Source organism: Malaclemys terrapin, chromosome 3 (assembly GCF_027887155.1).
Source record: "Malaclemys terrapin pileata isolate rMalTer1 chromosome 3, rMalTer1.hap1, whole genome shotgun sequence".
Lineage (NCBI taxonomy): Eukaryota > Metazoa > Chordata > Testudines > Emydidae > Malaclemys > Malaclemys terrapin.
In genome coordinates this window covers 134,440,824-134,512,912 of record NC_071507.1, presented here as the reverse complement: position 1 = coordinate 134,512,912, position 72,089 = coordinate 134,440,824, and positions in this window count along the sequence as shown.

Sequence of the window (72,089 nt, the reverse complement as noted above, 5' to 3'; positions counted from 1 at the left end):
TATACTGTATCCCCAACCCTCTGAGCAGCCTGGAAATTATAGCCGGCTACAGGCTCCACAGTGGAGCAGAATCCAGCAGGGATATAGCGATTCAGTGAGGGGAAAGGCATAGCCAACCCCCTCCCTATCCTAATAGGTATTTTGGGAATGGGAACTATATTTAGGGGCCTGGCCAGGTCTGCCTCTCTCACACAAGGCCGCAGTAATGTCCATAGCCCAATGCCAGGGGAAAGGAGGCTGCTGAGGAAAGAGAGACGAGCTTATTTGCACACTCAAATCCCACCACAGGCCAGTTGGATCTCTTCCATCAGGACTAGTCGTGCAGGGGGAGAGACAGCATATGAGGAGTGAGGGGCTGGCAAACCCCCTATCGCCCTGGTTACTGACTCTGAGGCTTTAGCTCAAAGTGTATATATCTTTTTTTTTTTTACTTTTACAAAGCTATTTGCCTCAAAAATCACCTGCAGCAACAAGTTCCACAGCTCGGTTCTGTTTCATGCACTAGTTTTTCCTTCTCTTTGAGAGCTGTTGCATCATAATTTAATTTAAGTGGTACAAAAGGACAGCTCTCTTCATGGTGGAAGGATAGAGAAGGTAAGTAATTTAAGGAAAAGATGAAAAAGAAGTAGGCTTCATCCCATAAACACTGTTTATTCTGCTTTTTAAATATTTAGGACTTCTGCAAAGGGGTAGCTAATGACATCAAAGCGTTCTGCAGTGAGCTAGAGAATTGTGTGGCAAGTTCAGCTCTGAAGCAGAATGGTCCATTCATCAGAAAAGGCAACCAGCTTTTTTTTTTTTTTTGGCGTGTATGTTGGTTCAAGTGACCTTGATGCAACCAAGAAACAACAAGACATGAACACCATAGTATAATTAAATGTGGAGGCCTCAACTTCATTAAAACTATTTATCAAGGGGGAAACACACACAAACCCCTCAAACTATCCATCAGGGCTGCTCTGGTGTCAATTTCCACTGAGCTCCAATACCCCACCCCCGGAGATTCTACAAACCTAAGTGTGGTCTGAGGGCAATACCCCCTCTACACCTCCAGGCCTGCCTGGGACCCTGGCTGGAAGCCAGAGTTCCAACCTGTTCCCCTTCTCCACATAGGAGGTAAGCAATATAAAATGTGGGGAGCCACACGCTGTGTGAGACATAGAGGCAAATTCCCTCATCATGCAATGCCGTGCTTGGGAGCTATGCCCAAGAGTCCAAAATGGCTGCTTGCCAGCAGCAAACAGAAACAGCCCCCAACCCAACAGATCAAAGCTAATCAGTTGGCCCATCCCAACCCCCATTGTCCAATGGCAGTGTAGGGCAGAGTTCCCTGTATATGTTTATTCATGCTTACTTATGCTTGTTTCACTGTTCACATTTGAATGTATTGTATTTGTATGAAAATAATTAGTTATAAGGCATTTTGGACAATGATCCCAATGGAGAAACTGTCACTTAACACCCTCAGCTGATCCCACTTGAGATCCATCCTTTGAGATACAGTACGGTTCTGGGGTACCTTGGTTAGTTTGTTTTGTTAGAAGTGTAAATTGCTAAGGGTTGTATTGGGGACCGGGCTTCAGGCCCATCTTTGGGCAACCACATTGCCGTTTTATCGTTTTAATCTGTTTTATTCTCCCTCCCCTGCTTCCCGACATTGTTAGTAGCCCTTTTAATAAATTTACTGTTTGTTTTCGAAGACTTCCCCTCTCTAGTCTTCTGTTACTTTCCTAGTGGGGGGTGGGAAGATTTTAGTTAACTTACTTCCCAGGTGATTAGATGGGGGTATTTCAGGAGTGGGCAGGACAGCTTCAGTATCTTGGTGCCACATGAAATTCCCCTCCCTCCCCCGCACCGTGTTGCAGCACAGAGTGCTTGGGGAGGGAACAAAAAAGAAGCAGCACTCAACGCCCTCTCTGAAACACACATGCTGCAGGCTGTTGGGAGAGGGAAGGGGAACGAGGGAGAGTGTGTGTAGCACGGTCCCAGCCACTCCTGTCTGTCCAAACCCATCACAGATGCTCCCCCAGCTAATGAGCTGATCCTTGCTTAGCAGGGCACAGAACTCGCACAGGAATATGTTCTCCTTCAACCTCTCCTCTCAAATTCATGTTGGAGTTAACGTGGGATCTGCTGCTTGGTGGTATAATTTCAGTCAGGAGAGTTATTCCTCCCAACTGTTGGAGAGCCATCTTCTCCACCTCCACCCCACCCCCTGCTATTTTGGGGGGGTTGCGCAGGGGAGCGTAATTTCTGTGTTGGTTCCAGTACAGAGATCCCATCCCATGCAGAGAAAGGTCAGGGTGATCCTCTGGGCCTGTTTAAAAGGATGACTAATGTAACTGATAAGTGCTTAACTTCCTTCAGGTGTTACTTGGGGTGGAAGGAACCACACCAGCTCTACAAACTGAAGGGGAGAGAATGCAGAGGCAAAGTGCTGCCTTCCTTCTCCATCACCGTCAGTTCACCAGCTGGGCAGAGGGAGAGGGCAAGGACAACCACAGACATTAAAAAATGGAGCTTATGTTTTGAGTGAGAAGAGTCTGTGCACAGTTAAGAACTATTAGCATTGTCAGACACACACATTATTCAATATTATATGGGCAAAAAGGGATGTGTCCCAAGGCCAATATTGGATTTTTGCATGGAGCTACATTCCTGCTGAAACCATACTCACATCTTACTCTGCAGCTACGCGATCTGGCTATTTTTATTTAGCTATAAGGAATTCAATGCACTCCACGGGGTGTAACCTCTGTGACACCAGCACATAAGCCCTGCTTATTTTTAGGAAACAAGCCCCGTTGTTATCGTTATTTGCTCTTGCTTTGCATCCCCAGAATCAGCCTGTGGGATTATTCATTGCCCCTTATCTCCAGTGCATTATGGCGGCATACAGTAGAAATGGGCAGAGACGACCGGTGCCTGCCAATAGTGGGGGGAGGGGGCGAAAGGAGGGGCGGACAGAGGGCAGACAGCTTCAGCAGTATTACTGAGTATGCTCAGTCCATGTGAGCATGTTCGGGGGGGAGGGAGGGGCACATGACCCTGCATGCCCCTCCATGCGTCCCCTCTGGAAATGGGTATTCACTGATCATCCATACAGTTATGTGTCCATACACACTTAGCATCAACAAACTGAAACCAAAATCTGCTTTTAAAAATAGGAAATTATGGTGCTAGAGTCACATATGCTATAAAGGGACCAAACAGTACATACTGACATAGGGCTGTGTGCTCTGGAGCAGAGGTTCTCAACGTTTTTCTTTCTGAGGCCTCCCCCAACATGCTATAAAAACCTCCATGGCCCATCTGTGCCGCAATAACTGGTTTTCTGCATATATAAGCCAGAGTCGGCATTAGGGGGTAGCAAGCAGGGCATTGCCTGGGGCCCCATGCCACAGGGGCCCCCACGAAGCTACATTGCTCAGGCTTCAGCTTCAGCCCTGGGTGGCAGGGCTCAGGGACCTGGGCTTCAGCCCCACGCGGTGGGACATCAGCTTTCTGCCCAGGGCCCCAGCAAGTCTATCTCCAAGCACATTTGTTGTGAACTCTTTCACTCTAACTGAAAGGACTGGAATGCTACATTTTTAACAAATCCAGCCTTCATCAGAAATGTAGTGGTCTAAGAGGCACCAAGGGTGGGGTTCACAAAGGGGCCTTGGATGCCTATCTAAGTCCAATATTCAGGTGCACCGGCATTCACAAAACGCCCCAGCAAGTCTAATGCTGGCCCTTCTTGGAGACCCCCTGAAACCTGCTCAAGGCCCCCTAGGGGGCCCCAGACCCCTGGTTAAGAACCACTGCTCTGGAGGAATGGCCAGCAGGCTGCAATTCAGGAGATCCTGATTTCTAACCTTTGCTTTGCCACTGAATCCTCTATGACCTTGGGCAAGTCATGTCACTTTGCTATCTCAGTTTCTCCAGCTGCAAAAGGAGGATGATAATAATACTTACCCGCTAGTGTGCTGTGCTAGTTAATGTCTGTACAGTGCTTTGCACATTATGCAAATGATAATTTATTATTATTGTTGAACTACAACCTTAATTAAGGTGCTAAACGTAAGGAGCAGTATGTGCACTTTATACCAGACTTGCTTGTTGACACTACCGCTAAAACAGGGAGTGATACAACTCAAACACAATCATGAGTGAACACAGTGACAAATTGAGAGGATATATTTATATCATAGGCAGGTCTACTTTCCTGATAATATGTGGAGGGAAAAAATCCAACCATGCTATGTTTTGCACTGGATTTTCTGCTTTATTTTTCCCTTGTACTTTAGCTGATTTCTTGTAAGTTATAGTCTATTGATTCAAATTCACCTCTGATTAAGTACAACATTCTGAGAGACATTCATCCAAACATGCACCCAGTAAAGCTCACTTAAAATAACAGCAAAGGAACTGTTGGAAGTAGTATATATTTCTTAGCCTATACATGTGAAAAAAAATGTAAAGTAGGCTTTCTTATAAAGTGATGTCTTTGGCCTTTAAATAGATACCATGTTGTATTGGCATATGTCTTCCAAAGAGGCTGGTTATTTTATTTAATTAATGTATTTATTTTTTTCCTTTTAAGCAGAATATTATTTTAAAACAGTGCACCTAATGGAGCATTGCTAGTTTTTTTAATTCTTAATTCAGCCTGCAGCCTGCACAAAGCATTTTAGTTCTGTGTTAGCACAGGTTGTACACCAGTGCTGTGTGCATGTGTGTGATTAGTTGCTAATCTAATGCCTAGTAAATTTTGCAGTGTAAAGGCAAATAGGAATCCATTTTCAGTAATCCTTTAGAAACTGTCTCCTTTCTTGCTGGTTATTTCATAGGTATTTGTTTGGCCCATCCAATGGGCTAGGTTGTGCCATTAGGCATAGTCCCAAGCAAGGGGTGAAGGATATAAAGCATTATCCCAGGTCTAACAACAGCAAGCATTGTGCCTCAAACACCTCTCTGATGCACAATTTCCTCCCTGCTCCCCACTTGCTCTGGGAGGATAATAATTGACTTTTGGTAATAATAATTTTGCTGATCCTCATCTGACTGACTCCACTGTGCTGGCTGATACATTGGAGGGGTGTAGCCAATGTTTTGCCCATTTCCGACCTGGCCCCACCCACCAACCTCTGGACAGGGGAGGAAGTGAGCACTGCGTGGATCAATGTTTTGGATAGGACATGCAGGAGTGCAAGTGAGCGTTCTTACTCTCCTGCACAGGCATATAGTTCAAGTAACAATCCAGTCCAGAGCTGGCAAAGTGGTACAATATACCCTCATGAGGACAAAAATTCAAGGCCAAATGAGCTTTTCTGACCATCTATGAGTGATGCCCGTAGGGTAAAAATTCCCTCTTCTCCTGACTGTTTTAAATGTCTTTTAAAAGTAAGAACAAAAGTTGAAGTTCTACCTTCCGAGCACTTATGGGGCTAGAAGTGGTAACAGACGAGAACAGAACCCAAAAGAAAAGTGACAAGATTAAAGCTTCTTCCCCCTCCACCCCCTTTCTGAATGGATAGCAAAATCAAAGTTAAAAATGTATCTGTGGAAGGGACTGATGAAAGATTAATAATTAATTTTAGAGCCGGGATACAGCATTTTTGAAATGTAAATTTGATGTGCAAAAGTGGCGTATTATGATAAGCAGGAGCAACAAGGGAGTGGGAACACAGGAGGGCCTGTTGCTCAGAGACAGGCTAGCGAGGAACACTTATAGCAGGGCTTTATTTCTCTCCTTTTATGCAAACTTATTATCTGAACTTGGGCAATTCTGAAGAAGTTTCCGGGCCTGAGTATTTGTGCCACAAAAACATATTAGTATCTTTATTTCAATTACAGTTTTCCCTTGGCACATAAATCTCCATTTGTGGCTTGCCATCCAGTGTCTTACTGTACTTTAGTTCTTCTGACCACTCCTCTCCCAACTGTGCTAACTGCCAGCTTCTATTTTTAAGCCTTTCTCATTTGCTTCTAATATTTGTATTTCATTTCTCTCTCCCCCTCTTCCCCTTGGGCAAAACCTCTTTTGAACTATCTCCTTTTGTGCTTTTTTCTGTGCATGGTGCTGGGGCTTTACTCTTTTTATTTTTTTGGCCCTGTTTACATGAGGGCTTTGAGAGCGGCTTCACCATGTGCTCTCATGAGAGTTGTGCAAATTGCACCACTGCTTGAGTTGGAAGAGACACTCATCTGTGGCGCCCCATGCTGTGCAAGAGTGCATCAAGGCCAAGTAAGCCCCTTGATGCTGCTTCACGCTGTGATCCCCCTTTGCACTGTGTCATGTGTTATGATGGTTTTCCCACAATGCATTCTTTAGTTCAGTGTCAGGGAAAAAGAACAAATAATCTGCTGCCGTCACAGGCAAACATGCTACCTGCATGGCAGGGAGCAGAGTGAATTTTCTTCCACTGGATCAAATTTACTCATCTAAAGTCAGCTTTACATTTTATTTTTTATCTGTGCAGTCAGTCCTGCCCTCTGCCTTGGTCCCTATCTCACTTCAAACTTTCTTCCTAGCAGACAGCACATTTTATTGTTTAGGAAACTTTGAGAATTATGAGAAGTTGTTGAAAGGAACTCTAGCACTTCATTTTATCATCTTATTTGAATTCATAGTACATTTGTATTTATGCATATTGATAAACCTGCACTTCATCAGTACAATTAATGCCATATAAATCATTTGTATCCTTTTCCCTGTAACAAACTCCATATCCTTATCTTAATTAAGCTGATAACACACAACAGATACAGTTCCCAAGTGCATCTGAAAACATCACCAAACAATCACAGCCTCTCTCTAGCGTTAGGCGGTACAAGCTTTTTATCACCCTTCAAGGAGGTCAGCTGTAATAGCAGATAGTCATGTGGATAGACTGCAGCTCAACTGTAGGAAACAAATAAAGTAGAGCCCCGTGTAAGTGCAGCTTTCTGAGATGGTTTAGACTGCGCCATCCAGTTTCAGGGTTCTCCCACAGGGAGCCCACACAACCACAAAGCCAGTCTTCAGATGTCTGCAACAAAGCACCCACATAAAACGGCAAGCAGAATTCTCCAGTTCAGGGGAAAAAAACAAAAAGATTGCTCCGCAGCAGAGTGGAAAGAGATCCTAGATTGCTATAATACTGAATGTAGGATAGAGAACCCAGGTAAAGTTGAAAGCAAAGCAATTCCAAATCAGCAGGTTATGCTGGCTGCTTAATTCAGAGATGCAGATTGCAGTGTGATATTCTGTAGTGGGTCATTTAGATAGGTATATTGTACATATATTGAAATTTCGACTATTTTTCCATGTAAATAGGCTAGTAGAATGTGTCTGAGCCCATCACTATTGGTTAGTCTCTCCCTATCTCTCTCAGCTCAGACTAACGAATTGTTAGTTCTTTTTATTCTCTCACTTCTAGAGTGAAATTAGGCTTTGAATTCTTCAGTGCAGCTTGCCTCCCTCCTCCCTACATGCAGTTTTGTGCATCTCACTCTAATGCATAGGCGAGGTTAACTCTTCGAAAGATGTGTGAGCAACTCCCTCAATCCTTTTGCTGAAGTCTGAGTGAACTGTATCTCACAAAATATGATGGTGAGTGCTCTGTAAAAGTAGTTGGAGTTGTAGGCAGGTTGCCCAGATCCTCAGAAGTATTTAGGTGCCTAATGCTTATTGAAATCAAATAACTGAATGCCTTTCATGGATCTGGGCCATCATGAAAAGGCTGTTTCTTAGGCTTTGGCTACACGGGCGCTGTACAGCGCTGCAACTTGCTGCGCTCAGGGGTGTGAAAACGCACCCCCCCCCCGCCGCTGAGTGCAGCGCTGTAAAGCACCAGTGTAATCAGCGCCTGCAGTGCTGCACGCTCGCTCGCAGCGCTGCAAGCTACTCCCCTCGGAGAGGTGGAGTACATACAGCGCTGCAAGAGAGCTCTTGCAATGCTGGCAGCGCGACTACACTCACGCTTCACAGCGCTGCCACAGCAGCGCTGTGAATTGCCAAGTGTAGCCAAGGCCTTAGGCCTTGACTCAGAAAAGTATTCACAGTCAAGAAATGCATTTAAGCACATGCTTAAATTGTATTGAAGTTAATGGGATTCAAGCACATGCTTATAGTTGAGCACACATTTGAGCGTGTCCCTGAAGAGGGATGGATGAAAGTACTTAAACATGTGCTATGGTATAAGTTGGTTCTCTTAACTCCCTGTCATTTAAATTTAGTCATTCTAATTTTTTTTTTTTTGACAGTGGGGTTTTAAAACCAATTGAGGGAAGGATTTTGTATTAATTATTTCACAACATTTGATTGTTTTAATTAAATGGCAGTTTTCCCTGATGCTTTGGAATAAGGTTACCATCCTTGCAAAATAAAGCAGTTTGTAGATCCATTCTTTTTTTCAGCTGTAGCTAAACAATATATTAATATGTGCTCCATTCTGTGTTCACTCAGTCATTTTGCAGACACAAACATGATGTATCACTTGGCCATTAAAGCCTATGAAGGAACTACACTGTCATTTACATCTCGAAACATGGGCGGGTTGGAATAAACTTTTCCCTGCCATTGTTCTTTTGTACATGTCTAATTGTTACCTTTAATGTAATTGTTACCTTTAGCCGGTATGATTTGATTTAGACCTCCTACACATTGCAGCTAGCTTAATGGAATGCCATAATAATATCATACAGCTCTTCCTGAAAAACATTGATGTTATTTACTGTAGCAATATTTATGTGAGACTCCTGCAAATACTTGGGGAAAGGTTTTGAAGGCTGAAAGGCGAGCATACCCATGAATTATGAGTAACGCTGCAGTTGGGAAGTGAAATAAAGTTCAATGGCCTCTGCTTTTCTACACTGTGTGTTTATTTTATTGTATATGCATGTGACTGCTTCTCAGTCTGACTAGATTTGGTTCTCTTAATTGCAGGATGGTATTTCAATGAAGGATTGTGTAATACTCTTCTTCTTTTTTTTTTTTTAAGTGATTCTCCAATGTCTATTGTGTAACCCTCTCATCTGTAATTCGGAAGTCAGTCTAAAGGCTAATGCTAGTAATTTGAGTGATTGAAACATGATAATGGAGTTCATATTAACGATGGCTAGGCATATTAATTCAGATGTTTTTGTTACACTAAAGGACAAAGCAGAAGAAAAAAAACGTGCTCATAAGTAGAATTGGGTGCATGCTGCAAAATTATTTGTTTTAAAAAATGTGTTTGCCTTGATAGTATTAAAGATCCTTGTATTCACTTTCTGTGAGCATTCATACCATCAAATTACTGTGCACAAGAGTGTTTTGTAGAAAGGGAAAGGGCCTGCTTCTCCTGATGCCAGTTTACCACTGATGTAGCTCTGCTGACTTCAAAGAAGTAACTCCAGATTTACATCAGCATGAGAGGAAAACCAAGCTTAAAGCATCACAAATACTTGTGAAAATATGAGTTTACATTAGTATTTGTGCCAAGTGCACCAGTGATGCACAACTATTTGCCCTATGTTCACATGACGATCTGGAAATCTCGTTTGGGCTTTGAAAGTGTAGTGAAACATGTAAGAGACCATCCTTATTAAGCAGCCTCCTGTCTTAAACGACTGCCCTAGCATATCCCCAAACATACTGAGTCAGATGTCTTAGGAGGGGAGGGATAGCTCAGTGGTTTGAGCATTGGCCTGCTAAACCCAGGGTTGTGAATTCAATCCTTGAGGGGGCCACTTAGGGATCTGGGGCAAAATCAGTACTTGGTCCTGCTAGTGAAGGCAGGGGGCTGGACTCAATGACCTTTCAAGGTCCGTTCTAGGAGATAGGGTATCTTTATTTATTTATAGATTTTCACTTACATGTATGCCCCTTTTTACACTGTTCTGGCAACGTGGGGCCTAAAAGTGGATGTACATTAGATTTACACATGCAGTAAGGTTCCTTTCTACTGAGTAGTGAAGCAACTGATTTTTGAGTGGTCCTTTGAGTTGTTGTGTAACCCACACACCTACTGGGTGTGGTGTTCTGTCCCATTTAGTGGCACCGAGACACGAGAGAGACTGTAACTTGCTGCACTCAGGGGGGTGTTTTTTCACACCCCTGAGCGAGACAGTTGCAGCGCTGTAAAGCGCCAGTGTAGCCATAGCCTAAATGTTTGGGCTCAGGCTGGAGCCCAGGTTCTAAGACCCCCAGAAGTGGGAGGGTCCCAGAGCTTGGGCTGCAGCCCCAAGCCCTGACATTTATACTGGAACTAAACCACCTCTTAGTCCCAGCTCTGGGAGCCCAAGTCAGCTGGCACGGACCAGCCACAGGTTTTTAATTACAGTGTAGACCAGTGTTTCCCAAACTTGGGATGCCGCTTGTGTAGGAAAAGCCCCTGGTGGGCCTGGCCGGTTTGTTTACCTGCCACGTCCGCAGGTCTGGCCAATCGCGGCTCCCACTGGCCGCAGTTCGCTGCTCCAGACCAATGGGAGCTGCTGGAAGCAGCGGCCAGTATGTCCCTCAGCCCGCGCCACTTCCCGCAGCCCCCATTGGCCTGGAACGGCGAACCGCGGCCAGTGGGAGCCGCGATCAGCCAGACCTGCAGATGCGGCAGGTAAACAAACTGGCCCGGCCCACCAGGGGCTTTCCCAAGTTTGGGAAACACTGATGTAGACATATCCTAAGAGACTAGTTTTTGTTTCACTTTGGGAGCTTTCGAGTTTGGAGCTGAGAGAGAGGAGCAGAACAGCTCAGGGGGGGGTCTCTGCTTAGCTCCCAAAAGTCCCAGTTCCCATAAAGGGAGACTATGAACTGTTGTAGAAAGTAGAATCTAGTGTGTGGTCAGACAGTGCTATCCCAGTGGAGATAAGCGTCCAGAAGGCAGAGATCTGACCTGGCTCTGGCTACCTAGAGTCAGCCAAGACTTCCAGAGGACTCCAGACTAGGGAGTCAGGAGAGGACCCTGTCCCATTCAGGGGTGAAAACACTGTAAGAGGGTGCCTTGCATTTTCTTTAAGGTGGCCAATGTTTGCAGCTCATCTCTGGTCTTGTCCTAGGCATGCCATCTGCCTGGAAAAATGCCAAGGAGGGAGCTGGGTGCTGTGCTATAATTGTGAATGGTGGGAGGTGAGAAATATGTTATATTATTGATGTTATAGCCTTTTAGTTACTCTTAACCCTGTCCCTCTGTGAACTAGGTAGCCTTTGGTGCCACCACGCAGAGCATAGGGATGCATAGGGTTTTACAGAGATCTACTGGGTTGGATATATACATAATAGTTCACCAAAGAGGTGCCATGTAAGATCTCTACTGAGAGCCAGTAGCCCACCCATCATCATCATAATTGAGAAAGGTATGTATGGATAATATTTAAGGAGTAATGTATCTATACTGAAAATTATGTTTGTACGGTCTTGAAGTTAAGTGAGGCCACCAGGAGGTGACACCTTAAGGTGTTCCTTTCAGGCAGGCGGTAACAGATGCCTATCTCCCTGTCTGGCCATTTGGCTGTTGTGTTGTATGACTCACACTGTATGCCTGTTTGCATACTAAGCCAGTTGCAAAATTAGAGAAATCTACAAGAAGCAACAAATCTACAAGAAGCAGGGGCAAAGAAACATACTGTATCCTTCACCTAGGAGGCAAACTGACAGTGTGTCTGTCTCATGAACAGAGAGTCACAGCCAACCAGGCTATGAAGTGCTAGCAAGGATTTTGTGTGATCATTACTCTACAAGCCATGAATATCTAGTTCTAGAATGTATGTTATGATTTTATTTCATATGTAACCATTTCTTTCCAATACTTCTAGTTGCTGTTACTTGAATCTCTGCTTTGTTAAATAAGCTTATACTTGATCTCACTATAATCGTATCTAAGTGCTGTGTGTTAAGCAGAGCGGTGATCTGAGGTGGAACTGGTAAGTTGGGCTGTTCTGTTTCTTTGGAAACAGTAACTCTGTGAATACTGCAAGTGTCCAGTGGACCAGAAGCCAGACACTTCAGGGAGATGCTCAGAACACTCGAGGGTTGGAGTGTCCCAATCACTAACCAGCAGAGTGATGGCAGAGAGTGCTTGTGTTGCCAGTGGCCAGTTGAGTTGGGAAGCTGGTCCACATCAGGTACAGACAGGCTTCCTCACGCTAAGAGCAGATGATATCGAGATGTCTACAATCCTGGCTATCCCTGGGAAGTGTCACACCCTCCCTAGAACCTTTTCTTTTCTTTCTGTCCCCAATAAAGTCCCCTTCGTTAAATTGTCATTTTGGGGGGTGTTATTTCATTTGTTGGGGTTTGTATTAATATATGTTGATTGTGTACTGGGTTATACTCCTTGTTAAGAGTGTTACTGTTAGACATTTTCCCTTGCGTCTTGGGCACAGAGAGGAATCACCGTGGGTGGAGATACCAGGCATTGCAACAAAGAACTCAGGACCCAATCCATGTGAGGAGGGGGCAGAAGCCACTTGGATTAGCAAGTGCCATGGTGGAGGCTTGAGCCAGGCCACTGTGGAGGGGCTGCGTGAGTATGAAATCTATTCTTGAAAGTGATGCAAAATATTAGAGGGGTTTTTTGGGTGCGGGAGGAATGTCTTTTCAAAGGAGAATTAACCAATAATCTGTCAGTAGTGATAGATGGCAACTTTGGGGAAATGCATTCAGCATTTCTAACACAAAATACAATTTGCAAATCAATGTTTAAAATTAAAGGCCTGAAACTCTCTGAAAATTTCGCTACTAGAAAAAAAATAGTTGCTACTTTGGTATCTTCCTCTCAGAATGTATCTGAGCTCCAAGTATACCACAGACAATGGTGTGTAGTGTAGAATGTTGTTTTTTAAAAGGAACTGCTCTGGCTTCTTAAAAAATATTTTCCAGCAAAGTTTCTAGAAAGGTAATGTCATGAGCCCATTCACCTCCAAGTGCCTCTAACTTTTATTTCATCCTCTAGCTTTAATTTAGTAAAGAAAGATGCCTGCATGGTCAAATGAGTCTTCAGCCTATATAGAAAGTTAACAAATTATCCTGTTTTTAAAAAGAAAGTGAGAAAATTGATATAATTCCCCATTGTTTGCATGTATGTGACAAGCCTGAACATGAAGCAGGAGTCAATGGAAAGATTAAAAGCTGAAGGAGGTTTCCCTCAAAGCTGCAAATGATCTATCCAGACAGGGCAATTCAATGAATGGTAGACTCGGAAGCATCCAATGGTAAAGGAGCATTGTCAGCAACTGGCAAATTGTAAAACCACCACTAAAAATAGGCTCTGACATGGGACAATTTTGTAGATCTTGTACCTTTAATAATGTGTTTAATGTGCTTGCAAACTGGCCAGCAGGAGTCTCTGTTTCTTTCTAAGGCTGGAAGAGGTTCAGTTTCACATGATACCGGCAGGATAACAGCATGTGCTGCCTCATTGAAAGTTAAAGGATAATGTCCATAGGGCAAGCAATAGTTGAGTTATCTATAAACTCATTTTTCTCAGTGCTTTAGGGAGACAAAATCCTTTTGACTTTATTGAATGAGTGTTTCTCTCTAATCTCCTGCCAGCCTGTTGTTAGCATTACCAGTGGCTGCAGAGGTGACCCCAGAGTTGACCTGGTCTCTCCCTGTGGAACAAAGTCACAACTTCTGGAGGCAAGATGTAATGATATTTCTGATGGTGGCTTGAAAGAACTGGCCCGTCATGTCAGTACACTACTGCACAGAGAACTCTTGGGCCTGCTGGGAACTAAAGATAATTATTGCCAAATTATAATTTAAATGCCAACTATCTGACATGTTTGTATCCTCATTTGTAAGGACTTCCACTATGTCCTTGCTAGCTACACATTTGCGAAGCTTCTGAAGAAAGAGTGTTCCTTTGTAGGAAATTGTATATGTGTGAACGGATTGGCTTTTTAACAAAATCCATATTATTAATATCCCATCACGTTCCTCATAACTAAGATCATGGACTGAAAATTGTATCCTTTGTCTTTAATCCTAATACATGGCAATTATGCCCCAAATCAGCAAATACCTAAGCATTTGCTTATGTCCATCCCTAGACACCAAAACACTTAAGTAGTCCTTAAGGCCCAGATCCTCATAGGTATTTAGGTGCCTAACTCCCATTGAGTTAGCATTTAAATATCTTTGAGGATCTGGGCCTAATTGCTTTGTTGAATAAGGGCCTTTGTGATGTGGGGTGTAAACCTCACATTGGGAAAGAAGGGGTTAATGAAAGCCATTGGACTCACGCAGCCCTGCTCTGCTACACCTGCCCTGCAGTAGGTGTTAAGCTTGGAGGGACAAGGAGCTGAAAAGGGCTGAATGCAACTCAGCTGGGAGCTGATCAGGAAGGAGAGTGCTTTGCTGGATCTCACTCAGGGAGAGAAGGCTGTCTGGGTCAGGGAGCTCTGTTGGACTGCTGGCAGACAGAGTGTCCCTGAAGGAAGGTACGCAGCAACAGGGAGCCCACGGCAGCTGGGAAGAAAAGCTGGGGAAGTGCCTGCACTCAGGGTTCTCTGTGTTGGTGGATGGGCCAGCAGGGAGCAGGAAACTTCCTGCAGGGTCAGGGACTGCCCTGGAGGGGTGGGGAGAAAACTCTCTTGCAGCAGAATCAGCTGGATGTCTGAAAGTGCTAAAAAGCTCTGCAGTGAGCCTATAGAAGAGGTCTAGAAAGAAATGCAAATACTCTCTGAGCCCAGGGAGAGGCTGTGGGAAAGGCCTAGGATAGGTCAAGGTAGGAAATGGTCCATGGAGGAAGCAAGGGGTTGGTGTAGCCAGGCCTTCTTTGCTTAGTAGAGCGTCCCCGAACCAAAACCCAAAGTAGTGACAGGGCATCAGTTCCCCTACTGGCCCACTGAGGAAGGGGGAATAGAAAACCCTGACACAAGGATAAGGACTGTTGAAACTTCCTGATACCTGAGATAAGGACTAGTGAGTCCAGAGTTGGGCTGAAGACCCAAAGTTAGGTCAGTGGGCTGTTGTTTACTGGACTTTTGGTTTACCCTGGAAGGGCTGGGACTATATGTGGAGTCACAAGAAGAAATGGCCCACCAACAGGCTTGTGATTTAGCATTTATCTCAAGCCCTTTCATTTTCTCTAGCGCTTCCTTTACTGTTGCCTTTAATGAGATTGTTCTATATCTTTACAAATGTAAATAGTTAGTTAATAGATGGCATTCAAAGAATATGTAACACAATTCCTGAGTTATACAGGTTGTTGTGTGGTCTATAAATGGCTTCCTTTGGGCAGCTCCTTATGTGCAGCTCTTAGCATTCCCTGCATACTCAAGCAAGCTGCTGAGCTACTTCCTGAACTACCTGCCCAGGCAGTTTATCTATTGAAATATTGAGAAAAACTGAGCTACCAACTAGAGAGCTTGAATTTGTTGCTTGCATGAGATTCCACCATCACATACCTCCTCTCCACCTGGGGAGGGAAACTCTGGAGCCCCAACTTGGGTTTGCAGGAATATGGGGCAATTACGGAGACTTCCTTAATTTCCCAGCACTTCAGAAGATTTATGTTGTATCTGTTTTTATTATCTTTGGTTAATAGACCTTCTAGTCCACAGGCCCCATTTTCTCACAGTTTCATAGGGACTTTCCTATTTCACCAAAAACCAATCTTAGTTGAAGGAATTAAAGATATTTGCCTTAGCCTGTAGGATTCCAGATGTGGTATGGGCCTTCAGTCAAGAAGACTCTGCTTCCCGTCTTCTCTACATTCAGGGCCGGCTCCAACCTTTTTGCCACCCTAAGCGGCGAAGGGGGGTGGGAAACAAAACTCCACGATCGGCGGCACTTCGGCAGCTATTCTACCGCGCCGCTTCATTCTTCGGCGGCAATTCGAGAGGGACTGAGGGACCCACTGCCGAATTGCCACTGAAGACCCGGACGTGCCGCCCCTTTCCATTGGCCACCCCAAGCACCTGCTTCCTGCCCTGGTGCCTGGAGCCGGCCCTTTCTACATTATACCTACAGGTCTAACCATGCTGATTTCACATGCCTGATAGAACACATGGCAACAGAATGTCCCTTTGTTATGCTGGTTTGAATATTATTTAAATGAGCTTTTTTTATACAAGAGCCATGAATATACATTTGTGTGTTAACTAGTGTATTTAAACTGATTCTAAAATGAAAAGCACAGTGTGAAATCAGGTATCAGATTTTGAGTTGACCGGAATTCCTTCCTACAGCCAGTACACATGGAAGTGTGAGGATTAATAGAACAGTCTCTATTTTCTTAATCTATCACAATTACAGAAACACCTGTTCTAAACAATTGTGTGCTTTATACACTGTGGAAAATATACAGTGCTCTCATTTAATCTCTGTGGTGGGTGTTCCAGTGATTGCAAATTAAATGAGATATAGAGCATGTTGGGGTAGTGGGTTAAATTTGTTTTGTTTTTTACTCTACCTACAAGCTACATGTCTGCTTGTATTACTTATGCAACTTAGTTGTAGCCGTGTCTGTCCCAGGATGTTAGAGAGACAAGTTGGGAGAGGTAATATATCTTACGGCACCAACTTCTATTGGTGAGAGAGACAAAATTTTGAGCTTCAGGTCCTCCTGAAGAAGAGCTCTGTGTAGCTCAAAAATTTCTCTCTCTCACCAATAGAAGTTGGTGTGGTAAAAGATATGACCTTACCCACTTTGTCTCTGTGTTGCTTATGTAATATGTATTACTTCTGTTTGATTTCTATTTTTCAGATTTAGAAATTTAAACTATTTTTAAATGTGCATCATTATATTAAAACACACTCTGTATAAGCCATAGAGATACAAGGGGAAAACTATATAGAAAGGAATAAAGAAAACCACTCTTGTATGTGCTGTGGAACCTTGCACTGAAATCACGTGCATTGCCAGAACGTTACAGATGGATACACCAAGAACAGGTGTAAATGTCTGTATGTGATGGGATGATTATTCCAAATTTGCAGTAACTGGATGTGCACTTTTGAACTACTATTATTATTAAAGAGGGAAAAAACCAAGATTCTCTTGCTCAGATTCTCAGGTTGACCTTGATCTTGAAGTCTTTGTATGATTTACAGCAGAGTTTTCAGGGTTGTTGTGCTCCAGCACAAGTGTAACTGGGGACTATGCTAAGTGCAAAGTTAATCCTTCTCGCTGGGCAGCAGTAAATCTCAAGCCCCCTGCTCCCATACTCACAAGTGTGCACTGTAAGAAAGGAGCAAAGCATGGGCAGAGAACATGTGTATCTGAGGAGACAAGGACACAAAATCTTCAGCAAGCTAATGAGACACCTAGCTATGTGCTTCGTACTCATTGGTCTTACTCCATCTATGAGGCAGGACTACCATGATAACAGCACAGCCGTACTCTCATTAATGCAAGATTGGCATCTCCTGGACTGCACATCATACTTTACCTTGTTCTGTTACATACAACACTCCATAGCTGTGCTTTGCAGGATTAAGCCTGAAATAATCCCAATCGTTATCATCTCCAGGTTTTAAGACATTTTGGTTGCTATTCTCTTGACTTTCCTTGAGCTAAAGCAGCCATATTCAAACACACTACTTTGAAGTGTAGACTTTCCGCTAGTGTTAGACAATGGCATTATAATAGTCTCTATGAGTGAACAAAATTCCTTCTTTCCTTCTCTTATAGGATCCTCAGGGCTGGGGCAGGGGTGCTGGAACAAGTTGTATAGTGGGGGTGCTAAGAGCCATTGAACCAACCCCTAAACCCTGTATATGATGGAAACCACTTCAAGCAAGGGGGTATGGCAGCACCCCTAGTTCCAGCACCTATGGGCTGGGGAATAGAGAAAAGGGAGTCTTACAGATTCCACATTATTAAGAGTAATAGTGACAGGTTCTTTTCAATAGATGGTATCTGGGTGGTACCCCTCTGTTAAAAATGTCAGTCTTTCCAAAGCTTGTTTGCTCTTTGTATAGCTGAAGATGTTGCAGAGAAACAAGTCAACTCTTTTTGATCAAAAACATTCCCTCTTGTTTGTAATTAACTATAATACTATTTGTTAAAAAATATATCATTCATATTAATGTGTAAGTCCATTCTGCTGGTGTTTCAGCTACATCATGCCACTGTTTCAAATGATTCCTGGCTTTTCTTAGTGGAGTTAGATCCAGCTGGTCCCCATCTAATGTCAGGTATATATATATATAAAAAAGACTCAATACCATATCGCTGGCTTTGGCTTTTCTTAACACTTGGCCTTTCACTTACAAAGCATGTTTATAGTGCAAACAATTTACAGAAGTCTGACAGTAGTTCAGAAAGGTGAAAAGCAAAAGAGACAGAAGAATTCCACATTTTCGTTGTGTTGCAAACATGATAGAACAAAAAAAAAACCAGTTCTGCTTTCTCTTTTCAGTTGAGATAAAGTTAGATCTCTTAGGAGGAATTGCTGGGAGACTAACACTTAAGATACACCTGAGTTTTTCACCCCTTTGAGATGAAGTTTAAAAATATGTTTGGATTTCAGAAGTGCCTAGGACTCAATCACTGTATACTTCCCCCAAAAAATCTGGTAAGATTTACTTCTTTGTGACAGAAATAAACCTGGTGGGCCAAATTTGTCTCTAGTGTAAACAGGAAAAGCTCCTTTGTCTTTAGTGAAGCTGCCCCTTCTCAAGTCCAGAGTGAATGTGTCCCTATAGGCTAGAGTCTGACCATCTTATTCACATTGAATAGAACCTTTGTCCATGAGTGTCAATAGGGCTATTTGAGGCGAAAAGGGCTACTAGACTGGAGCAAGGGTATCAGAATCTAGCCCTATGGGAATAAAAGATAGAGGGCCCGATCGTGTGAGGAGCCAGCACACCACAAGCTCAGACCCTCAGTCACTATATTACCTAAATTACTAGTTATAGTTCCTTCTGGAAAAGCTTATATGCCAAGTCCTACCTTGCGGGGCACAGATGCGTCTTCCATTGAAGTCAATACGAGCCACGAATGTGCCTCTGAGAAGAGGACTTAGGCCTGCATGATTTAAAAGGATACTTCAATCTCCAGCTCCATGGAACCCTAATCAAACCTTTAATGCTAATAATCATAGCTATGTTCCCCAGAAACCTGTCAGCAGATTAAACTGTATCTGAGACTTTTATTCTCTTTCTGTGTGAAATTACTTTACTGATCATGGTGGGCTCCATTTTCCACATGGTGTGGGGGGGCAGTGGGTCTGCAGCGCTTGCTAGTGTTAATGGAAGTTGATTGCTTAATTCCTGGCACACTGTGTTGAAAATGCGCCCCTGTGTCAAGCTGGGGGTGGGGGGGGAAGAATATAGAATAAAAATTGGTTTTATACAGCACCTTTCATTCCCAAAGCGCTTTACAAACAATGACTTGGATACTGGTAATACAGGGGCTGTGCAAGAAAATGTGGCAACCATTAAGCACTCAGCAATAGCTCACACACCGTCCTCTGAAACTCCAGGAGTCACCCCTTAAACAATGTTACTGCCCATGCAGCATACTTAGTATGATTAGTTGTTAGCCAGCATGCCACACTGTCAATCACCCAACTCCACTCAGACCCTTCCTATGAAAGAAAAACAATGGTCTATTTTAAAGGAATTGTGCAGCTCTGACAGCAGATTTCTAGATGATTTACCAGGGAAAAACATGGAATGCACTAGAGTGAAATAAATTTCATTAGTGTCCTGTTTGCTAAGCCCCCTTTTTCCCAGAAAAAGGAATGAGAAGAGATAAAAGAATGGTCAGGAAATGGATGAAATAATAATGAAAAAAGTGATTGATTTTTTGCAGAATGTATAAGCCCTTTCTGTAGTGCTGATTAGCAACTTTAAATTGTTCAGGAGGGAAATTAACTTACACTCCAATCTCTTGCACAGATATTTAACTGTGTGCTATTGATGATGAACCAAGTTCTGATACCTTTTCTCACAGTGAATAGCACTTTTGTCTCGTTTACGCCAGTGGGCTTTCCATAGAATAAGGTACTGTTCATGAGTAAGGCTGTCAGTATCTGGCCCTAAATGAAAGCTGTTGGAGTGCAAATCACTGAAATTGCATGGCATAAAGAGAAATGATGTTTTATAAAAGCACAAGATGGTGAGTCAAGATACCTGGTTTCCTGCCCCTGTCATAGACTTCCTGGGTGTGATCTTGGGCAAATGATTCAACTTCATTGCACCTCAGTCTCCCTATCTGTAAAATGGGGATGATAATAATACCTACCTGCATTACAGGGCTGTTTACCTGGCTTACCTCATGAATGTTTATAAAGTATGTTGAGATCCTCAGCTGGAAGCACTAGGAAAGAATAACTGTCATCTTTACATCTGTGCAGAGAAAGGAGATTCCATGTCCCAGAGGATTCCCAATATTTTGAAATTTGGTTTTGTTCTGATTCAGAACAAAACCACAAAGTCTGAAACTCTCCATGAAAGAAAATGGAGCCCTGGATCTGGGGCTGTCTACCTGGCAACCTGTCTGTTAGGAGTAAGGCCCTGCAGCTGCTCCCACTCAGTATGTCTGACACCCTAATGAGCAAGCTAGGCTGCCTGATGGACTGCCCTTCCTGGTTGACTGAGGAAGCTAGCAGATCTGTTCTTAAGCTCAGCAGCAGCTCACTGGCTGCTCAGTGCATATTCCCAGGGACTCTGCCCCCCTGTGCTCATCTCTGACCAAGCTCTGCTCCTCTTCCAGCCTGAATCCTACCCTGCACCCAGCCTTGCTACTGTCTCAGAACCAGCCCTGCTCCTGCCTTCGCTAACTTCTATTGTGACCCTCAGCTCTGATTCTGGCTCTGGCTCAACCCTCGGCTCTTGCATTCTGGCTCTGACCTCTGCCCTGGCTTCTTGGTTCTGGCCCTGCCTTGACCCTGGCTCTGGTATTCAGACTCCGATCACTAGGCCTGACCACCTATGACCTGCTGGTCTGACATTGCCCCAGAGCCATGGACTCTAGAAGCCTTGGGGTCCTCCACTGCAGTCTGGCAGGTGGGCTGCTGAGGAGCCAGGCAAGTGAGCTGGTTGGGAACCAGGCAGGTTTTGAAATATGACTGGTAGGCAGGGTTCTGTCCGAACTTCATTCGAATCGCATCATCTGCGAAAAATGTTTTTAATTTCAACACCCTTTTCTGACCCGCTCTAGTCATTTTATGAATTCTTTTATTATAAAGAGATAGAGGAGCCAAACTTCTAGAGAGGCCTCAATCCAGTCTCCTGTTTTGGGCACACAAGAGTAGAGGCCACTTTTGGGATATCTGGCCCATGTTGCATTCACAAAGTCTTTCTAAATTAAATCATATTTTTCCTCAATTAAAAAAATAAGTAAAACCAGAGTTTTTTCCTATGCACTCATTGCAGCTGTCTTACAAAATGTACAACAGTGAAGCATAATGCAATAGATGGTCAGAAGGTCTGCTACTGTGCAGGAGGCATCTTGTTACTGTGTGCAGTTATCTCACCGCAGGAAAGGATTTCCCGCTGCTCTCTTTCCTCCTTAAGCAGCCGGGGGTGGGGGAGCTGAGAATGGAACCATATTTCTGGAGCCTAGAGGAGGGATACGGTCACATGACAACATCCAGTCTGTAGTTAACTAGTGACCCTTTGGGTCATGCATTCTCTCTCACACCCACTGAGCCAGCCAGCCAGATTCTTATCTCACGTTGATGTTACTCAAGAGTGACCCCATTGAAGTCCATGGAGCTAAACTGCTAAAAGTGAGATATGAATCGGACCCAGAATGTCCTCATCCAAACACAGCTTTTTCACCCCCCATCACACCATGCACCTTGGCAGTGCACTGTATGTTCATTCAGCACAGCCCCAACACACACATGTATTTTATAATGCCTCATCAAAGCTAGTATTCAAAACTTTATACATAGACTTTCAAACTAATACTGACATCATTCAGACTGACCTCCACTGACACCTGTTCCAATAGAGCTCCCAGCTTAAAGATGTCTAAAATTCAGTGGGAGTTTATTATTGAGTGGGCTTAAGATTACTCTTTGTAATGGCTGCATGCAATAATTCTGCTAAGAATCAGACCTGGCTTAGAACATCTGGGCTGAGAATGATACTTTATTGCTACAATTATTTGTATGGTGAACGTCAGGTGATAATATGACACTTTGTCTTGTATGATTACATTTACATTGCTGTAGTGATAATTGATGTTTAACTGAATGTACTGTAAATTTCACCCTATTGTGCCAGTTTTACTTGTACCTACATCACAAATACAATCATCTAAATGCAATAGTAGGTTGATAATACTGTCAGCTTATGTATGAGAAGCCTATATATCTTCCCCCTAATTATCTTCTTGGGCAAAATCCAGACATGGTATAAGCAGATCAGTCTCTGCACCAAATCTTGTGTTGGTATAAGTTGTTATACAAGTTGGTAAAATGACAGATGTATCCATAAAGCACTGTAACCTGCCCTACTTTGGATCTGCAAAATGAGTAACTTACACAATGAAGGGCAGAAGGAGTATAGCAAGAAAAACAATTAACAGGATGATGTGTGCTCCTGGAGCCTTAAAATTAAAATTGCATCTGTCCACTGGGGCTTTCTTGCTCTGCAAGATGAATTCCACCAAATAACACCCCGTTTTGGTATTTAAAAATAAACCCTCTCTTCCTGCACCATAGATGGAATTCTAAGGCTCCAGTAGTGTAAGATCTTGGTTGTGGGAAGGCCTTTGTTAGCTGCCATCCATGCAATACGTGTACCTGTTCAGTGTATAAGTTATGAAGTTGAATGCAAAATCAGTGTGTTATACTGCTTTACTAGTTACACCACTTTCCTGACCAACTTACAGTATGCACAACTGTTATTTACAACACCGTGAATTTGGCCCACTGTGGCTACGTCAGGGGTCCTCTACTTCAAGTTTTTGGTGGGTATCACTTGGGTCTTTGAGGCCATAGTATGATTGTCTACAGCTCTAAATGTCTTGGTGTTTTTACAAACTTTCTGCCATCTGAGGTGTAATCATGCTCTTGAACTTCAGTTATGTGCTTTGGAATCTGTAAATGAAACGTTCTATATAAGAAGTAGTAGTAGTAAAGAAATGTTGTGGTGTTTCCTAACTAGCCCATCATTGACTAAATCTGGCATTCACAGAAGTGTAAATATAGAGTAACTCAGCCAAAATCAATAGCATTAATTCAGATTCACACCAGTGTAATTACTCCATTGGCTCCAGTGGAGTAACTGCATTTTTTTTTTTTACACCTGAGTGAGATCAGAAATTATTCTTGTAATTTTTGTTCTCTACCATTTTTTTTAATTTTAATTCAATATCAATAATTGTATATAGTCATAATTTTGGTTAAAAGATTTTAATGCTTTCATCCAAATGTCCAACTTTTAAATTTGGTTTACCCATCAGTGTTGAGTAGCCCATTGTATTTTAATGATTGATTTGTCAGGAAGTGGACTGATGGATGTATTTTCTAGACTAGACAGGCCTTAGTTTTCTCCTTAAGAATCCTTAGCCACAGAGACTCAGATTCATGTCAAATTGTCGGTCCCTTTGTTTCATAGTTGATTATTGTTGAAAGGGTGGTTTTAAGCTATGATTTTATTGGTAGTTTAATAACTTTAATATTTTTTCTCTCAGTGAAACTTGGTTGTCAGTGTCACCTGATAATACTTTTATGGCTAATGAAATCATCCGTATGCATTACGAGTTCACACAAGCATGTAAATCAAAATGAGGTGTAGTCTAGCTGCTTTAATCAAATGAGCATTGAGTATTTCTGAGGCTTTATTCAAAGAACACTAAGATAGTCTTCTCTTCACCATTTTCACAACCTCTCTTCTAACTGTAGGTCCAAGAAAAGCTGCTTGGCCCTGAATATTTCAAATCATCACAATCCAATACTTTGTCGGGCTAATTTCTCATTATTAATAATCCCGATAATTACACTCAGAATCTGCATGTACTTGGATTGTAAGATCTGTGGGGCAGGGACCATCTTTTTTTTTACATGTTTGTACAGTGCCTAGCACAATGGGGCCTTAAACCATGATTGGGGTTCATTAATAATCATCATCACTGCTCCTGAAAATTTTTACCTGTGACTGTTTCTACCTACACATCAGCAGAGACTAGTCAGTCTGACTTTGATACCTCGGAAGCTACTACAGCAATGGATAAAACTTTCAATTTGTGAATACCTGGAGGATGAAGGGGTAATCACTAGCAGCCAGCATGGATTTACCAAGAATAAATCACGCCAAACCAACCTGATTTTCTTCTTTGACAGGGTAACTGATTTGGTGGATAGGGGGAATGCAGTGTACACAATATACCTGGACTTCAGCAAGGCTTTTGACACAGACCCACATGACATTCTGATAAGTAAGCTGAAGAAATGCAGGCTCGACAGAACTACCATTAAGTTAAACAGAATTGCTTAAACAACCACAGAGCAACTATTAATGGACTGATGTCATATTGGAAGGAGGTCTCAAGTGGGGTTCCACAAGGATCTGTTCTGGGTCCAGTGTTGTTTAACATCTTTATTGATGGCCTGGATGTAGGTATAGAGCGCATACTGATCAAGTTTGCAGAAGATACAAAGCGGGACGGGGGTGCCAATATTTTGGAAGATAGAACTAAAATTCAGAGGGATCTTGATAAATTGGAGAACTGGGCTATATGCAACAAAATGAAATTCAACAAAGACAAATATAACATGCTACACTTAGGAGAAGAAAAACCAAATGCACAAATACAGAATGGGGGGTAACTGGCTTGGCAGCAGCACTGATGAAAAGAATCTGGGAATTGTGGTACGTCACAGCCTCAACATGAGTCAGCAATGCAATGCTATTGCAAAAAAAGCAAATGCAATTTTAGGTTACATTAACAGAGGCATAGCATGCAAGTTATGGGAGGTGGGAGTGCTGCTCTACTCAAAGCTGGTTAGGCCTCAGCTAGAGTACTGTGTCCAGTTGTGTTCACCAATGTATAGACAGGATGTGGGGAAACTGGAAAGGATCCAGAGGCGAGCGACAAAGATGATCAAAGGGACGGAATGCAAACCATATGAGCAAAGGCTGAAGGAACTGGGTATGTCTAGTTTGGAAAAGAGGAGATTAAGTGGGGGTGGCTATGATAGCCGTTTTCAGATACTTGAAAGGCTGCCGCAAAAAAGATGGAGAAAAGTTGCTCTCTTTTGCCACAGAGGGCAGGATAAGAGGCAATGGGTTCAAACTAGATTCATAGATTCATAGATTCATAGATTCTAGGACTGGAAGGGACCTCGAGAGGTCATCGAGTCCAGTCCCCTGCCCGCATGGCAGGACCAAATACTGCCTAGACCATCCCTAGTAGACATTTATCTAACCTACCCTTAAATATCTCCAGAGACGGAGATTCCACAACCTCCCTAGGCAATTTGTTCCAGTGTTTAACCACCCTGACAGTTAGGAACTTTTTCCTAATGTCCAATCTAGACCTCCCTTGCTGCAGTTTAAACCCATTGTTTCTGGTTCTATCCTTAGAGGCTAAGGTGAACAAGTTCTCTCCCTCCTCCTTATGACACCCTTTTATATACCTGAAAACTGCTATCATGTCCCCTCTCAGTCTTCTCTTTTCCAAACTAAACAAACCCAATTCTTTCAGCCTTCCTTCATAGGTCATGTTCTCAAGACCTTTAATCATTCTTGTTGCTCTTCTTTGGACCCTTTCCAGTTTCTCCACATCTTTTTTAAAATGCGGCGCCCAGAACTGGACACAATACTCCAGCTGAGGCCTAACCAGAGCAGAGTAGAGCGGAAGAATGACTTCTCGTGTCTTGCTCACAACACACCTGTTAATGCATCCCAGAATCATGTTTGCTTTTTTTGCAACAGCATCACACTGTTGACTCATATTTAGCTTGTGGTCCACTATAACCCCTAGATCCCTTTCTGCCGTACTCCTTCCTAGACAGTCTTTTCCCATTCTGTATGTGTGAAATTGATTTTTCCTTCCTAAGTGGAGCACTTTGCATTTGTCTTTGTTAAACTTCATCCTGTTTAACTCAGACCATTTCTCCAATTTGTCCAGATCATTTTGAATTATGACCCTGTCCTCCAAAGTAGTTGCAATCCCTCCCAGTTTGGTATCATCCGCAAACTTAATAAGCGTACTTTCTATGCCAATATCTAAGTCGTTGATGAAGATATTGAACAGAGCCGGTCCCAAAACAGACCCCTGCGGTACCCCACTCGTTACGCCTTTCCAGCAGGATTGGGAACCATTAATAACAACTCTCTGAGTACGATTATCCAGCCAGTTGTGCACCCACCTTATAGTAGCCCCATCTAATTTGTATTTGCCTAGTTTATCGATAAGAATATCATGCGAGACCGTATCAAACTACAGCAAAGCAGATTTAGATTAAATCTCAGGAAAAACTTCTTAACTGTAAGAACAATAGGACAATGGAACAGACTGCGTAGGGAGGTTGTGGAAGCTTCTTCACTGGAGGTTTTCAAAAGGAGGCTGGAAAGCCATCTGTCTTGGATGGTTTAGACACAACAAATCCTGTATCTTGGCGGGGGGGGTTGACTAGATGACACTTGCAGCCCCTTCTAACCCTATGTTCTATGGTCACATTTAGTCTTCATTAGCACATCTGAGAAATCTCTACCTATCAGATAATCTTCCTTTCTCATCCTGACTGAAAGCCTAAAGGGTTTCCCCAGGCTTGTAGCCTCCAGGCAGTTAGTAGAAATGCTCAGGTATGCTTCACTAACTTTGTTTTGTGAATCAGATCCTTGTTGTGAATCAAAGTTCCTGTTCTATGGATCCTGTATTGCCATAAGATACCTTCTATGCCTCATTAGGACATCATTCTATGATTATGATGTAGTTGTTATCTATTGGTTTTGATCCACATCCTGGGTTTTGTCAGCAGAAACAATGGAAATCAGGGTACAGGCTCCTGGTGATAGGAAGTCCCCAAGGAAGTCAAAGTGGCATAAACCACTTGCAACCCCTGATTCACCAGGAGGCCTGGATGACTGAGGGTATGTCTACACTATAGCCGGATCGGCGGGCAGTGATCGATCAAACAGGGATCGACTTATCGCATCTAGTCTAGATGCGATAAATCGACTCCCGAGCACTCTCCCATCAACTCCTGTACTCCAGCGCCATGAGAGGCACAGGCAGAGTCGACGGGGGAGCAGCAGCAGTCGACTCACCGCAGTGAAGACACCACAGTAAGTCGATCTAAGTACATCGACTTCAGCTACGTTATTCACGTAGCTGAAGTTGCGTAACTTAGATCGATTTCGTCCCCCTGCCCCCCAGTGTAGACCAGGGCTCAGAAAAATAGTGAGACCAGCTACAGAAGGGATATCTGTAGGAATCTGGAAGATATGCTGACTTAACACATCTGATAGGCAGCCTATGCCTGTAAGGCTCCTATGCATACCTCTAAGTAAAGAAGGCAAGAATAAAAACAGTGTCATTAAACTGAAATGAAAAAGAGAGAATTCAAGCCCCAAAATGCATATCCTTCCAAAAGTAGAAATCCAACCCCAAGAAGACAACAGAAAAAGACATAGATTGTGGCAAGAACTAAGGCAGAAAATAGGAAGGTTGAGAGGAAATTTGAAGAATAAACAACCAAATACATAAAAAATAAATACATTATTTAAATATAGAAGAAGCAAGACGCCTGTAAGAGAGTGAATAGGTCCACTGTGCAATGGAGAAACTAAATAACCTCTTTTCATCAGTTTGTTGGGGAGCTACCTACCCTCAGCCTACTCTTTTGAATACTAGAAATTGAGACACTGTCAGAAACGGAGATGCTAATGGAGGAAGTGCTGGAACACATTTCTAAATTAACAACAGATCACCAGGACCAGATGGTATTTACCTGAAGTTCTGAAGTGAATTAAGAATTAAGTGACTGAACTGCTAATGGAAACAATCCATAATTAAAACCAGCTATATTATCAGGAAACCAGAGGTTATCCAATGCTGTATCTATCTTTAAAAAAGGAACTAGGAGCTGGGAAATACACACCCAGGAACTTTTTGGTTTTGTTTTTTTTTACACCAGTATCAGGGAAGCTGTTTGAAACAATAATTATAAATAGTTAAAGGTAGGTTGACAGGTAGGTCAACATAGTATGATAGAAATTAACCACAAAGGGTTCTATAGAGAATCAGGTGTCTGGAAAAGAAAATCATATTGCTTTAGTCTCTTGGAATTCTTTGTGGTGGTGTGAAGAGAAAGGTGAAGGAAGATGAAGCAGTTAATATCATTTACCTACATTTTCAAAGAGCCTTCAACAAAGCCCATCACATGAGGCTCTTAAAGAATCAAAGTAGTCTCAGAGTGAGATATAAAATTGGGTAAGAGAGAGAAATAAAAATAGGAACAGTGGGTCCTGATCCATGACCATGGCTCCTAGGTTCTACAGTATATAAATAAAAAATAATAAATGGTCAATTTTCAGCAGGTTATCCGCAAGTGAGTGCCTCGAAGTTCTGTGTAGCCAAGGAGAAGAGTTAACACATCTATTGAAGTCTGGAGAAGAGGATGAACAATAAATTGGTAAAAATTTCTTATAAGAACATAAGAACGGCCATACTGGGTCAGACCAAAGGTCCATCTAACCCAATATCCTGTCTACCAACAGTGGCCAATGCCAGGTTCCCCAGAGGGAGGGTACCTAACAGGTAATGATCAAGTGATCTCTCTCCTGCCATCCATCTCCATCCTCTGACAAACAGAGTCTAGGGACACCATTCCTTACCCATCCTGGTAATAGCCATTAATGGACTTAACCTCCATGCATTTATCCAGTTCTCTTTTAAACACTGTTATAGTCCTAGCCTTCACAACCTCCTCAGGTAAGGAGTTCCACAAGTTGACTGTGCGCTGTGTGAAGAAAAACTTCCTTTTATTTGTTTTAAACCTGCTGCCTATTAATTTCATTTGGCGACCCTAGTTCTTGTATTATAGGAATAAGTAAATAACTTTTCCTTATGTACTTTCTCCACATCACTCATGATTTTATATACCTCTATCATATCCCCCCTTAGTCTCCTCTTTTCCAAGCTGAAAAGTCCTAGCCTCTTTAATCTCTCCTCCTGGGGACCCGTTCCAAACCCCTAATCATTTTAGTTGCTCTTCTCTGAACCTTTTCTAGTGCCAGTATATCTTTTTTGAGATGAGGAGACCACATCTGTATGCAGTATTCAAGATGTGGGCGTACCATTGATTTATATAAGGGCAATAATATATTCTCCGTCTTATTCTTTATCCCCTTTTTAATGATTAATGAGAAAAAAAATATTTAAATTAGTCAAGTCTGGGCCAAGACTGTAAGGAAGTAAAGAAGGACCTAGCTACAAAAAGGTGATTGTGCAACACGCTGGCAGATGAAATGTTATATAGATGACTGAAAGGTGAGGCACTCTGGAATTAGTTCTTTGCTCTACCCATGCACCCTCTGATGAGGTTTAAATTATCTGTTACCACTTAGAAAAATATTACAGGCCTCATGGTGAGCTCATTGAAAATATCTTAAAAAGGAGACGTGGCCTAAGCAATCAAGATGTTAGGTTGCATTAAGAAAGGGTTAGAGAATATTACTGATAATATGAAAATATTTATACAAATCAATGTAAATTGCATTCACGCCCCTTGACATATACATATCCCTACACAGTGTAATGTCCAGTCCCTGGAGGGGTGAATTGAGAACAGGATTAACAAGGTGATAGGCACATAGCAAAGATTCAGTAGGGTGTCTACCTAACTTGATGCATTTGTCAGGGAGTTTTCTATCCTTTGTTTGTTTGTTTTGTTTTAAAGAAACTGCCTTATAAAAATTAATTGTTTCACTCATGTTGTTAACACCTTGGATTATCAGAAATGAAACAATTTTACAAACCTAATATATAATTTATCACTTGTAACAGTGTTTCTAACCTATTTTCAAATGTCAAAAGGCTGCATGAAACTGAAGTCAAGGAATTAACACCAGGAATTAATGCGGTCCTTTGCTGATTCTTGCTTTGTGCATTTCACTTACAAATTGGACAGTGAAACCAGACTCATCAGTTTAATTTTCTATTTCTCTTGCCCTAAGGGTGAAATCCTGGCTCCATTCAAGTCAACGGTATCACTCCCTTTGATTTGAAGGGGCCAATATTTCACCCTAATGGAGTACATTTGTGTATGTGTTTCTACCATTGCAAGGGAATTTTTCATTTTAATTTTGTTTTATAAAACATAATACAAAATCTATAGACTTAAGCTACTTGACAGTGTCGCTTCAAGAAACCAAAGGAGAGTCACTGAGGTATCCTTCAAATTCTATTGAGTTTTAAAACTGGTTGAGCCCTTTTTCCTGTTATAAAGCAAAACTAGCTTTTGAAAGTTCTGCTGAAAAATGTGCTGCCTTTTTCTGTCTTCTTTAATCATGTGTATCTCCTGTCTTCCTGATCTGATCCTCTTTTAATTGTTTGTTCCTGATAGTCTTGGTCAGATTCAATTTGTTATCTTAAAACCTAAGGCCGTAATATTGCAGAGATCTACACGTGCATAACTTTGCATGCATGAATAGTTCCATTGACATTAATGGAACTACTCACGAGCAAAAAGTTAAGTGCTTGCATAAATCTTTGCACAATCAGGGTCCAAATCACCCCCAGGTGCAATCAATTCACAAATTACCTTGGTGGTCCTGTGTCTTGTTTGTTGACTTTGTTTAATCTGCTTTGAAAAGTGGTGGTGTTATTCAGTTATCATAAGTAAGTTACCATTATCTCCTAATCATTTTAAATTATCACCTCCCTGCTCACCTTCCCTTCCTCTCAAAGACCTTAGAGAGCATTTTAGGGAGTCATTTGTCTGACTGTTTATCTCATAGTAAAAAAATCCCCAAACTCCCATTTGATTTCCATAACACTATGACTGCATTGTTTTGAATTATTAATTGTTAAAGTAATTCAATTGTGGCAATGTGACGGACCTATTGCTTTTTAATTCTTTCAGTTGCTTTTGATACTATTAAGTATGACATTTTGCTGACCCATTTAGATTCCTCCTTTAGCTTTGGCTCCAAAATCATGCAGTGACTGTGTCCATCTCTGTCAAAAGAAACTCAGATAGCTTCTTTTTAAAGGAATATCTTCTGTCTAATGGGCTTTGGAAATGGGTGGACCACAGAATTTGGTCCTTTTCCTTTCCTGGAGAGGTGTACAGTTAAGAGCTTTGGTTTGAATTTTTGTCTTTATGCTGATGGTTTGTAGATTTAGGACGCTAGCAAAGATTTGTATTTTTTAGAAATTGTTCTGCAGGCAGGTGAAACTGAATGAGTGATCATTTCAACATACGAGTGTTAGCAAGATCAATGTTTATTATGTGTGGCATCTCTTATTAAAAAGAATCCTGCATCCCACTCTGAATGATACTAAAACTTCACCTTCATTTTTAGTTCAAAATGGGGATGGGAGATTTTTAAAGACAGTCAGTCAATGAGAAATAGGCACCTAACTCCTCCTTTGCATCTTTGAACATCTCTGTGTTTATTTGGTCTGTGTTTTGTGTTCTTAGAAGGTGTGTTTGTATGATAGTGATTTGACCTTTTGCTAGGCCTTACTCAGTAAATTGCATTCCCTGTCCTCCCAGAGCTTACAGTCTAAAAAACAAAGATAACAAAGAAGGGAAAGAGGATATAAAATACAGACAAATGATCAGGGTAATGAGTCACAAGTCTGGCAAGTTCAATCTTCATTTTTCTTCCCCCTCAATGAGAAGTGGTATAGGAAGATTGGGGAGAGAAACTGGGTTATAATCAAAATAAATACAACTTTATATACATTTTTTTTAAATGCTGATCATCTATATCAGGGATCGGCAACCTTTGGCACACGGCCCGCCAGGGTAAGCACTGGGCTGGTTTGTTTACCTGCCGCGTCCGCAGGTTTGGCCGATCACGGCTCCCACTGGTTGATGAGACCTTGGCTGCTAATAAGAGAGCCCCTTAGCGGGACCCCAAAGTAGAGGGCAGCTGCAGGTTCCCTTAGCAGCCACTGGGGAAGTGATACAGACCAGACAGTGGAGAGTGGACTGCCTGGGACAGTTTGCCTTGGAAGATTTTAATACCCTGGAAGGGGAGGGTTATAGTGACCTGACCAGAAGGCCAAGTCACAAACAGGAATCTGCATTCCTGGAGCAAGAGGGGCTGCAGGATGAGAGAAGAAGATGGATGGAGAGACTGCCAGAGGAGGGCGCAGCACCTGCAAGGAACTAATCCCCAAACTGCCTGGAGGAGGTGCCCTAGCAGTGAGTGGTCCCCGTGACAGGATCAGTCAAATCTTCTAGTTGTTTCCTGTGAATCTTTTCTATTGCTGCTATTTCTACAGGTAGGAGTGAGTGCCAAAATGATGTTAAAATGTTACTGAATATGTACAGTAGTTCTTATTCTGTAATGTAATGCATCCATGTAAAATGATGTTACACAATATTGGGTTTTTTTAGATGATTAAACATAGGAACCTCGAAGAATACTAGTATCCCATTAAAAATAAACATGACAAAGTTATTCATTGTCATGTTTATTTTTAAACAGGAGAAAGTTAGCATTGATGTTACACTGGAGGAAGAAAGAAAAAGCTAATGCAGATGACATTACACCAGTCACTAAAGAAAAGGTAAAATGATGAAACTCAGAGACAGGAAACAAATATACTGAATCATTTCATCAGAAGACAGATTGTATATTTAAAACTTCACCCAGTAAGCCTCTCTCCCTTGACTTTGCAAAGCTTAAAAGTTATCTACCATGTGTATTCAAAACATTAAAAGCTGGCATATATACCTCTATAATTGTGTTGGAACATCTACTTCGGTCTTGTTCAGATGAAACCATACCAAGTATAGTAACCATAGCTATTCCAAAGGTCTCTTGTTTTTATGCTTTCTTCTTATACCTTCATTTTCATCCTGAGCCCAAACACAATGACTGCGATCACTACTTCCCAGATTCTCCTTTATCCCTCTATTTGCAATCAGATGCTGTGTCACAAATACCAAGTCTAGTACTGTTCCCTTCACCTGACTGGCTGTTGCACATATTGAATTAGAAAGCAATCATGTGTCAGAGTCACAGACATGTTGCTTGACTTAGTGTGTGTACTTAATACAATCCTATTGGTCAGTACTAGCCATTTGAATATTTGCCTCATAGATGCCTCATAGAATATCAGGGTTGGAAGGGACCTCAAGAGGTCATTTAGTCCAACCCCCTGCTCAAAGCAGGACCAATTCCCAACTAAGTCATCCCAGCCAGGGCTTTGTCAAGCCGGGCCTTAAAAACCTCCAAGGAAGGAGACTTCACCACCTCCCTAGGTAACGCATTCCAGTGCTTCACCACCCTCCTAGTGAAATAGTGTTTCCTAATATCCAACCTGGACCTCCCCGACTGCAACTTGAGACCATTGCTCCTTGTTCTGTCATCTGCCACCACTGAGAACAGCCGAGCTCCATCCTCTTTGGAATCCCGCTTCAGGTAGTTGAAGGTTGCTATCAAATCCCCCCTCATTCTTCTCTTCTGGAGACTAAACAATCCCAGTTCCCTCAGCCTCTCCTCATAAGTCATGTGCTCCAGACCCATAATCATTTTTGTTGCCCTCCGCTGGACTCTTTCCAATTTTTCCACATCCTTCTTGTAGTGTGGGGCCCAAAACTGGACACAGTATTCTAGATGAGGCCTCACCAATGTCGACTAAAGGGGAACGATCACGTTCCTTGATCTGCTAGCAATGCCCCTACTTATACAGCCCAAAATGCCATTAGCCTTCTTGGCAACAAGAGCACACTGTTGACTCATATCCAGCTTCTCGTCCACTGTGACCCCTAGGTCCTTTTCTGCAGAACTGCTACCTAGCCATTCGGTCCCTAGTCTGTAGCAGTGCATGGGATTCTTCTGTCCTAAGTGCAGGACTCTGCACTTGTCCTTGTTGAACCTCATCAGGTTTTTTTTTTTGGCCCAATCCTCTAATTTGTCTAGGTCCCTCTGTATCCGATCCCTACCCTCTAGTGTATCTACCATACCTCCTAGTTTAGTGTCATCTGCAAACTTGTTGAGAGTGCAGTCCACACCATCCTCCAGATCATTAATAAAGATATTAAACAAAACCGGCCCCAGGACCGACCCTTGGGACACTTCGCTTGAAACCGGCTGCCAACTAGACATGGACCCATTGATCACTACCCGTTGAGCCCAATGATCCAGCCAACTTTCTATCCAACCATCCATTCATCCAGCCCATACTTCTTTATCTTGGCGGCAAGAATACTGTGGGAGACCGTATCAAAGGCTTTGCTAAAGTCAAGGAATAACACATCCACTGCTTTCCCCTCATCCACAGAGACAGTTATCTCATCATAGAAGGCAATTAGGTGAGTCAGGCACGACTTCCCCTTGGTGAATCCATGCTGACTGTTCCTGATCACTTTCCTCTCCTCTAAATGTTTCATAATTGATTCCTTGAGGACCTGCTCCATGATTTTTCCAGGGACTGAGGTGAGGCTGACTGGCCTGTAGTTCCCCGGATCCTCCTTCTTCCCTTTTTTAAAGATGGGCACTACATTAGCCTTTTCCCAGTCATCCGGGATCTCCCCCGATCGCCATGAGTTTTCAAAAATAATGGCTAATGGCTCTGCAATCTCATCCGCCAACTCCTTTAGCACCCTCGGATGCAGCGCATCCGGCCCCATGGACTTGTGCACGTCCAGTTTTTCTAAATAGTCCCGAACCACTTCTTTCTCCACAGAGGGCTGGTCACCTTCTCCCCATATTGTGCTGCCCAGTGCAGCAGTCTGGGAGCTGACCTTGTTCGTGATATTTGCAGCCTTTGGTAGGGGATGGGATGGAATTATTATTTTGGGGTAACTGGGGGTAACTTTGACATTTTGTCGTTTTTGACTGCTTCACTCTGCAATCTTAACATCCTTTTAATACACATGCAAACATATTAATTATATATTTTAGATACAGATATGTGTGTGCATGTAACCTTTCTGCCAGTTATAGTCACGTTCAATATCTAGGGGTTTCTTTTTAACAATACAACACAAAACTGGCTCCAGCCCCCACCCAGTAACCTGGGACAATTACACACCACCCCAGGTGCCTCTAAAAGGCAATACCTCCCCTCTCAAAAGCAGAGTCTGAGTGTAGAAAAAAAAAAAAAAAGAAGGGAAGGGAAGGGAAGTAACCCAGCATTACATTGGGAAAATGCCACAAAGAGGATTCATAAGCATAAACCCACAAACAAGCCACTCACCCCAGTTAGTTGGGTGGCCTTTTGCCTCAGGTTCTTAAGTCCAGCAACCAAAAGTCCCTTTTATGTGCCCCTATCTTCTCCATAACCCACTCACAGTTGTTGTCCTTGGTCACTGCAGACCCAGAGTTCACACTTGCATCTGCAGAGTTCACCTCCCATCCTGGCTGTGTGAGGGTACAAGAAGCACCTTGCTTGCTCCGCTGTCCAGGCGCTTGCTTGCCATTCTGCTCCACCAGCCACTCTACCAGCCACTCCTCTTGTCTTCGCTGGCTGCTTGCCACTCCATTGGCCTCCCGTTTGCTGTTCCACTCGGCCAGTTGGCCACTCACTTCATCACTCCTCTCCTCTCCATCAACTGCCTGTTCGCCGATGTCTTGAGATCACACCACTTAACACAGCTCTCAGTGATTTCAGCTTTGTGATTTCAGCTGTTAGTGGGGGAGCCTCATTACTAATGCACACTGAGCGGTCACTTGCATCAGAGACACTGTCCCAAAGCAGGTCTTATGCTTAGACCTGGTTATCAGTGGTTTCAGCTCTGTGGTGTGTGACAGCACTCTCAATTGAGTCTTAATCAGCTCTGGTATTACCTAGTAGAGAGAGGAAGCATCAAATGGTAACTAGAACCTTTGGGCAGGGCCCACACCACCAGGTAAAAGTACCTGTCCCCACTTTCGGCATCTATCTGGATGAAAGGTGCCATATAAATGTAAGATCATCATCCTGCATCTGGTTGCTATTTTAAGATCATATCCTGCGGTCTGTAGGAGGGCAACCCCTTTAACTAAATTAAATCGTCAAAGCAGAGGTTTATTTGAGTCCTTTCCTAAAATAAATGCATTCACTGGCTGAGTGAAGGGGGGCCCTAGAGCCCTCCAGCATAGGACTGGTCACATGGGCAATGGCAGACACCCGGAGACCCTGGCATGGGGGGAGAATTGGAGACCCTGAGGGAAAGGGTGGAATGGGGAGTTACAAGGAGTCCCTGAAGTAGAGGAGAATGGGAAAATGACACACAGGGAACTTGGGGGCGTGAACTGGAGGAATCCCAGAAGTCACTTTCTATGCAATGAGCTTGACCTACGGAAGCACCAAAGCATGCAACCCTCTACATAGAAACAAAATGTTAGTCTCTTAAAAATTACTGGAGAAGGATTCTGGAGAAACTTCATCAGAACTACCAAGCCAAGGATTTTTTCCCCCGCTATGGTCTTTACAAAATGGCATTGAATATGTGCAGACATAACCTCAATATAAGCTTCCCAGCTCATTTTCAAGAAGATATTGCTTAGGGACCTGATCCTGCAATCCTCCCTAAGACAAGTGGGCTCATTGTAAATCCTAGATAACTAAAATAATATTTCTTTTTTTCCATCTGAAACATTGTATAAATACTAGTAGATGCATCCCACTCCCAAAGGGTAAAATGTCTCTACCTCTTTTTGGGTGTCCAAAAATAGCTACCAAACGTATGTGTATTCCTAGTGATGGGTAAACCTCAAAATGTTCACAGAAACCTTGTCAGAAGTAGCAGGACTTTCTGAGTCTACAATTAGAGAGACAAGGCAGGTGACACAATATCTTTTATAGGACCAACTTCTGTTGGTGATTTTGAGCCATAGTTGAAGAAGAGCTTTGTGTGGCTCGGAAGCTTGTCTCTCTCACCAGCAGAAGTTGGTCCAATAAAAGATATCACCTCACCTGCCTTATTTCTCTACTATCCTGGGACCAACACGGCTACATCTACACTGAGTACAACAGTCTGCAGTTGTGAGATGACAATCTTATAAGTGTCATGCTGTGTTGCAAGAAGAAAGAAGGAGGATGCAGATACATGTGTGTTTCCAATGTGGTCTTTGATACAGACCACCTGGAAGTGATACAGATAGCTCTAGTCCTGGATGTAACAAGACCTTCCTGATTAACCCCTTAGCTGCCCACCAGCACAGCAAGAACAGTCTTTTTTTGGAGGGGGGGAGATGGGTTTTTGGCACATGGACTTGTGGTCTTGACTGAAATATTACTGGAACAACATGTCTCTGTATTTCAGTTCTTTTGGTTACTGGTGGAACCTGGACATGGAATAAAACTCTCTGAACATTTCATAACCATAAGATAAAGGTTGGGTCCAAATTAAATTCCAAAACAATGGATGTATGTACTCGAATTCTTATTTTTCTACATTCCTAATATTCAGATTATTAAAACTCCCTAAGAATGACCTAGCAAAATCAAGATGTTGGCACTAACTGTTCAGTACTATAGGTAAATGATTGTATTTTATTTTTACTCCAATGATACTTCAGAATACTATGTTTTCTTACAGAATGACTGTCTAGAATGCATAGCTATGCCTGACAGACCACTGGGCTGATAACATCATTATAAAAGTTAGAGAGTGTTTGCATCAATGTTTTGGTTTAGGTTCATCCTGGAGTTTCTCTATTGCTGAGGGTCTCATTCACAACTTGAGAAAAGCTGGATTTTGTTTCAAACTGCTGAGGACATGCTAATGTTTTCATTAAGTGAATTCTACAGCATCATCAAGTGGTTATCTGCATTCATTTCAGTCACGGGGAGAGATCTGGCTTATTCTGAGGAGTTTAATGGTCTTGAAAATGGAAAGAAAACAGGCAGTTGTTATTGACAAACTGTGTTGCAGATGTTTAACTACTGGTGTTCCTTCATTAAAGAAAGACTGCCCCCATTTTTCTGGCATTTCTAAATGTATGCACCTACTGCTCGCAATGACAGTCTTACTGAAAATATAGTCCTTATGTGGCCTTTAAGTAGCACTTGTTGGTGAGATCTAACTGGCTCCAACTAAACTGGCAACTCCAATGGGATAGCTGCACTGAGGGTTGCAATTGGCCAGGTCCATAAAGGACTCTTGGTTCCATGGGGAAAAAGGCTGCCATGGTTCTTTAGGGAACAGGAATTGTCCTTACTTTGCCAAACATGTGGGTTTGAAGTTGTTCTAAAATGGAGAAATTGCTTGTAGAAGAGACCAGTTTCTAAGCATAAGAATGGTCAGATGAAAAAAATACGCCATGTGTGTTATGATGCAGCAATTTGAATCAAAGCATGTGGTCTTGTGGCCTGTTCTTGAAATTGATCTGCTGACCAACTATGGACTTTCAAACCCGGTGGGAGGTTCTTTGGTTTATTTGCCAGTACTGTGGATAGCATCCAGTTTGAAAATGCTTATGTAATGGTCTATGAGTGGGTGTGCACTGAGGTAATATTGCCTTTTCCACAGGTAGGGGCAAACCCAGCCCAACCAGCCACCCACCCCATTGTAACAAAGGGAGCCTCACTGGAATTTCCTCTCCTACATCCCACCGTCGGTGTTACCACAGGAGGAGAGGATCCGGCCCACTGACATTGCTCAGGTTACACTGGATTTACACCAATGCAAACTGAGACCAGAGTTTGGCCTTCACATTTTACTCAGTACTTACTTGGACCAAGCTTCTTTTTGAAGTCAATGTGAGTTTTGCCAGAGAAGACTGGATAAAAACTGAATAAAGACATCAGGATTGGGCTTAATGGGGGTAAGAGGTAAATCAATCCTTTATACTGCTCAGCAGCCACAGAATAATGTCAATTGCTTATTTCAAGATGCAGTTACAGCTCTGAGTTATTTGCAAATTGTTTATACTGCTCAGAGATTTTGTCATACTTTGCATATTATCACATTAAATATTGTTTGTATAAAAAACTTCTGAGTGCTGGAATTGTTCGTGTCAGAAAACCTGAGTAAAGCAACTGTGAGATTCTGTAAACGGGTAACAGCAACTGCATTTATTTGCTTCTACTCCTCAGCCCGTCTATATTAAAATCACCTTTCCTGTTTAATGTTTGCCCTCCATATTTTCAAGTATAAAAATTCTAGCAAAAATGGTGCTGTAGAGCAGCTGGTCCATTTCAGAAGGTGATGCATGTTATAAAAATGATTACACAAATGGCTAAAGGTGGTGCATTATTCCCTATTGTCATTTGTGCAGCATGGTGATGAACTCTGTTAAAAGAGATCCTTGGCTGCCTTCTGTTGGAGAAAGCCCCTCAAAGAACTTTGATGTGACAGCAAAACTGGGAAATATTACTGACTCACAGCCTTTAAGCAATCAAGTGATCAAAGCTGTGACTCAGGAACTCAGGGGGGGAAATGTACCTGCTCAGGGAAATGAACAAAGCTTACTACCAGCTGATAGTCAATAGAACAGGCAACTGAAAGTGTAATTCTTGTGAAATATACTTTTAATTGGTGTTCACTGGATTATTGTATTTACTTTATGCACAGAGTCATTCTTGATTCTAGAGAATAGATTGCACCAAATCCTGGCTCTGGATTGTTTATACGGATATGCCCAAAAGGTCATGTGCAGATGAGGGAGTGTGGGGCAGAAGTGTTTTGCCTCAGTCTGGCTCCCTCCAACATCTGCAGAGAAGCAAGTGCTTCTTAAGGAGGGTTAAAATGTGGGATGTAGAGTTACAGGAAAGGTCCTCACAGTTTAACACGTACACGGCCTTCCACAACTATCGCCCCATACACTCCACTCTCCAGCACAGATTAGTCCTCTCCTGGAAGCAAGTAACCTGTTAAGGGGGACAGGACTGGCTAAAATTTGTAGTATAAACAAGCACCTGTTTTCTGGACAGACTGAAAGTTCTACAGTTTGTCCATTCACTTTAGTTTGTCCTGTAAAATAGTACATACCGGGCAAGACCCTGGTCTCACCTACACTTGTATGTCTGGAGTAACTTTATTAAAATCAACATTGAAACAAAGTTTACAGGATTTAGACTTTCAGCACAAGAATTTAGGCTCCTAACATCCACTGAAATCAAGGGCCTTTAAAAGTTCACATTTAGTAACAGACAGCACACGTTAATAAGTAGGCATTCTTAAACATTCAGTCTGAAACCACAGAAGGAGATGAATCAAATCTAAACAGCTTCCTATATTAGACTGCCGCTTCCTTTAATTAGGCCACTGTTTCTTTAGTTTATCAGATGTTACTAGTAAAGGTCAGAGGACATAGCCGTAGCCATTAAGCCAGGTTATGGATCATAGGGGATTTTCTGCTAACTAGAAGATGGCAGCCATAAACTGTGGCGCAGCATGGCATGAGGAAAGAAAGTTAATGGAAAAGAAAGATGCTGCCCATCACCAACTACCAACGAGAAATAGAGAAAATGAAGCTTCAGAAAGTAAGTTGCCTAGAAAGGCAGATTAGAGATGGCACAAGAACAAAACCACTCACCTGTTAAGTATGATCACATTTTTTCCTTGGTTGAAGATATTAGTTTGTGTCTATAGACTTTGTTCCCTAAACATGCTGAGTATAATTCTGCTCCACTTTTGTGAGATGATGACCACCTCTGCCATTAACCAGCTGATTGTGTTGCTCTCCATTGACTGCCTAAGTCACATTTCATTGTATATAAAAGCACTGAATATGCCAATTATCTACTGTAAATGAAGCTACCTTCCTTGATGTTTTAACCTATTCCCAATAGACTGTGTTTAAAAAGAAAGCTCTCAAATGCTACAGTGTATAGGCCTTGGCAAATGAGAAGAGCACATTATTAGTGAATACTGCAAGGATGAGCCACAGTGACAGACATCAACTTGCTATCTGCCATAGGTAGCCCAGCATTAAGGTAAAAAGCTTCAGGGCATTGAAAGGATTTGATCTAATCACAAGTCGTCAGAAGCAGACAGCATTGTACATTCTTTTTTTCCAACATATATTCTTGTGTACAGCCTAAGGGCCCGATTCTGCTCCTCTTGAAGTCAATGAGAGCTTTGCCAATCACTTCAACAAGAGCAGGATCAAGTCTTGAAAAAGCATTAAAGATGCCTATTTCTTCATTTTTTCTAACCCAATCAAAATCATTCTTTCCTGCAAGAAAATATTCACAGCAGTATAGTATAGAAAATGCTACCTGAACAATTAGACCAGATTGTTTTCTAGTTCTTTCCTAAAGTACCTATCAGATTAACTTTGCTTCCACTGTTCTTCCTTGCCCCAAAGCTGGAGGTTAGTATGTTGATTGGACATCTGTACTGATCGAAGTAGATGTACTTCCAGGAGATAGATTTTTTTTTTTGTACATTTCAAAACATTCAAGGCTCCTTTACGAGTCATAAAAACAAATATATTAAGTACACTAGAAAGACATCAAGGAAGCGTACAAATAGTTGGAATATCTGAATATTTCTTGTAAGTAATTGATGGATTGTGCTTCTTGAAACCATCTACATACAAACGCCAGTGATTAAGACATAAGATTACCCTTCATTTTAGCTCACCTCTTTTCACCCAGCAAAATATACTTCTTGTATTCTATAGTCATCATTCAAAATAGCACATCAGAATTCAAATTAAAAGGACACGTGTTACAGATACTTTCTGTATCTTTTCTTTAAAAATAATGATAATGTAAGGATGTGAGCAGTGAATATATCTGGTAGAGGTGTTTCTGCAACCTTCATATGGGTATTTCTTTCTCTTGTGAGTAATAATGATACTTAGTTCCATTGACTTCCCTGGGACTAGTTGCAAGAGAAAATAATACTCGTGTGAGGAAGAATTGCAAGATCAGTTCCAGGAAACATAAAGTAGAAGGGAAAATACTGACCAATATTAAAGAACTGCATAAAAAGCTTTTATGATCACCACAGACACAAAGGAATTTCATAGACAAGTTGCAAGAAAAAACAATAATCTGAAGAAAAACATGCTTTCATACCACATTGTGTGTTCTTGTCTATTTACCTGTAAGTAGCAGGACCTGATCCTGCAAAGTCTTATTCGTGTGAATAGTCCTATTGCCTTCAATAATAAATATATTATTCTAGCTCAGGATAATCTCAGTGTGTCAATCTAAACTGATACCTTTGTTGTGGAACAAAAATGTGCACTTTGTATGCTTTACATTTCAGAGCTGTAGTAGGAAGAAGAATTTTCTGGCATAAATATCATCTTAAAAATTACCAGAGCAGGATAGGAGTCCCATCACATCTGAATTTTTTTTAAAATCCAGGTGTTTTCATGTGGAAAGAAACTTGGAATGATTTCAGTTCTTATTCCATGCTTTAAAAAAGACATACATTCATACACATATAATTCCCACTTACAGCCATTTGCGGGTTACGGGTCAGTGAGCATTCTTCTGCTTTGGTGCTTTTCAGATGAAGCTCCAAGATAAACACTGTCCTTAATGATGGGTCCGGTACACAGGGGCAAATATTCCAAGATTGGCCTGGATTCATGCCAGGAGCAGAAGAAAAGGGTCTTTGTGCATGGACATCTGAAGGCCAGGCATAAACATGTTAACTGATACTTAACACCCAAAGCCACTGCCAAAACCGTTAGACACCCTGCATAATCCCCACCAGGCCTCCTTTGGGTTTCAACTGTCCACTACAATGGGGCAGCCTCCTCCAATTACAAAACTTGTTTTTTCTAACCAACATCCTTACAAGTCCCAAAATAGCAGCTGTTAAAAGCAAACAGCCTGCAATTCATTGACATATGCAAACCTTTTAACGTTTTGCTGGAGACAAGTTGCAACTTTTTGTACCTACAAGACTAGTTATGCATTTTTAATAATTACCCTTGTATATTATGTGATACAATTCCTTGAGGCATTTAGCAAAGCGAAGCAACAGCATTCACACTCAAAAGAAACTGTTAGTTTTGCTGCAAGAAGCACAGCTAATTTATGTAAGTGAATTTTTATACAGTTTTCCCCCGATTTCTGTTCCCTGCTGTCTTCTCCCCCTTTCTCCTTCACTACGTTAAGACATTCTGGTGTGCCTGCAGCAACATCCACCGGGTGCTAAGTGTCTGCGATGAAGCCAGCCCAGGCTTCCCTACAGTGGAATCCAGCAATGTGTGCTGCTTCAACAGTGCTTACTCTAAGATTTGCCTTACCCTAGGGTCCTATCTAACCACTTACCTTCAGTGAGTTTGTGGACTCTTCTTGTTGCCTAGTAGAAGGTGTCCATATTACATCAATTCTGGGTGGCAAAACAAGTAATTTCTCTTCCCTTGGGAATCTTTCCTGTAGGAATGGGATTACTGCAAAGGTAGCTTGAGGATGCGCAGCTCTGGTGCCATCAGCACCATTCTTGGTGCGAGGACAAAAAAAAAGTTTAAGTCGCATTAGCTCAAAGAACAAAGAACAGATCCTCAGCTAGTGTAAATCAGCATAGCTCTAGTAACGTCTCTAGAGCTACGTCAGTTTACACCAGTCACTGATCTTGTCCAGCTGCTTCAAATGTTTTGACATTGCTGTGTGAATAACTGTATAAAAGCAGCCCTTTGACAAGCTCAGATGAAAAGTGTTCAACCAATAATATTTTTATTGTGCCAATTTAAAGTCCTTACATAGGGACAAGTCCATTGATTTCAATGGAAGGTTTGCCATAGTAATGACTTCCGTTATTCATTTATTTAATGAGCAATGGGTGGTGATTGTGAGTACCACCTATAATTACATACCAGTGTTCAAAAATCAAAGTCAGATTTCCAGCTATTGACAATGCCTTCTTCGGATCGTTTACAGAAAGCTGTGTTACTCTCGACAACGTGTGTGTGTGTGTGTGTGTGTGTGTGTGTGTGTGTGAGAGAGAGAGAGATTATAATAGCGAAGGATCGGCCCTAGAGTGCTGTGTAAACTACCCCATCATGAGTTTACTGTATTAATCTTATTTCTATATAACTGAGAACTAACAAAAATAATTTTGATAAAAAAGCTCCACAAATGCTTTGATACTTAGCAGACCCTGCAGATTCTGACCGCAGACATAGTGAAACCCCTGCTAGGGGCCAGATAGTGAACTCCAGCACCACAGCTACTTAACTTTTTTAATTGGAACAGAGTTGTCAGTAGGCACTAAATACAGCAGAGCCATGGTCCAGTGGTTAGGCTGCTAGCCTGGGACACAGGAAACCTGTATTCAGTTACTTGTTCTGCTATAAATTTCTGTGGGACGTTGGGCAAGTCACTTAGGGCTAGTTCCACAAAGTGTTATAGTACCTAAGTCCAATATTTAGATCCTCAAAACCTTGCTCAACTCCTACCTAACCCCTAAAGTTCTGCTGGTAAAGTCCCCCATATTTCTGCCTAGAACTAGATAAGTTCATGGAGGATAGGTCCATCCTGTTAGCCAGGATGGGCAGGGATGGTGTCCCTAGCCTCTGTTTGCCAGAAGCTGGGAATGGGCAACAGGGGATAGATCACTTGATGATTATCTGTTCTAGTCATTCCCTCTGAAGCACCTGGCATTGGCCACTATTGGAAGACAGGATACTGGGCTAGATGGACCTTTGGAGTGACCCAGAATGGCCATTTTTATGTTCTTATGCCTATGGGCACGTGCAAAGCCACCTAAATCCTGATGACACAAACCAGCTCAGCACTCAACACATGCCTAAGCCCTGGCAGGATCCTCAAACTAGGCATTCCCCTGCAGGGCTCGATTCAGTAGACGTGCCCAGAGCGTACCTAAGTGGTGGTGGTGTTGAGAGACCCAGGTTCATAATCTTAACTCTGCCTGATTCCAAATTTTAACTTGAACCCAGATCTCCCACCTCCCTGATGCGTGCCCTAACAACTGGGCTACAGGATATTCTGGTGTGGTGTGACAGAATATACCCCTGTGTTATACACAATTGTAATAATGTTTGTACAATGCATGTCTTATGTGGTATCATTAAAAACTCATAATTTGCTGATCAGTAATATCCTGGCAAAATGCAGGTAAGCAGGGTTATATGTGAAGTTATAAACATAAGCTGAAATCATGACTAGTGGTATGTTTTCCAGATAAGTCTGGGGAGTGGCCAAACCAGTTCCTCAGAAACAAAGGGCAAGCTGATACCTCAGACAGGTGTAAATGAGGCTGATGGACCATTACCTGCTAAGTGTCCATTCTCTGCCAGGAAAGGGAGCAGGAGCAAAAAAATCTACATCTTAGCAAAGAAACAGCATGGAGTTCCCTTCCATATGGACTGCTTGTCACCTTGCTCCCAGCTGGAAATGTTTCTCAAATGGGACAGAACTATAAAAAGAAGGGGAGACACTCCAAGGAACCCTCCCCCTCTTCTTGCCAATCGCTGCACCTGAAGAGACAGGACGCAGCCATTGGTGGGGTTCTGACCTAAAGAGTTTGGTCAGTAAGACTGCTGAAAGCACATGGTAAGAAAATTTTACTTTGAATCTAATATAGTTTAAGTTAGGCCCCAGTGAGCATTTTATCTTTATTTTTCTTGTAATCACTTTGGACTTTTATGTCCCATTACTTGTACTCACTTAAAATCTACCTCTTTATAGTTAATAAACTTTTGTTTTATTGTTTTATCTAATCTAATGTGTTCAAATTGAAGTGTCTGGGTAACCCCATTTGGAGTAACAAGGTGTGTTCATATTATTCCCTTAAAGGAATAACAGACTCAGTATATTTGTACTGGCCAGGAGAGGGCTGGGTAGTACAGGACATACGTTTCTGGAGAGAAATCTGGGACAGGGATTGTGTTGAGGTCATTCTGCTGTAATCTTTAAGGCTGGTAATAGCCAAGGTGTGGCTGGCTGACTGCAGCACACACAGGGGGTATAGCTGGGTGTGACTTACGTGCTGGAGGCCGTTTGTGAGCAGTCCAGACTGGAGGCTACAGCAGCAACGCATTGTAAAAGGCACCCCAGGTTAGGGGGCAGGAGTAACACAGCTACTCATTAGTCTGGATTATACCCTGGGATGTCACAGGTGAGTCTTTCTCAATCTCACCTGCTGAAGCTGTTCCACTTTGTATCAAATACTGAAATATTCACTGGGCCAGAGAGAGAATGTCTATAGCAGTGTTTCCCAAACAGTTAGTCCCACCCCACCAGTGGTTTGTGAGAAGATTCTAGAGGGTTTGCCATGTCCAGGGCCATATTAACCCATCACTGGGCCCTAGCCTAGGCAAACATACACTTCTCCCATCCCCGTGCAGAGGGGAAGCCCCTGGGGACATTGGACAGTGAGCCTATGTAACACTCACCTTGCAGTGGTGACTCATGTCCCACAAGACTGGGTCCTGCTCCCTCCTCCATATGTTGCGACTGGGTGCACAGGGTCACAGCATCATGCAGGTTTGACCCAGCCATCCCTTGGAGGGGCAGCCAGGCCAAACCTCACCCTATGTGCCAGGTCACAACACCCTGAGCAGTTAACTGGACTCAGTCCTACATGACCAGAGCTGCCACTGCAGGGGCTGGGAGGGTGGGCTTGCTGTCCAGCACGGTGCCTATCTGAGGACTCTGTTGAAGCTGTGAAATACACATAGGTGGTCAAGGATCACGTACATAATCTTGATACCCTGTCAGATGATGTGAAAATTGCCTGGAGTGGTAGATGTAATGCTATATTACAGCCTGCTGCTGAAACAATCGGCTTCAGATGGTTATACAAGAAACCTTGGTTTTCTGAAGAGGTCTTTGATATATTAGCAAGAAAAGCAGAAGCACGCAAGGAGGGAGAGGTCCAAGAATGTAAACAGCTGAAAGGCATTTTCTGGGCCATGGGAAAATGTGACCATGAGATCTACATCAACTCCTAGGCTGACAAAACAGAGGACAGCCTAAAGTACAACAATATGTGTCCTGCCATCACGCAACTGGCTGGCAGCTATGAACAGCTGGCAGCCTTCTAACATCCCCATCACAAAACCAGATGGCTCTCCCTGTTTATCAATGGATGAGGTCTTGGACAGATGGAAACTGCATTCTGAAAGTGTCCTGAACCTTCTGATGATTGTCTAGAGCTATGTGACCTAGCAAACTGTTCAGCGGCAGACCCAGGAATGAACACTGATCCTCCATCACTCAAGGAAGTATGAAAGACCTTCCAAAAGTTATGGCACGGATGTGCTCCTGGACCTGATGGTATTCCACCCAACTTACTCAAAGGTCTCTTGAAACCAGTGAGCATCAGCCTTCCTCGGTTGTTCTTAAAAGCCATCAGGCAAAGTACCAGTAGAATGGAAAGATGGCATCATAGTGTCCCTGGGTAAAGGTAAGGATCTTGCACCAAGTGGGGCAATTTCAGGGTAAAGGATCTTGCACCAAGTGGGGCAATTTCAGGCAGATCTCATTGTTATCTGTCCCTGGAAAAGTCTTCAATCACATTCGCCTTGGAAGGATGCAGCCGCTCCTTAACAAACATTGTCATCCACAGCAATTAGGTTTCACTGTTGGGCAATCAACAATGGATGCCTTCCTTACCCTCCAGCTTCTGGCTGAGCTGCATCAAGAATTTAACTGCCTGCTTCACAGGCATATAACAAATCAAAGTGGCTTTTGATTTGGTCATTGGGTCAGCACTTTGGCTCATGCGGAAAGGAGTTGGTGTTCCAGATGTTCTGCTAAATCTGGTGAGTGATCTTCTTACTGGTACCAGTGCAAGAGTGTGCATTGGGTCACAGCTCTCTCCACATTTCTACAAAACCTCAAGTGTGTGGCAGGGATGCATTCTTGCCCCAGCACTATTCTATTGAGCTATTGACTGGATATTAGGACTTGCTGCTCCACACCTCACAATCCAGGTTGGTCAAGACTACACCCACAATGCTGCCTTGCTTGTGTAGAAGGAGAGAATTTCAGCCCTCCAGTGTCTCCAAGACACCGCCCACACTTTGAGATTGTACATTTCATGGCAGAAGACCAAGGTCCAGAACTTCAGAGCTGGGCCACCAGAACCCCCGGAGCAGGTGGGGTCAAATATCAAGGAGAGTATTGACCAGTTCGTCTACCTAGGCTGCAAACTGAGTTCAAACAGCTGCAGCAAACTGAATGTTCTTTGATGAATAGGTCTTGCCACCTCTTGCATGAAGGAACACTGTCCATTGTTCTTGCTTATAGATGCAAAAACATCTCTGAGACAAAGTTCAAACTTGTGTACTACCTGTATTGTGCTATGGGTCAGAAACCTGGACTGTCTCAAAGGCAGACTTAGAGTAGCTAGAGGCATTCCATATGCACTGTCAGTGCCAAATCCTGAGCATAAAGTGGTTTGATTTTGTACAAAATGTCACAGTTTCACAGAGATCTGGCCTTTCTTCAATTGCTCATTATATTCAAAAACAGCATGTATGCTCTTCAGCCATGTTATCAGGATGGACAAAAACACACCATGCATGCAAACTCTCTATCAATATGTAAAGTTTACATCCTGACCCTACTTTGCACCATCTGCATGGCCCCCACAGAGATCTGTGGATTTGCAGGATGGAGCCAGAACTGGGAACTTAACTACCTGATGCCTGCTCACTCTGGTAGTGCAATGGTCCCCAGTAGACTATGCATGTTTGATTTGTGATGATGCTTAGGCCACCCCCCTTTCCTCAGCATTTCTTATTGGCTACCTTAGGACACGCCCCACTCAGCTTGCTGGCTTTTGTGAGTTCCATTTCTTAGGCACTGAACTCTCCCCATGAATTATGTAGGGGACCTGGGCACCTAACTTGGGGCTGTGGATTCTACTAGGCAGCAGGGCACCTAAAAGTTAGGCTTTGCAAAGATGAGTCTAAGTCCCTTTTGCAGATCTAACCCTTAGCCTCTCTGTGCTTCAGTTCCTCAGCTGTTAAATAGGGATTATAGCACTGCCCTCCTTTACAGAAGTGTTGTGAGGATAAATACACTAAAGACAGAGAGGCGCTCAGCTACTGCGGTGATTGAGGCCAGTTAAACAGCTTAGATAGATAGATGGATGCAGGACACCAGGCCATAGAGCAGCTGTACAGGGTGGGTTCTCAGACCTCTGCTTCACAGTGCCTGCCCCTCCATCATGATTGGGGGGAGAGGGATCAGGGGAGGGTTGAGAGGTGGATCTGCCACTACAAAGACCAACAGAATATTGAGGCGCATGGGGACAGCAGCTGATCTGTAGTGGTTGCAGCAGAGCAGCTGTACACTCCAAGCTGCTGAGTTGGAAAGAGAATTGCTTCCCCCAAACCCTCATATATCCCTATGAAAAGCTCATTTACTTGGACTTTGCATTGGTGATGGAGTGGAGAGCAGCTTTTGGTCTTTAGTGCAGGGGGAAGAAAGGTACAAGATTGTTTTAGTGCATTGCAGTGACGATTTGCTTGAAGCAAAATTATTCTGTGACAAAAATGACATAGATAAGCACTACAATAATAGTAATGATTTATATAATAGTAACAATTCAGATCAGGAGTGATGGGGGATGCCAATTACTACCCCTGCCCCTTTGTGGGCAGTCAGCTCCAAGAGATTGCAGGCAGCCGTATCAATGAATTAATGCCTCTTTCGGGTGCTCTGACCTCACCCCTCCCTGACCAGCCCCACTCACTATCGAAACTGCAGTGGTTGTCTGAGTCTCCTGAAGGAGCAGGCATTTGGGGCAGCTTGCAGCATTATAGTCCCACTCTGGGTGGGATTTTCCACCGCCAGAGATCTGCTGAGTTCAGTCTGGTTAACAGATTGCACAGACTAGCTTATAATATCATCCTGCCATCTGAAATGTCACATTCTTCAGGAAGCTGTTAGAACTTTGTAACAAGACAGCTTAGTGGCACAGTGGATGTTTATTTGGGATGGCAACTTTCCTGAAAGATTCAAGAGATATAAGTAGGTAATTATTCTCGGGTTTCTCTGTGTGACAAAACTACTTAGAATGGATTGCAGTGTGATGAACAAAGTGGGGAAGGAGAACGTCTCTTTATTTCTTTAGAAAAATCGAGCCACTACATAGCAATGTTGGAAGACCCAACACCTCCCCCTATCTCTAGCACTTCTTCTCTGCCCCTGTCCCAAGACCCACAGTGCTACATGTTACTAACATAACAGCTCACAGTGGTTTATGTCTTTTCGTTTGACCCTCTTTCTTGAGATAAACTATTTCACTAAAACCTCTAGCGCAAGTTTGCTGTGGGGGGATGGGACAGTGAGGCTTTATCAAATAAACTTTCCATTTTATTTACAGTAAGGAAGCACTGCAGAATGACCCACATTTTTGGTTTGGGATCACCAGCAACTATGGCAAAGGTGAAAGCAGATACTGCAAATTTAACAAGCCTTTTGTGTGAACTAATTGCATGAGAATGTATTAGTAAGGGTGCACATTGTAGGTTTTATGTTTCATTGGAAAGATCATCCTAGATTCTGGTTGAAGAGTGAAATAGAGGAACCCATATGAGCACAGAATCCAGGACAGAAGGATGAATTTCCTTCAAGTCATTTGCATTATATGATCACAACTCAATAATTCTCCCTTTGCTAAGCAAGGAAAGCCCTAGGAAGTTCACTATCTTAGAGCCTTATCAGAATGCACTCATGTTCTAGAACTAAACTAGCAGCTGTATAATCATGATGGCAAGTTGATGAGCTTACTATAAAATAGTAAACTCTCAGGAAAAGTTAGTGTTGTGTTACAGAAGTCAATAGGGCTTCCTGCTTCTTCAAAGGTACACCAACACTCCATTTTGCATATGGATCCTTCCTGCCCTGAGAATGATTCAAAGCTGAAATCTGAAATAGTGAGCTGTGGGTTCCTGTGCAAAGAAGCAGTGGCCAAGTGATCAGAGCAAAGACCCCAGCAAAGGTTTTTAGGACTATAGCTTTCCCTTCTCTGCAGTCTTCTGTAGATTCTATCCCTGGAGCTTTGCCACCTCAACCTATAGTTGGTGAAGTGGGACCAAGCAGCAGTAAGTATGCCAACAAAACATACTGAGGATTTAAGGGTCCAACTGTATAAATCCCACTGCTTATCCCTTCCACACATGCTCCAGGTTCTGCAACAGGATGGCTGACTGCCATTGGCTCTGCTGACAGATTTGCTCAAACAAACCCTCCAGAGTGGCTCACACTGCAGAAAGAGGAATTCATGCTGCATTAGCTTCAGCTGTATAGTCTCTGGGGTATTTAAAAAGGAAGTTAAGTGGATGTTCCCCGGTTACTTTCTCCTGCCTACCAGCCATAGCTCCTATGCCTACGCTGTGTAGTGTTAGTGGTACAGAAGGTAGAAGCAGTCATGTGCTACCAGTGTAGCAGCATTTCCCCTGTGTGCAGCCTTCTTAGTTTCTATGGGGTGTAACTTATGCCCATCTGCTGCCCTCAGAGGATATAACAGAGGGGAGCATATGGCCCTAAAAGAAAAAAGCGACCTGATTTCTTATGCAAGTTGAGCCATTGACTTCCTGTCTGACCCCAGCAAAGTCACTTGACCTCTATCTGCCCCACTCAGCCCACTTGTAAGACAGTCAAAACTAGCCTGGCTGAAATGCTGCTGCATTTGAGTTCAGCTTGTAAAGTAAAAATGTATCAACTTCCAATAAACATAAGTTCAAAGGCTGCTCAATTTCAAAAAGGGTTATTTAGATAAGTTAATAAATTAGATAAACACCTAAAATTAAATCAATTCCTAAAATACGCAACCCTGACTCGGATTTAGACAGGTAACCAAATCCCATTTCATCTTTGCTTGCAGCATCAGGGCCCGATCGTCCTACAAATTAATGGCAATGGCAAGACTCCCTCTGACGTTAATAGGGCCCTTGAATGAAGGCGATCTGCTTTCCTATGTCTGGCCCATTCATTTCTTCACAGGATACTAAAAATTTTAGAGCAAATTTGCAATCCGGGTTCAACCTGAAGCAGCTCACCGAATCGCTTTCAAACAATGAAAATATAAAAGTGCTACAACTTAGTGATGTGCTGCCAATATTTCAACATTGGGCTCTGATTAAAAAATATATCCCCTAACAGATCTGATTAAACACTAACAACCGGGGAGTATGTGTTTGCAGAGAGTGGGGGATGGGAGATCGTAGAAGGGGCTGGGAAATCTCTGTTTTCTCATTTAAAAAAAAAAAACAACTCTCTCACAACCACATCCAGCAAGGGAAGCAACAAATATATGAGTCATTTCTGACAGGAGTAAACCTCTGATCCAGTGACATCCTCGTACGTTTAGTCAATGGGACCAATCACATACTTAAGCATGTGCTCACGCACTTTGCTGGATAATGGTCTGCATGATCTGTATGCAGCAAGAGAGGGAACTCCACTAGAGGCAGTGGCACTATCCCAACCTTCCCTTCAGCTAAGTGGCAGAATTTTAACAAGGATGCTCTTGAGATCCTCCTCCATACAGCAATGCTATAACTCAACCTCTAAAATTTGTTTTAATGCTTTACACTTTAAACACCATGCTATAAATCTGGCACTCAACTGTATATATATTTATATACATTTATATACACACACACACTTAGAGAAAACGTTAGTCAATTTAACTACAAGCATCAGTGCTAGCTCTACCCATGATACCTATTTATAAAGAAAATCTCAGTTGAAATTATCTGGCTGAAGCATGATCCTGCAGCCTGATCATATACAAAACTCTATTGGTTTCAAGGTCATAGGTCTATAGAGGGCCTTACTATATGATATGTCCAAATTAATAATATTGCCCTCAGGTGTACGTTATACACAATTATTAAAGTCAAATACTGCGATGTCAGCGCAGCTACATTCCCAGCAGTAGCTTTGTCCCTGCTAATTCCTTGCAGGCACTGATCTCTGCTTTCTTTTGCTTAATGTTTTGGTTCAATTCAACATCCTTTATTTTAATAGAGAATGATAGACTTTCTATAGAATGTTAAACCAACCTATACCATTCTATACAAAGGATAATAATCTCTTCAATTCCACAGGCTGGTTTTAAAACAGTACAGAAAAGACATAATTCTCTATTAAATTCTCTACGCTTTTAGTGTAAATTCTCTCAAACCCTATTGCCATGATGTCTAGAGGACCCATTAGGAAGCCGGAAACACTTCCTTCTATCTTTGTTAATGAGGGACTCCATAATGTCTTATTTGTGCTGCCATGGAAGTCTGTTAGGGAGACAAGGTGGGTGACGTAATATCTTTTATTGGTCCAACATCTGTTGGTGAGAAAGAGACAAGCTTTCAAGCCACACAGAGCTCTTCTTCAGGAAAGAAACTTTCCCAGACCTGAAAAGAGCTCTGTGTGGCTCGAAAACTTGTCTCTCCTACCAAAAGAAGTTCATCCAATAAAAAATATTCCCTCCCACCTTGTCTTTCTAATATCCTGTGACTGACATGGCTACAACTACACTGCATACATGGAAGTCCATTCTAATTTTGTGTGCGGAAGAAATGCAGAATCATCCCCAGAATATGGTGCTACAGGAGTCACCAACCAACAGATTTCAGGAAAATAGAGGACCTGCTCCCAGACTCCTGCACCAGCAACTGTAGCCAGGAAGGCCTCACAAGGCTTTGGAAATCTTCAGACCCTCTGTTCTTCTTCCCCAACGCAGCCAGCATCAGCTGCAGCTGAAAGCACAGGAGGTAAGTGAAATCCTCTATGCCTCCACCCCAAGACTTCAGCAGAACCCCTAAGGCAAGTGCCCAGCAGCATCCCCTCCCCATCTCCACCTGGGCAGGAGCAAGAACAGTTGGGCAGAATCGTCACAGCCTCCTGACATCATTACCACCCTCAGCTCAAAAGCCCAAGCTCTGGACTTTTTCTGGTTTGCTGTATGGCTACTGGTAGATGTTTCCCCTTCATCCCACCCGTCTCCTACCACTGCAACCTCACTCTCTCTCCACTAGGTTTCTCACCATCCTCTCATCTCTCCCATTTCTGCCACCCTTCCATTCAGCCCTCCCTCTCTAACTTCAACAATCCCATCCTCTCCCTCCCCTCCAATCCTGAAAGCCCCATCAAAAATAAACTAACTTTTTGGAATAGATAGATTAGATAGATAGATAGATTAGATGACTTCAGCTGCTATTGCTACAAATGAAAATGATGAATGTTGGAAGCATGCAGGGTAAGTGTTAATCACCTAAACGCTTTAACACAACACCTACATAACATAGCATTTTTCACTGCTTGTTTTTGAAAGGCAATAAAAATGCAATGAGAGACAACAAATCAGTTATGGGACACACTTCAAACTAGTATAGCTATAGACAAAGAAAATCATTTGAAAGAACTTCAAATACAATCACTTTTTATGTCAGTATCCTGTCAAGATCTGATGGGAAAAAATTGCTGATCTGGTAAGAAAATGGTTTGTATGTAATATTGAGTTAAGAGTATTAGTTGTACTGTGTTTTTTTTTTTTTTTAATTATATACTGGTCCGATTTTCAAAGCCTCCATTTTGCTGCAATTGATGCATTTCAGAAAAACACTCATTGGGACTTTTGCCTGAGCAAGGACAGCAGAATTGGATCCCCAAAGGTGTGTACATTTTTGTCAGATATTTAATCAAGAAATGTAATTGTTAATGTAAATTATCTTTTGAAGTATGTATCACTTAAAATTGTCTTGATCAAATATCTCTAATAGTTTTACCAATAATTTCAGAATGAAACCTTCAGCAAGTTTTATTGTAACAAGCTATTTTAGTATTCTTACAAATAGAACTTTCAATACAATATGACATAAATCAGAAACACAATATCCTTTTTAACTTATTATTTAAAAAATAATCTTAGTCAAATATCCTATTGACTTCAATGGGCTTTGGACCAGACCACATGGGTCCTAAGCAAGTTTTAAAACTCATCAATTACTATGTTTGGATTGCTCAAATAAATGCAATATTCTTAGTTAACATTCACAATGGTGAGCTAATTCATTTGCAATACACTTGCACAGAAAGTTATAGGACAGTGGATTATATAAAAGATCTTTGTTTATCTTTGTGTGTCGGGAAACTACTACAGGTTTGAGCATATATAGCATATATCTTCTATTTACAAGAGTTCTTTTTTATTTTCTGTAGCCTTTTGTAAAGTTAATATTATATCCAATTTGCCATAGTGCCAGTACAGACATGGGATGCAGATTCAGGCACATAGATGATGGTTAGTTGCTTTCAGCTCAAAGGGATTTGACTAGATCGGGGAAGGAACTTGATTCATTATTCTGATTTTTTAAAGTATTTAGTTAAAAACAAATGCTGTCCTTAAAATCTGGACGATATTATAATGAAATAGAAGCAACCTTTAAAATAATGAATCATATAAACTAATCATAACTTTTTCATTATCCTGAGTTACATGACTGCACATGAGTTATTCTCTGTAATATTTTTTCCAAGTTGCCTAGCCCAGTATGAACCCCTGAATTTTTGCAAACCAGTGCAAACAAAGAAGATTCCTCAGTAGTAAAAGCTTTTGTCATTATTTGTGGCTGTCTAATGGTAGATGGTCCAATCATAAAGGGCAAATGGCAGGCTGGTATAAAAATTAATTTTCTTCTTACTGACCTATCGGGGAAGACCCCCCTAAGGTAATGTGGAAAATCTTTTACACAAAAGAATATACACCGCTATCTCAATATAACGAGACCCAATATAACACGAATTCGGATATAACGCAGTAAAGCAGTGCTGTGACGGGGGCGGGGCTGCACACTCGGGTGGATCAAAGCAAGTCCAATATAACGCGGTTTCACCTATAACGCGGTAAGATTTTTTGGCTCCCAAGGACAGTGTTATATCGAGGTAGAGGTGTACCAGCTTCCAACACATGATTACAATTTAGTTTTTTTGTGATTAGATTAGAAAAAAAGGTTGATTTAAAATCAAATAAAGAAAGTTTTGAAATTGATTCTATTGTTGAAGTTAAAGGATATACAGTATAGATAAAAATGGTATAAAGCTCTATTCAAATTTGAAAATGCTATCTTTAACATCACAGGGTTTTTGCTAATGAAGAATTGTCCCTTTTGCACAACTGAAAACAAGTTGATAGATGGACAATTAAGCCAAACTTCAAAAGCACCCAATAGGGGTGTGTTGTATGTAGCAGAAAAGCAGAGTGAATGGCTATGCATCTTAGGTATGTTGTTACTATTTGAACTGTATTGAAGATCATAACCTAATCATAAAACTGTACATACTGAAATCAGCTAAAAGTCCTGTTACTACAAACTTAAGTAAAACTGCCTTTGAAATCAATTAACCTGAATCATTTTCACAAAGGCTGCTTTACTGCCAGTCCCATCTGGCAGTACAAAGGGACTTTAAAGTGAGTGCAAATGTAATTTATGTCCATTTTAAGACCCCTTTACACTGCCAGAATGGTGTAAAGTGGCCTTAGTGCAAATGAGAACCAAGTCCAGTGTAGACTATCAGATAACACTGGTCTACAATTTTTGAGAAGTCGTCAGCTTCAGAGATAAAATGTGCTATTTATTATGTATTTTGAAGTGCTGAATTCAAATATGACAATTAAAACAACTGATTGGCTACTGTTTCTAAGATATTTAAGTTTTTACATTTTATGTCTATGTATATTGTGTAGATAGTAGAGTTTTAATCATAAATTGTAAACCTAGGTCTTCTCATGTGTTTATGGTTGTTTTACATGATAATATTTCACCTGTCCTGTTTATGGAACACTTTAAAAATCAGCAAAAGGGTTATATAAATAAAATTTATTATGAAACAAAAGGTAAAAAACTATTATGTACATAGTTTAGTCCTATTCAGTGTCTACTCGGCGCTTCTTGGCTTGTCTCTTGTATTCATTAAATGGAGCATCTCTTGTCACTGTCCAGCAATAGTCTGCAAGCATTGATGGGCTCCACTTGCCCTGATAGCGTTTCTCCTTTGTTGCAATGTCCTGGTGAAATCGCTCGCCATGCTCGTCGCTCACTGCTCCGCAGTTCGGTGGAAAAAAATCTAGATGAGAGTGCAAAAAATGTATCTTTAGTGATATGTTGCAACCAAGGCTTTTGTATGCCTTGAGGAGGTTTTCCACCAAGAACCTGTAGTTGTCTGCCTTGTTGTTTCTGAGACATTTATTGCCACTAACTGGAAGGCTTTCCATGCCGTCTTTTCCTTGCCACACAGTGCATGGTCAAATGCATCATCTCGAAGAAGTTCATGAATCTGAGGACCAACAAAGACACCTTCCTTTATCTTAGCTTCACTTAACCTTGTAAATTTTCTACAGAGGTACTTGAAAGCTGCTTGTGTTTTGTCAATGGCCTTGACAAAGTTCTTCATCAGACCCAGCTTGATGTGTAAGGGTGGTAACAAAATCTTCCTTGATTCAACAAGTGGTGGATGCTGAACACTTTTCTTCCCAGGCTCCAATGACTGTCGGAGTGGCCAATCTTTCTTGATGTAGTGGGAATCTCTTGCACGACTATCCCATTCACAGAGAAAACAGCAGTACTTTGTGTATCCAGTCTGCAGACCAAGCAAGAGAGCAACAACCTTCAAATCGCCACAAAGCTGCCACTGATGTTGGTCATAGTTTATGCACCTCAAAAGTTGTTTCATGTTGTCAGAGGTTTCCTTCATATGGACTGCATGACCAACTGGAATTGATGGCAAAACATTGCCATTATGCAGTAAAACAGCTTTAAGACTCATCTTCGATGAATCAATGAACAGTCTCCACTAATCTGGATCATGAACGATGTTGAGGGCTACCATCACACCATCAATGTTGTTGCAGGCTACAAGATCACCTTCCATTAAGAAGAATGGGACAAGATCCTTTTGACGCTCATGAAACATGGAAACCCTAAATCACCTGCCAGGAGATTCCACTGCTGTAGTCTGGAGCCCAACAGCTCTGCCTTACTCTTGGGTAGTTCCAAATCCCTGACAAGGTCATTCAGTTCACCTTGTGTTAGGAGGTGTGGTTCAGAGGAGGAGGATGGGAGAAAATGTGGGTCCTGTGACATTGATGGTTCAGGACCAGAAGTTTCATCCTCTTCCTCTTCCTCGTCTGACTCAAGTGAGAATGATTCTGGTGCATCAGAAACCAGCAGTCCTTCTCCGTGGGGTACTGGGCGTATAGCTGATGGAATGTTTGGATAATGCACAGTCCACTTTTTCTTCTTTGACACACCTTTCCCAACTGGAAGCACCATGCAGAAGTAACAATTGCTGGTATGATCTGTTGGCTCTCTCCAAATCATTGGCACTGCAAAAGGCATAGATTTCCTTTTCCTGTTCAACCTCTGGCGAAGATTTGTTGCACAAGTGTTGCAGCATACGTTTTAGGGCCCATCTCTTGTCCTGATCTCCAATTTTGCAGCCAAAATAAAGGTGATAGGCTTTCTTAACCATAGTGGTTATACTGCGCTTTTGTGATGCAAAAGTCACTTCACCACAAACATAGCAGAAGTTATCTGCACTGTTCACACAAGTACGAGGCATCTCTGCTCACTTTGGCTAAACAGAAATGTGTCCCTTTGCAAAATCAAACACTGACAAATAAGAGAGCACGACACTGTATGATTTCTAGAGCTGATATAGGGCAATTTGTTCAGCAGAGTGATGTAAGCTTTGTTATGATTGCATCATCCATGACTTCTAGGAATAACATGATGCAATTCATATCATGTATGATGCAATACCAGCTTCAGATTGCATCATTCATTGTTTTGCCTAAAAAGCAAGTACTGTCCAAACCCAGTCATAGATTTATTCATAGATCCAGTCAAAGATGTATTTTAGTCATTTCTGGTTTAAATTGAGATCCCTTCCCTTTATAACTCACTTATCCTCCGCCATTCCCAAGTCCAGGGTCATATATACTGACCCAATAGCATATCTTGAAAACTAGAGCCAATCAACAATTTTAAGCATCATTTTCGTTCTCAGTGACCCAGAATTAGTAAAGTTTGACTACATTTATTTCAGAAGCATTTTGGCTATAGAGCAGTGTAATCTGTAATGCTAGAATTAAGAAAGGAATGGCCTAAAAGGGTATTTTTTGTTAAGTGAAAATACCAAGTCTGTCCTTTGGTTTGCATCAATTGTTTTACATTTTAGAAAAATTCAACTGTATGACAGAGGTGCTAGAACAATCTGTATAATGGGGATGTTGAAAGCCAGACACATAGAACCTGTCTGAAAGGCCGGAAAACAGGTGCAGCTTGCTACACGGGGCAGGGGGGAGGCAGAACAGGCCCACCCACAGTGTGTCCCTCATTCCTCCAGCAGACACCACTTCTACAGGGGAGCTGTCCAGTGAATAAAGGTACTCACCGATCCACGGTTCCGATTCACAGCTCTTCTCCTCTACTTCCTGCAGCCTGTCATGGAGGTGTATTTTGGGGTAGAGAAGAGTCACCCTATATAAAGTACCTTTAGTCATTGCCCAAATCCTCCAAGATAATGAAGGGATGCAGGGGATTGATTGCTCCTCTGAGGCTTTAGTAGCAGCCATAAAGCTATTGTGTTGCAGCTCTGGGCACTGGATTGTAGGATTCCTTCACTCCTAGCCCCGAAAGAACTGTCTGACTTTCCTAGGTGTTGAGCACCCACCATGATTTCAACTGAAGTTGTGGATGCTTAGCACCTCCGAAAGGAAGTCAGGTCCCTGGCGCAGAACCTGCTTTGTCAGGCTGTGTGTTATGATGAGGATTTTTCCTTTCATGAAAAGATGACACAGCAATACTTTTACAGTACTGGGAATGGGATAAAGCCACAGACTGCTAACAACCTGCAAACAGCCGGTAACATATCCCTGGATTCTAGCCTAGGATTGATGATTCCTTCCTGTCCTGTCCCTCTTGCCCCTACACAGGAGAGCCACATCAGCTGCACACTATTTGGGCCTTCTCCAAAGAGAGCAGGATCTGGAAAAAAGTAAATGTACTATAAGAAATGAGAGGGAGATTTTCAAAGGTACACTTAGGTGGCTAACAGCCACTTGTGCCTTGGAAATCTTCCCCTTAGTTATATTTAGTTTCATGTCCATTCTTGGATCTACACTTTAGATTAACTGAAAACATGGGCTTTGTCCTTAAAAGTTTCTATTAAAGTGATCCAACTGCCTATCCTACAAACTTTGATGTGATTACTAGAGCTGGTTAGAAAATGAACTTTCCCCCACCATAGAAAATTTTGATGTAAAAAAACAAAACAAAACAAAATTATGATCCTCAAAGTTGTCCATGCAAAGTTCAACTTTACAGCAAAACAAATTTAAAACTGAAAAATTTTAGCTAAAACCAAAAAAGTTGTAGTTGAAACTGAAACCTTGGATTAGGATATACTAGGGTTACCATACGTCCGGATTTTCCCGGACATGTCCGGCTTTTGGGGGCTCAAATCCCCGTCCGGGGGGAAATCCCCCAAAGCCGGGCATGTCCGGGAAAATCGGGAGGCTCGGCCGGGGCCTCTTTGTGCGGGGCCGGGGGCATGGTGCCCGGCCGGGAGCCGGGCCGGGGGCCAGGCCGGGCCAGGGTCGCAGTGCCGGGCCGGTCCGGGCCCACGGGGCCGGGCCCGCGGGGCTGGGAGCCGGGAGCCGGGCCCGCAGGGCTGGGAGCCGGGAGCCGGGCCCGGGTCGGGGAGCCGGGCCGGGGTCGGGGAGCCGGGAGCCGGGCCGGGGTCGGGGAGCCGGGCCGCGGGGCTGGGAGCCGGGCCGGGGTCGGGGAGCCGGGCCCGCGGGGCTGGGAGCCGGGCCGGGGTCGGGGAGCCGGGAGCCGGGAGCCGGGCCGGGAGCCGGGGTCGGGGAGCCGGGCCCGCGGGGCTGGGAGCCGGGAGCCGGGCCGGGGTCGGGGAGCCGGGAGCCGGGCCGGGGTCGGGGAGCCGGGCCGCGGGGCTGGGAGCCGGGAGCCGGGCCGCGGGGCTGGGAGCCGGGAGCCGGGGTCGGGGAGCCGGGAGCCGGGAGCCGGGTCGGGGAGCCGGGAGCCGGGCCGCGGGGCTGGGAGCCGGGAGCCGGGCCGGGGTCGGGGAGCCGGGAGCCGGGCCGCGGGGCTGGGAGCCGGGCCGGGGTCGGGGAGCCGGGAGCCGGGCCGGGGCTGGGAGCCGGGCCGGGGTCGGGGAGCCGGGAGCCGGGCCGCGGGGCTGGGAGCCGGGGGGTGCGCCGGGGGTGGTCGGCCAGGGCCCGAGCCGACCCAGGCTGGAGCCGCCGGGGGCCAGCCTGGGCCGCGCCGCGCCTCCTTCTCCCTCCCCCGCCCCTTACCTTACCTTACCTTACTTTACCTGCTTCAGGCTTCAAGCAGGGGAGGGGGCGGAGACTTTGGGAGGGGGCGGAGTTGGGGCGGGGGCGGGGGCGGGGCTGGGGGCGGGGCCGGCCCCCCCGGGAGTGTCCTCCATTAGGAGGCACAAAATATGGTAACCCTAGATATACCACCACAGAACCTTATGGAAGCTATAGTTCAGTGCTTCATGCCCCTGTTCTCTTCTATGGATTGGGCTCCTTAGGCAGATTATAGCTCCCAAGATGCTTCACAGTCTCCTGCTGAGACACTATGATGTATCATGGCAGTCCTTGGCCACAGTGTATCATGGGAGAAATAGTCAGTGGGGAAACCCTACCTAAAGAGGACAATAGGTACAAGAGGCACCCAAAGTACAACTCACATAAGGCATTACAGTAGCACTTTCAAATCTTTTTTTTTTTTTTTTTTTTTTTTGTCTATTTGCTTGCTGTTGGCTAAAGTTTTTCAGTGAAAATGGAAAACTTTTTGGATGTTCAATTTTTCAGCACAGTTAAAATTTTTGTAGAAAAACAGACCTTTTTCACATAAAAATCATTTAGTTGAAAATTCTATTTTCCATTGAAAAACAGTGTCAAAAGAAAAATTTTCACCTCCCTACCTATTTCTCCTGGTATATTGTGAATGAACTGCAGTATCAAGATATATTACTGTAAACCAGCAGTTGCTGCCTATAAAAACAACACACTCCAATGATTGATGGCTAAAATTCAGTAGGACAGATTCTCAGCTGCTGTAAATCAGTATAGTTGTATTGACTTTGGTGAACCTATGTCAATTTACAGCAGCTGAGAATATGAACCAATGAATCCAGAAAAGAAACACAAATGTCCCCTTTGCTTTCAGTCATACTTTCCCAAAGCATATTTTCATTGTAATAACGTGCAGTGGTGTTTAGCTCAGCTTGCCTCTCCTAGTTTCTGTTTGGGAGATGATTTTTCTTTTTAATTTCTCTGTCAGCCACACTTATTGAAGCGCACACACTTTAGACAGATGCAACCTACAAATAGGTTTGAAAGACAGTGATTTATTTGCGAAATTTCTGGTTGAGGAGGTGAGGCAAGCCACACAAAAGTTTTAAAACTACTCACTGTAGCAAATAGTGTGGTGTAATATATTTAGCAACTGATGATGAAAAGCATTGAAAATTTAGGGCCAATGGTAAATATCCGCACACTGCCCAAGTAGACAATCTGTGCACAAGAGAATTACAGTCAGAGAGAATTACATCAGGGTGGTAGGTGGGACAGCATCCTCGGGCAGTCTAGGGTACCTGCACTGCTCCTTTAAATCCACTACTTCAACCTCATGGCGGTAGAAGTGTCTGTAGCCTGATACATGGCCCTATGCGTTTTGTCCAATCCGGTTATTGTTATTTATTATTTGTGGTGCAATAGCAAGTAGACATGGCAATCAGGATCGAGGCCCTGTGCAGTGCTAAGCACTGTACAAATGTATTGCAAGAGACGATCCTTGCCCTGAAGAGCTTACAGTCTAATTTAAGACAAGTCGAAACAAATGGGTGTAATAAACAAACAGGCCAGGAGAAGAGAGCATATGGGTAATGATGATAGGAAACATGGTTAGATAGATTCACTGTGTGTGCAGTTGGATGGTTTCAAGTCAGCTACAATTTATTTAAAATGTAAGTGTATTAAAAAGATAAAAACAAACATTTAAATAAGATAGATGTGAACATCCTTACTGGCCTAGCCATTATCACTTGGCAGTTTCTTGTAGGTCTTGCAATTGAAATGGTCTTAAGGAGGGATTGGGGGAGGAGAGGGTAGTAGTTTCACAGGCTAGTTCAGGCAGGTGTTCTATGCATGAAGATAGGCAAAGAAGGCTACACGAAGGCATGTGTGGGAGAGAAGGACAAATGTGCAGCTAAGGATAGCATCACTGGCAAATGAGGGAGATGAGTCATCCCTGAACTAGAGCCAAATTAAACCACAGGAAGTGATAAGTCATTCCTGCGCTAGGCTCCAGCCAATCCATAAACCAGGAGCTGATCTGGTAAGTGGTAACAAATTCTATAGGCCTTAGCCTGCTACAGCCTTGCTCCCAGTCCTGCTTTAGCCATGTTGTTCCTTTGGTCTTGTTCTTAGCCCTACTACTGCCTTGTTTTCAGCCCGCTGTGGACTCCTGATTCCAGTTCTGACACCTCCTCCCAGTTCTGACCACTAGGCATGACCATCCATGTCTCGTTTACTGACAGGAGGAGTGACCCAGCAAGGTATAACAGAATGTAAGTAAGGTGGGATGAGTTGTTAAGGGCCTTAAAGGGAAGGCAAAGTGGCCTGTGTTTGATGGGGTGGAGAAGGGAGAGCCAATGGAGAGACTCAAAGTCTGGGAAAGAGGGAAGAGATATGTTGTGGATGACAGACAAGGAAGAGGATTTTAACAGCGGTGTTTTGAATGCATCCCTGCAGCCACAAAGGTGGGACCATTGTCTTAACCCAAATGGCGAACAGGGCTGTTGCTTCTTTAAGCAGGGGTTTCTCCACCTCACCTTCTTCCCCTTCTTTGTGGTTTGGGGAGGGGGTGCAGCAGCTCCTTGAAGACCCATTGTCCTCCCTATAGTCCAGGTGCCATTACACACTAGACCAGCCAATATCCAGTGCAAGAATTAATTCAATAGGGCTCCAGTTGCTGGATATTCCAGGACTAAAAATTGGGCAGGCATCTCCTAAAGAAGGTGAGGAATAGTGTTGGGGCTTCTCATGTCTGGTACAACAAGGAGACAACCCCCTTTCTGTAATCCTTTATCCTTCATGCAAGGGGAGGGCAGTTTGTCTCCACAAGGAGCTGTGGGGTAGGGACTGACAGCAACTCTCCATCAAATGGAATAGATTGACCTGCACTGTGTGAGTTATTGCCAGAAGAATACAGTTAATATAGCTGAGGCCTAGTTAGACCACATCTCTTGCGTCTTGCCTTTCTTCCTGAGTGTCCAGATGATAAACATTAGGTGAGGTGAGGAGTTGCCATGCTGTCCCCACAGGAGGAGGCTGCGTTAGACAAACTGGAAGATGCCAAGAGTTTTAGTGGCACGGCCAGAGGAAAGGACTTAAAGATATTCTAGAGGAAGAAGTAACAAGATCTGAAGACAGCCTGCGTGCGAGATGAGATGGCGTAGGCAAAGAGAACGTCCAAGGTACAGCATTGACAAGAAGCAGCAGAAATAAAGGCAATGGAGCCATCAGCTGGAATCCATGTGTCCACCTTCTGATAATAAAGCCAGTAGACAGACAAGAATTAAGAAGCGAAAAACTCACATGAATGCAGACTTGCTAAAGACATGACATTCAGAAAGAAAAATGTACACAAACATAAGCAGCTTACTGCAGTGAGCTATATTGTCTGGGCCCTGCCCCCCCCACTAACACTATTAAATGCCTGAGAATCAGAACAAGGAAATTGTCAGGGAAAGGCTGTGATTAACCAGGTCTTGGGATAGAGAAATACTTTATGCATTATCAAACAATTAATACTCAACACCACTATCCAGCAGCATTATGTCTTTACTCCCACCTACAGTACAGTTCATAGCTATATGTCTGGATCACCATTTTTGCTGTTACAGGGGAAAATGCTTCCCCAAAATAAAATAATGAAACAACGTATCATTATTCTGATATTCAATCTATTACATAATGGTATACCCTACAAAAAGAATCTTTACCTAAGTGATACATCTTGTAATTCTGACCCAGGGGTCCCCAATGCGGTGCCCGCGGGTGCCATGGCTCCCACCGGGGTGTCTAAGTGCGCCCGCATACTGGCCGGCGGACGAGCATCCGCCAAAATGCTGCCGACAAGCAGCGTCATCCAGAGGTGTCGCCATCGAAATGCCACCGATTTTCCGTGGCATTTCGGCGGCGATGCCTATTGACGTTGCTGCTTGTCGGCAGCATTTTGGCAGATGCTCATCCACTGCCACGGTCCTCCGTGGCTCGTCTGGTGCCCACCAGACCAAAAAGATTGGGGACCACTGTTCTGACCCATTAACAGAAGTATCTAAGTCTTCTCTGGACCAAAAATAGTTGTTGTTGGGGGGGGGGGGGGGAAATCACTTATTCAGATCAAAGTAACACAACAGTTGGATGCATTGTCTGTTTAGATCATGATTAATAAAATGATACCATTAAATTACTCTTATTTTGAAATCTTTCCTATAAGATCAGTCAGTCATATTTTTAGTAAATAATATGAATAAACCACTCAAGCATGTTTTTATTGAGGAATAGAAAATAATGTTCCTAACGATAATATATTATAAATGGAGTGTTAGCTACATCTATGAGCCCCAATTCAGGACAGTACCTAAGCATGTGCTTAAGCATGTGATTTCAACGGAACTTCAGCACATTCTTAGAGTTAAGCACATGTTAAAGCACTGTTTTGAATACGGATGGATTTAAGTTTGTCCATAGGTGCTTTCCTAAGTCAGTGCCATAGTTAAGGTTACCCAAGTGTTTCCATTATAAATTCTCTTTTTCAGTTGCTCATAAATTTTAATTTTCCAGGGTACTACAGTCAGTGAGTCCCTGGCAGATGGCAAGAGTTTCTGGAAAATTTGAGGGAAAGTAATCCAGCCATTTTCAGTATATGAAAAAACCTTACACTTTTCCCATTATAAAATCAATCAATCTTGTGAATTTTCTTTTGAACCACTGTAGCACAGAAAAAAGAGAGGATAGAAATTTGACAAGCAGATAGTCCTGGGGCAGGAAAAGTGACTTTCACTGTCCCAGTGAAAATCCGTTTTGATTTGGCTAAGTTATATGGGTTTGAAAATCAAAGTCTGCACATGTGTGAAATGTTTTAATAACAATAGTATGTAATAATCCTCCAGCTGAAAGTGGAGTGCACTCTACAGGCATGTGGGATTTTGGTACCTAATAATTTTCTTTTTAAATGTAACAAATCAGGGGCAGAGGAATCAAACTACTTGTGTGAGTAAGGGTTTTGTAGCTGCCTGCCATTTAAAGACAAAGATCCACAATAAAGCACAAGCCTGTAAATTACTCATAACAGTAAAGACTATTTGGGGAAGGAAGGATTTGGAGATTGGACCCATATACTGCAGCTGTTAAAAAGGATGGGAGGTAACATTTTCTATAGCACCTAAGTCCCGTTTTTAAAAGTGAAGTAGGCACTTCAGCTCTTAAATCACTTACGCACTTTTGAAAATTTTCCCCTTGGTCTATGATGGACTCAGTAAAATGTCTTACATTTTAAGCTGATTCTAACTGTATTTGTGTGCTTTATCCCTAGACTAGGATAAACAGGTTAGCAATTAACTTTAGCTTTATGACCTCTAATCGGATAACCAGTTTGCTAATTAGATTTACAGTGACAGTGAATCATTGAGTTGTGTGATACTATATCAGTTCAAATTTTCCAGTTCTGCAGAAAATCTGGAGTTTCTTGTAGTAGTTTGAGTGCCAAAACATTGGTAAAAATGAGAAATAATTTCCCTCCAAGTATTTATGCTGCCACTCTAGCTTTGGCTTGATACATGCTTTTCCTCAGGTGATTTTTACTATTATGGAGGATTTGCATTGATAAACGAAGGGGTACTAAAAAGTGCTTTAACTTTGCTGAGCAGGAATCTGTGGCAAGTCACTGTCCAAAGCCCAACAAACCACAAAAAAGTCAAGACAAGCCTCCTTTCACTATTACATTGTGAGTTATTTTTAAGTAGTTTGCCACTGAAGGCAATAGGCTAGAGGGGTGGTGTGGTTTGTTTACATTGGTGCACAAAGTGCCAGAAAATACTGATTCAAAGTATATATGCTGCACAGTGTCAAACACGGGAACAAGACTGGACATTCTAACCTTGGTGCTGATATGTTTTGATGGAAACATTGGGTCTGATGTTGAAAGATCCTGACAAAAAAGAACACAGTGACCGAGTGTCAGAAGATACTATCAAAGAAGAGCAGTTTGGAAGATGATACACATTTTCCCTCCAGCTTCCAGTTTACGTAGATTCCCTGAAATAAAATAGCGACATAATACAAGGGAACTATATGGACTCACTCTGGTATAAATACAAGTGTCCATTCTAAACTAGTGAAGGTACATGGAACCCTTCATGAGACGGTTTAAAGTACATAGCAAATCAGTTATCTGCACAGGTTTGAAATAAGTGATCTTTACACTGCTCTACCATGTGGTTTCCTATCAGCTGTTCAGAAAATGCATGGCTGCTGCTTGACTGCTGCTGACCCCATGACTGTGTTCCTTTGTTGCCCATTCATTTTTGGAAAAAAATATTACTCTACTTTTCATGAAGTTTTATGCAGAGGAGCAGTAACAAGTTGAGAAAAATCTAGTTATTTTATTATATCTTACTGTCAGTAGAGCACCATAAAATGTACATGACCCTTTACAACAGGGACCAATATTGATTCCCCGCCCCAGAGAACTTACACATTAAGGGCTCTATCCAGGAAATTAATTTGTCCACACAGACACTGAGTCCCCTTAGCTTCAGTAGGAATCTACATGGGATTCAAGGTCCATGCTGATGGAGTCCTCTACAGACGTGGGGCCTAAATTAAGATGTGAACAACATGAGATGATAACATGGCAAAGGAAGGCACAAAATAGGACAATGTGCTTATGCATCACCTGGGAGGCTAATAATATATCTTGAAAGTAAGATAGTAAAGCATTTTTATTATTCATACATATTACCATATTTATTTCTGTGCAGAAAAGGCACAGATACAGAGTTAGTTCCTATTCAGATCTTTCCTATTTTCTGTGGCTTCTGTTTCTCACTCCTCACCACAAATTTTGTGCACCAGTGGCCAGTGAACTACATATCGGTCACTGGTCAATTTCCTAGTTTGCCCAATCTACCTTTCGCTGCTGCTCCTCCAAACCAAGTGTAACAAGGAAAATTGCAGCGCTGTATGGGAATAACTTTGGAACAGACCACAGTACATTACAGACAACCTACTGCCAGAGTGGAGTGTACTGCAAGTCTCTGGCTATTTCACTGATTGTGTATCTTTTTCTTCTTCTTAAAAAAGTAAAGCACTCTGTCAACTACAGCAGCATGACATAAAGAGTGCAAGCAATATCAACAGCCCTTCCAGAAACCATCCCCCTGCACAAATGGAAGGATGCTAGAAAGTGAAAGTTTATCTAGAGTCAGGGCCAGTGCAAGGAAGTTTTGTGCCCTAGGTGAAACTTCCACCTTGCACCCCACCCCAGCCCTGCGGCAGCTCCCCGCACCCCCTCCGCCCTGAGGCGCCCCCCCCCGGCAGACCCCCCCAGGGAGCCGTGCGGCAGCTCCCCACCCCAGCTCACCTCTGCTCCGCCTCCTCCCCGAGCACGCCTCCCCCCGCTCTAATTGTCCTCCCCTCCCAAGCTTGAGGCGCCAAACAGCTGATTGGCACCACAAGCCTGGGAGGCGGGAGAAGTGGAGCGGCCGCTGAACTGGGAAAGGGAGTCTAAGCCGCACGTGTCAGCGCGCCGCCGACAGCCCAGCCTAGGAACACTGTAAAAAAAAATTGGGGGGCACCGCTTTTTGGCGCCCCCAAATCTTGGCACCCTAGGCAACTGCCTAGTTTGCCTTAATGGTAGCACCGGCCCTGTCTAGAACTACAAATAATGAAGAAAGAATTAAAAAAGAGAATGAGACCATGGTAAGGGTAGGTGGAGGGAGTTGATCTTAGGTTGCCACATTCAGCAGAGCCAGGCTTGTTTCTCTTGTTTGTCTACCCACTTGTTTGTCTCATCCACATCATGTTATGGCTTGTCTTGTGGCGTGCAAGACCTCCAGGGCAATGACTATCATTTATTATATGTTTGTTCATTGCTTAGCACAACAGGACCCAGATGTGCTTGGGGCCTCTAAGCACCATAGGAAAATTTTCAAAAGTATCTAAAAGATTGTCTACATGGGAAAATTCACCAGCATAATTATACTGGAATGATTATATTGCCCATGTGAATACTCTTGTCCACACAGGCAGTTATACCAGTATAACTATAGCAGTATAAAGCAACAGAGAGTCCTGTGGCACCTTTAAGACTAACAGATGTATTGGAGCATAAGCTTTCATGGGTGAATGCCCACTTCGTCGGATGCATGCTTATGCTCCAATACATCTGTTAGTCTTAAAGGTGTCACGGGACTCTCTGTTGCTTTTTACAGATCCAGACTAACACAGCTACCCCTCTGATACTATAGCAGTATAATTATATTAGTAAATGCCCCCAGGTAAGCAAGCCCTAAGTGACTTCTAAGTCTCCTTGAAAGTCAATGGGACTTAGGTGCTTTTGAAAATGTTAACCCATGACAGTATAAGTGTTAAATGATATTAACTTTAAGATGGTTTTGAAAACCACAGGAAGCCAAGGCTTCTCGATATCATACTACCCACCCATGCTATCTTCCATCAGTCAACAGTAAGGTAAGTGCCAGTGACAATACCATATACTGCCCCTGTTTAAACATGTATGCTACAGCATAACCATACACTACCAATGACATGTTTTCATTTACAGTACATGGGATTGTAAAGGTCAAAAAATCTTGATATCAGAGAGAGGCTGAAATGTGGGATTGGAGGGAGGGAGACAGGTAGATTTGAGAAAGTAAATAAGGAAGTGTTATTTTCTCCTTCTCATAACACAAGAACTAGAGGTCACCAAATGAAATTAATAGGCAGCAGGTTTAAAACCAACAAAAGGAAGTATTTCTTCACATAATGCAGTCAACCTGCCAAACTCTTTGCCAGAGGATGTTGTGAGGAACAAGACTATAACAGGGTTCAAAAAAGAATTAGATAAGTTCGTGGAGGATAGGTCCATAGATGGCTATTAATCAGGATGGGCAGGGATCGTGTCCCTAGCCTCTGTTTGCCAGAAGCTGGGAATGGGTGATAGGGGATGGTTCACTTGATCAGTTTCCTAATTTGCCCAATCTACCTTTTGCTGCTGTGCCTCCAAACCAAGTGTAACAAGGAAAATTGCAGTACTGTATGGGAATAACTTTGGGACAGACCACAGTACATTACAGACAACATACTGTCAGAGTGGAGTGTACCTGCAAGTCTCTGGCCATTTCACTGTTCTATTCATTCCCTCTGGGACCTGGCATTGGCCACTGTCAGAAGACAGGATATGGGCTAGATGGACCTTTGGTCTGACCCAGTATGGCTTCTTATGTTCTTATGAGTTATTAGCCTAGAAATGGTAACTCAAGTGGTGTGAGCAAATGTGATCACCCCAAGAGAGGGCATCAGAAATAAGAGGAGATAACCAAGAAGAGAGCCCTGTGGAACCCCATGGAAAAAGGGCAGGTGGAGGAACTACCAAAAAAATGAAGGAACAACCAGAGAGGTAGTAGCAGAAACCAGGAAATAACAGTATTGTGAAAGCCCAGGGATGGCAATATGTGGAGGAAGAGGGTGTGATGGACAGTGTCAAACTCAGTTGAGAAAATGAGGGCAAAGATGAAGCACAGGCCCTGAAACTTGGCCAAGAAGAGCCAAATTAAAAATCTCAGTGGGTGCAGTTTTGTTGGAGAAGTTAAGGTGGAAGCCAAATTGAAGGGGCCCCAAGATAGAAAAGGAGAGGAACGTATGGCAAAGACTGTAGACTGCACAGTTGATGAGTCTGGAGATGGGCTGGTAGGTGGAGAGACACTTAGGGCTACGGGATAGCTTTCCAAGGATGGTGGATAAAAGGCCATCCTGTATTTGGAAGGAAAGGAGCCAGAGAAAAGTGAAAGGTTAAGGAGGAGGGACAGGAAATGCTGAGAGGAAAGGTGGATGATTCAGAGATGTAGAACAGGTCAGAAACTTCTGTGTTATTGACAGGGGAGATTACAGAAAAGGTATTCAAAGGGGAGGAGGAACGGGGAGGAAAGGGAGATCATGTTGATCCTATCTTTAAAATGTTGGAAAGATCCTGCATAGAAAGGGAGACAGGAGCATTTGGGAAAAATGGTCTAAGGAGGCCAGAGGGGGGGTGGGGTCTAAGGTTCCAAATACATTATGGAGGCTGTGGGCGTGGGAGTCAGTAAGTGTGGGGAAAGTAGTGCTGTTTGGCAAGGAATATGGCAGTGCCGAAGTAGGCGAAAACAAACGAAAAGAAGAGTGAGCCTGTGGGGTCAGAGACCTTTCTTCAGAGGCATTCTATGGTGTGGTAACAGGAGCATAGGAATTTAATTTTTATAGCTAGGAAGACCCAGATATAATGTGCATGGGCTTGAGCACCTCAGGTTTTTAACACAGCATTTTGGAAAATTTCTTAGATTGTACATCTGTAATTTACACCTCACAGGATGAGGCTCTGAGCATGACTCTGCCATTCAGAACTATGAAAGAATCCCAAATACCAGATGAAAAACATATAGGCATTTTATTCCAAGGGGAGCTGAAGGGTAATGCATACCAAAAAAAAAAAAAAAAAGAAAGAAAGATGTTCCATGACTGCTAAACTCCTCAGCTAGAGAGTTTCCTGCATCTCTATCCTTTCAGACTGCCTGTAGGCAAGGCCAGAGACCACAACTGCTTCCAAGTGCTTGTAACACTACTTCTGAAAGCAATTTCTGTGTTCCTAAGCTTGGTATTCTGGTATATTGAAAATTGGGTTACAATTAAAAACTCTCTCTTTACTTTGTAAGGGAGCTGCTGGTCCTGCTTGCAGGTTAGGAGGCTCTGTAGGGAAGTACGTGATCAAAGTCAGTCTGCAGACAACCTAAGGTAAGGTGGGGTGAGTTGCGGCTCTCTGTTTTAGGGAGCAACCTGCTTTGTCTTCCTCTGATTTGGGGTTCTTG